General features: G+C 36.8%; 4 protein-coding genes across 7 annotated transcripts in view; 2 read left to right on the forward strand and 2 right to left on the reverse strand.

Moving 5' to 3' along the window:
• The first annotated feature begins 6183 nt into the window (after positions 1-6183).
• On the forward strand, positions 6184-8113 carry LOC6568035. Of its 2 annotated transcripts, XM_001994519.1 has the most exons (5): positions 6184-6592; positions 6650-6735; positions 6916-6999; positions 7668-7918; positions 7987-8113. In XM_001994519.1, the coding sequence occupies exons 1-5, from the start codon at positions 6184-6186 to the stop codon at positions 8111-8113; spliced, it is 957 nt and encodes a 318-aa protein (XP_001994555.1). The 2 variants fall into 2 exon arrangements, with proteins under 2 accessions (XP_001994555.1, XP_032596623.1); XM_032740732.1 differs by lacking the exon at positions 6916-6999.
• A 12668-nt stretch (positions 8114-20781) lies between these two features.
• Positions 20782-38833, reverse strand: LOC6568034 (serine-rich adhesin for platelets). The gene is made up of 6 exons (XM_032740563.1): positions 37462-38833; positions 24385-25457; positions 22776-23013; positions 22496-22710; positions 21991-22096; positions 20782-21705 (listed from the first exon to the last, which is right to left on the reverse strand). Exons 1-6 carry the CDS (start codon positions 37910-37912, stop codon positions 21533-21535), a joined length of 2256 nt encoding a protein of 751 aa, XP_032596454.1. The 5' UTR covers positions 37913-38833; the 3' UTR covers positions 20782-21532.
• A 24158-nt stretch (positions 38834-62991) lies between these two features.
• LOC6568033 (ubiquitin-conjugating enzyme E2 H) lies at positions 62992-63844 on the forward strand. Its single transcript, XM_001994517.2, has one exon. The coding sequence runs from the start codon at positions 63172-63174 to the stop codon at positions 63739-63741; it is 570 nt and encodes a 189-aa protein (XP_001994553.1). The 5' UTR covers positions 62992-63171; the 3' UTR covers positions 63742-63844.
• Positions 63845-70528: 6684 nt separating this feature from the next.
• The window catches only part of LOC6568032 (band 7 protein AGAP004871), a 1811-nt gene continuing 250 nt past the window's right edge, over positions 70529-72089 (reverse strand). Inside the window, exons 2-7 of one of the 3 annotated variants that reach the window (XM_032740582.2) lie at positions 71919-72069; positions 71498-71860; positions 71279-71444; positions 70902-71217; positions 70768-70830; positions 70529-70696 (exon numbers count right to left, since the gene is read on the reverse strand). In XM_032740582.2, coding sequence (XP_032596473.1) covers positions 70668-70696; positions 70768-70830; positions 70902-71217; positions 71279-71444; positions 71498-71860; positions 71919-72069 — 1088 coding nt within the window. In that variant the 3' untranslated portion in view covers positions 70529-70667. Of the gene's footprint in view, positions 70697-70767; positions 70874-70901; positions 71218-71278; positions 71445-71497; positions 71861-71918; positions 72070-72089 lie in introns of those variants that run through there. The other 2 variants (XM_032740583.2, XM_032740584.2) reach the window with 2 other exon arrangements.

Below are 72089 nucleotides of genomic sequence, written 5' to 3' on the forward strand. Positions count from 1 at the left end.
AACTATAATTAACATTCAAATTTGGAAATTAAGGCCTAGCAACTGCTAAACGACTGCCAACTATCAGGTAAGCATCGAAATAGGGTATTAATATTTGCTTAAGCCACATTTATTTGCTTAGAAGAAAGCAAACAAAAATCTAGAGTTAGAAATATACTCATTTGTTATGCGATCTTCATTATTAATACGTTTTTCTGCATCAACTTAGGATACTGCACTCCAAATAACAATGAATAATTGGTGATATAAAATTATTATTATAAAAATATTAAAAAGAATCGTAAAAGTATTGAATTTAAATAAAATTATATATTTTTCAATACTGTAATTAAAAGAAATAATTGCAATTAAATAATTAAATTATAGGATTTATTAACTTCAACTGTTTTTAATAATTAATTTAATTAAATATAAGATTCTGTAATTTCTGTGGAAATTGATAGCTTACAACTTGGGAAAATATGTAACTAAAGCTGATTCTAATCTTTACTGTTTGAAGAATATTGCATTTTCTTTTCGCTTTCATTGATAATCAATTTCAATTCAATATTCAATAAACAAACACGAAAGTTTAATTGCGTCTGGCTCCAATGCATTCCTTCTTGTTGCAACTGTTAGCCAAAATAGTTAATGCAACATATAGGCTGATTATAAGCACTGAGAAAATGTATCTTTTTTTTGGCGAACTAGCTAAGATATATGCAATTAAATGTGTATATACATATACGTGCAAGACATAACATCAACTACAAAAAAAAAAACACACACACACAATTTGGGTCAGGCCAAGAAATAACAGAACTTCTGAAAACGGCCACCAAGAAGATTCTGTTAAACGAGTTAGCCACTTTGCATGAAAAAAGCCAAGTCAAACAAAAAGGCATGCAGCACAAAGAGTGAAAGACGAATAGGCAGGCAGACAGAGAGCCATAGCAAACCTGGTTGTTGTCGTGGGGCACGCATTGAGTGACTGTCATATGGAGATATGTGTGCATTGAGCCAAGCCTCAAGCTGTCAAAGCTGCATTGTGGCCAGCGTTAAACTGGCTGCAACTTTTGGGCCACCCACTGACCCAAATTCATGGCAGTTGCGTACCCAAAACAATTTCGAACCGCACACACACGCACACACACACACACACACAGTCTCGCACACACCTCACAATCTCGTGTGGCTGTGGCCTTGATTCTGTATTTTATATACGTCGACTTGTGTATCCACGGAACGGTTCTTGAATCGCTCTTTGCATGCCAATTAACGCCTGGCTTGGGGCTGCGCTTTGACTTCAATTTCTATGCTGAATTCAATGTTTGCTTTATACATTATTAATTGCCCGCAAAAAGACTAAATGGTTTTTGCTCTTTGTTTACACTGCCCTCTTTCTCTATCTCTCTCTCTCTCTCATAGATTACTCTCTTTTCTCTAGCTTGGTCTTACTCTGTCGGTCCATCAGATTCCTTAACCCATTTTCTAACCACATTTCTTTGCTAAGTTTGTCATACAAAATTCCATGACTTTGACTTCGATATACATATACATTTATATATATTTATTTTATTGTTTTTCCTATTTCTCCCCCTTGTTGCACCTTGAAGCAAGTCTTTTTATAACTTTCATTCATGCAAGACATTTGTTTGTGGCTTTTTTTTTTGTTGTTGCGACTGCTGCTGCTGTTGTTGTTGTTGTTGTTTTCTTTGGTATTTTGCGGCTTCTACTTTGTCAACATGGTTTGTCATGGAACCGTTGTGGTTGCTGTTGTTATTATCATTGTTGTTGTTGTTGTTGGCCAGTTGGAGGTGAAAGTTTTTGTTCAAGCTGTTTAAGCGTGTTCAATCAATTTTGTTAACGTTTGTTAGTTTTATGCTGCAGCAAGTGTTGTTGTCCATAATGCTCGAAACCATTCATTTAAAGAAATGCCAAATTGCTTCTATTAACACATTTATAAGGCATAAAAACGTCTGCAGAAACTGAATTAGAATAGCTTTTGATTCGAAATACATTGGAGTATATAGAAAACTAAGAATAACTCTTGACTTGGACTTGAAAAGAGGTCACCAAGCAATACTTAATTGCGCAAATATATTTATTTTGAAAACCATAATTGCTAGAAAAAATAATCAGGTAAAAATAAATTAAAACATTCATATTTATTTATTAATATTTTGAGAGCATACTAAAATTCTGTTTACTTCTAAATTTGTTTAAATCATTTATTTTTCAATCGATTCCTATGTCAACTTTATGATATAGTGCTCTTATATATACAATATCTCTTATTTCATTCAATATATAGTTCAAAATACATACTTTTGAGTATTGAAAAAAATATCCAGGCCATTTTTGTCACACTGTGAATTTTGTCAGCTGTTAGCCGTGACAGTTGCAGTAATAATCATAATAATAGTAATAATAACAGGATTGAGATTGCAATTTGTTCTGCTTTCGTGGAGTTTACAAATTAGATGCCCATTTGGGTCAGGTAAAAGTAATACTAATGCTGACAGTTTAAAGCAGCTGCAGCTGTTGCATGACACATGCAACATTCCTTCGATCGCGGCAAGCGGCAAACCCAACCTCAATTTGCATATATGCGCCTGGATGGGTATGCAAATTGATTTCATTTTCGATTATTGCATCATTTTACCTGATTTTGCGTCACTTTTGATGCGTTTGTCATGTTGAGCGGCAACCCGTTGGCACCTGTTACCAAATACCCAATCAAATCAAATCAAATCAAAATCGCATTTAAATGCGCCACAGTGTACCGTTATGTAGCATGCATACACACGTTGAGGTTGCTGACCACTGAGCGAAACGAAAGACTGAAGACACGAACCTGCTGGAAAGTTCAGCGCCCAAGTCAATCGCTCTTCGCAGCGTCTTTAGCAGCTGGCTTACTTTTGATTTTTTTTGGTTTATACAACGGCAGCTTGTCAACGGTCAATAAACCTGAAAAGGTACTCGAATTCTTGGCAAAAAGAAAGTGAAACGCCACAAAAAAAAAATCACACACACACGCGAGCATACAAAAGCACACACACACACACACATATTTGAGTTTCTCCTTTGCTGCAAACCAGTCGATGACTTTTGTTGTTAATGTTGTTGTTGGCTCTTAACCGAAATAAGCAGCAGCAGCAGCAGCCGCAACAACAACAGTTGCTAAATGGTAATCTAGCTCTCACAGAATGATTCAGCAGCGCAATTCCGCTCTCAGCGCCAGTTCCAAGCCCCAAGCCCATAATATACAAGTACATATACCTATTCATATACATATATAGGTCTATGTATATATATATGTGCGCAGTGGAAAGGTAGAAGAGCCGCAGACAAACCGCAAATCACGAAGAGACTTTCTCAGCTTTTTGACCGCGTTGAAAATGAAACGCATATTGAAGAAAAAAATAGAGGGAAACCCCTCAATGGGAATGAGAAATGGGTGGCAAGGAAAAACAAATTAAATAATATTATGCTGTACATTTGACCAGAAAGAACCACTGGTAAAAGCACCACCACTTTGCCATTCGTTTTTTTTTTTGTGATTTTCTACACTTTCTAATTTCTGTATTTAATAAAAAAAAATATTATTGCTTATGTGCAAGTTAAGTTTATTATTATTGGTTACACTTGTGTTTGTTTATTTATAAATAAAAAGGTGCCTTTAATTGCCATCACACTTAATGCGATTTCATTGCCAGCCGCAAAAGTAAAAGTTGCGTGCTAAGTGGCTAAAAAGAGAGTAAAAACAATAAGCGATACGCTAAGCATACTTACCTACTATCCCAATCAAATATCAATTAATTTTATATAGCAAATAACATGCTAAAGCATTCGAGCATAAAAAACACAAGACACTGAATAACAATGCAAAACGATGGCATGCTTATGTTATGGCAATGTTATATCACATTATATGGCGTGTTCATAATAAATCTTAAAGAGAATCGAGTGCTGATCAGCGATATTTATATATTCTTTTTATTGATTCAATAATCTTCTTTTCGGCTCATATGTTTAAAAAAGAGAACTTGTTGCTAAAGAATTACTTTAAACTATATTAAATATAAAATATATATATATCGAGTATTTTTCTTATAGTTAAACGTTCACTACTTCTGTATCTTCTTATTGTATCTGATTATAAAAATAATTTAAGTGCACAGTTCAACTTTGTATTTACTGCTCACTAAATTCTTGCTTAATTTGCATATTGACACCGTGTCGCAATCAATTAAGACTGATGGCTCAAACACGTTCCATTCGTACAAAATCAGCTGCAAAAGAAAGAGTGAGAGAGTGCGAGAGAGTGAGAGAGAGAGAGAGAGAGAGAGAGAGGGGGAGACAAAAACAGCAGAGGTTCCCATGGAAAGATCAAAGTGCTGATACACGTTCCTAACAGCTTTCTAAATTTACATAGTCACAATAATTTGAAAAGCGATCCACATTCAGTGGAACTGTGTCGCAAGATCGATCGAACCATGATTAATTACCGAATGATAATGCGATGAGTGTGTGTGTGTGTGTGTGCAAAACAATTTACATTTCCATGACAAGCCCAAGGCGATAAAAGAAAAAAGATGCTGAAGATGTTGACCCATTCCATTGGCCTGCTTGTGGACCGCTAGCTGCTGGCAACAGGTTGTTGCTCAATTAAATGGAGATCAATGCAATCGCTCCCATGCTCCTCTATTGGCATTCTTTCATCTAACCAGCTATCTGTGGCTTTTTCATTATTATTTGTTAACGGTAATATGTTGCATGACATCTGGGAGAACCGCTACAGCTGAACAGGTTCGCCTTGATACAACATAAGCAAAAAAAAAAAACACAATCAGAAATGATTGCAGAACTGTTTCTCTATTTAAGACGGTGTGCTGAGAAAAAAAGCGCTAATTTCCCATTTGAATATCGATCCAGATTCAGGAAGTCTTTCTCTACGGATGGCTCTAATTGCACTTGCCACCACTCTGGCCGTACTTGAAGGCGGCTTTCTTTCACATATATGTCTATGTTCTCACTTAGCATCTGGCATCTATCTGCTTCTTTCATTAAATGAAGAGATCGTTTGGATTGGGTGCTGTCTGATGTTGTTTTGGCTTCCTCATTTCTTTAGCCGCTTTCGTGCTGATCTCTAATATGGCCCCTGCGAACAGGTTCGGTTTGACCGAGACTCTCTCAACAGTCTCTGGCACTTTAATTGTACGCAGTTAGACTTGTTTCTGTATTTTTTTATTGTTAATTTCGGAAGTGGCTTACAAAAAAAAAACGTTTTAATTACGCGCAACAACTTTCATATATATTCTTCCATTGAAATTTACATTTGTCGTGTGAAATGCTGTTATTTATCTGCCTGTTAAATGTAAATGGTTTCTCTTTATTGGAGAACAATAGAACTCTTTCAAACTATGCAGATGCTCAGAGTTTTTATTTTTGAATTTGATGAGTTAATTAATTTTAATAAGATCTTGAATTTATTCTATTTTATATTCAAAAATTCTTAGAATTTTAAATAAACTATGGTAATCTACAGTGGCTTTGGAAATATATTATTTGGTAATTAGTTGTAAAATTTAAGCTTACATATGTTATGAAGATTGCTCTATGTTAATAATGATAACCATTTCAACTTACCATGTCTGCATTTATTTAATTCTTATAAATCTAACCTTCTTGTCTTGCTGGGCACTCAAAATACAAAATTTGTGTGTTTAAAAGTGTTGAACTGGATGTCGTGTTTATCTAAGATTAATCCATTTATATATCTTAAATATAATATATATTTTTCTTTATTTGTATGTTCTTAAGTGTGAATATTTTTTTCGAAAGCTCTTTAGCTGCCTTTCACAATCATTTTTTATGTTATGTCATTTAAAAAAGGCCTTTATGGAATGGGCAAACGCATGAACTTAATGCATGAATTAGGCCAACTATTTTCATGTAACATTTGTCACAACAACTTTTGTTGTTTATTTTGGTTTAGCTTCAGTTTTCGGCTCATTTAAATGCTCGTTTCGTGCGCAGGTTCAAGCAACTTGGCTCGTCTGTGCGTTGTCCATGTGAAAGTGTTGTTTGGCGGGTTGTTTGGGTGCTCTGCACTTGGGGTCTTCCAATTTGAAATGCAAGAAATGAAAGACTTAAGACACAAACTATGTTTGCTTCTATTGTGGTTTTGCAGACAACGCCATGTTTGATCAACGCAAATTGCACGCCTACCTACTGCTCTCCATAGTGGCCAGCAATTGCCTGCTGCTCACCTACGCCTATCCCCAGCAGCAGGTCTACCAACGCCAGCAGCAGTTGACCCAATCCCAAGCTCAGTCGCCGGTTTATCGGGCCGAGAGCAGCGCTCGAAAGTTTGCTGTGAAACCGAATGCATCGAAGAAGGTGGCCTTAGATGACATCGAGGATGATATTGAGGGCAATCAGATACAGGAGAGCGTGGGCGGACCGGGTGGTTTTACCTGGTCCAATATGTTGTCCACAGTGATGACCATGTTCTTCAACAATGCAGCCAATGCACCAACCAAGTCGGATGATGTCGACAACTCGATTGGACTCGGCGGCAGTCCCTGGGCTAATGTCATCTCAATGGGTAAGTTTCCAATAATTGAAATGTGTGTAAAATATATTCATTTATTTTGTATTGCAGGCCTGCGCATAATTAACACACTGTTGGGCGGCGGTGCGCCCAGCGATGGCATCGATAAGGTCGACAATGGTGGCTCTCCCATGCAGGTAATTTCCAGTCAATTACTCTACAATTACTTATTTTTGATCGCTTTTGTGCCATTTAATTTGAGGAGTTGTATTTTCATTTTTTATTTATACTCATCTGGTTTTGGGTCTTATTATTTTTTTGTTTTGTATTATGTATTTATTTCCTGCTATTCCTCTACCTAAAAACAATTCGCACAGGGCATCTTGGCGGCTGTGCTGTCGTCCGTGTTGGGCACCAGAGATCCAGATCAAGTCAACTCGATGGCCAAGCAAGCTGGCGAGGTAAAACCATTATTGCTTACACACCTAAACCCACACCAAATGCACTATGCAACACAGACAACATTTCTCCCATAGTCTCAATGTTCAAATAAAAAGTATTGGTTTTTTAAATATTTAACTTTCTTTAATTTGCAATTCATGAACTATCCGTTATACAATTCATTTAAATCAAGAGAACATTCAACTCTTGCAGAGCTTTTGTTTAATGAGATTCTTAATAATCATTTCAAACGGTTTATTTTCTTCCAATAATTAAATCAACTTCAAATTAAATAAAAGAGCCAAAGGGAAATCTCATCAATCTGAGTGAAACTAAATTAATTTATAACCCGAGGAATTTCATTAGGAAAAGTATAGTCAAATACATGTTGCATAGTGTTGTCAATGTATATTTGTTTCAAGCACATACACACACACACAAACACACACACACTCACACACACAGATTGACTCATACATTCAGACAGGCATTTGCTATTCTTAGTTTAAGTTATAGATATTGGCACAAAACTAATTGACTAATGCTTCCTCCTCACACACACACTCACACACACACACACACACACACACACACACACACACACACACACACACACACACACACACACACACACACACACTTTGCCATCATTCTACCAACAACCAATCTCGTCGCTCCCAATCCACAGTTCATACAGATCGTGATGAATCTGCTGGACGCGTTGAAGACCTCTTTCTCACATCGCTCGCTCACCGCTCGCTCCCTGGGCAAACGTGACTCGGTGAGCGATGCAACAGTTGCTGGCATTGCGCTGCTCAAGGGGTATGTGCGCACCTATCGCAACGCGGAGGACAAGTGCATGATGCGCTATATGTGCGATGCCAACACGGATTGTGTGCGTGAAATTGGCGGCAGCAGCATCTTCTGCCAGCTGGGATCGTGAGTGTTCTTTGGCCATCTGTATACAATCAAGCCCTAATATATTATAAATTGCATTGTCTTCACAGGTATGCCACTAGTTATATGCTGGGACGCAGCAGCAATTCCAGCTTTGAGCAGTTGTACGATGCCGGTCGCAGGGGGCGTTCCGGATTTGATTGTCGCCAGCTGTATCTGGAGTGCAATGAGGTCTAATGGGCGTTGAGAGTGCTACGAATTGCTTGCGTTTTAGTGCTTATGACTGGACAACTTAAAGTAAATTAAATTAAATTAATTTATGTGCTTACTTGAAACTAGGATGTAGCTATTTATATTATTTATTTAAATTCTGTATTTATTTACAATGTTTTTTTTTGCGTTTGCATTTTCTGCAAATGACATCGATGAAGAATAATTAAAACTTTACATCAAATGATCGAACATTTATTTGACTTCTATATCCGACTGGGAAATTGTTGGCTTAAAATATTTAAATAATTCCAAAATATAACGAATTTATTGCATTCAGCAACTGCTTGAAAGTTACAAATTGAACTGCTTGCTATTTTAAATCATAGCAAGCAGCTTATGTCTGTCAAACGGAAGCAGTGCATATGCAAGAATGTTCAAGCAGTGCAAGGTTAAGTAGAAAGCAGTCGAATAACAAGCAGTGCACCGTTTGAATTTGAATTTGAGAGACAGTTGATTGAAAGCAAACTTTTTAACTGATGAAAAGTAAATAATTGAGTTGAACTTAATTAGCCAGTTTGAACAATGCGCAATTGAAGTCCTTCTGCAATTACACGTACCGCCGCCCATGCCAGTCTCATACAAAGTCAGCTGCTGCAAATGCTAAATCCATTCTAGTTCCGAGGCCAATCACTCTCTGGGGTCTACTCAAGGTTAGTCAAGTTAGTAAAAGTTTTTTAGCCGTATAATGGTTTTTGAAACTGCGCAGCTGCAGCTGCAGCTGCAACTCAAAAGTTTCTATAACCTGGCAAATTTGGATGCACTGCTGAAATTTATTACACAGACTGACGAGGCGTCGTCAACGACGAAAAGGACGACCTCATTCAAAGTATATGCAAATGGAGACGTGCTATATGTGTGTATGAAGATATCTTCATGTGCCACACACAAATCTAACACACATTTAATGGCCCTAAGCAGCAGCAGCAGCATTCAGTGCAAGGTGTGATGAGCAAAGGGGTTAAGTGGGGGAGGGGTTCATACTCGGATTTCAAATTCGCCAGCAAATGAATGCACCAAAGCAACTGTAACAGTGAGAGTAACTGCAACAGCAGTGGCAGCCTCCAAAGTTATGATTAATTTGTGCCAGCCAAGTTTTGCCGTTTACCGAAAAGTTGGCCATCATTTATGCCGATGTTATTGCTGCTGGTGCTGCTGGTGCTGATGCTGCTGCTGGTGCTGCTGTTTGTTATTTTTGCTTTAGTTGTCGCAATAAAGTTAGCAACAACTGCACTAATTTCGCCACTATCTTGGCCAACAGCAGCGTTGGCAGTAATTAAAAGAAGCTGCTGGCTAGCTGGCAGAGACTGACTGTAACGCTTAAAATTCCATTCAATTACGCTGAGTGTTGAATATATTTGAAGCGCTAATTAGAACTCGAACTGGCTACAAAACTTTTCGGACAGCCACTGCAATTGTCGTGCTTTCGTCGCTGCAATTTATTATTGCCCGCCATTGCCGCCATTTTTGTCCAGTCATATCCCGTTCTACTTTCTGCATTGCACGCGGAAACGGAAACAGGCGAATTTTTCAATTCGTCTGGCTAGTTTCCGTGCAAATTGTTTAATTTTTTGTGTGCCAGCTGTTTGTAATTTCATTTAAAGTTAGTTCACGTTTGCCAAATGATTTGACCATTTAAGTACTGCATAAGTTGCCAGTCAGGTGTGTTAGAGGACATACAACTTTTTGGCTTATCCTTAGCACTTTATTAACTTAATTGAAATTAAAGCAAATGATTATTTATGTTAGGCACTGAAGGATGTATCTGATCTATTAGCTTAGTTAACATCATCGTAAAATAATATTCAACTGTTGCATCTGTACAACATTCTAGGTAGGTTTAATACATTGAATAAAAACAAAAGATTTCCTTTTGCTGTGCAGGACAATGAAATGTCCGAGTTAGAAACATTTTCCTCGACTTCTACTTGACTCCTCTTTTAAGAGGCATGCATTTATAGGCGTAAAAATTGAGCAACTCAAAAGTAGACATTTTTTGGGAACACACGAAAAATGTTTATCAATTCGTATTTAAAGATTTACAAAATTCGAGCAAAACTGAGTCCAAATATTATATGTGGGATGGCTTTTGATCCACAGATAGCTCTTGACTTGACAATTTGGTGTTTTCGACTTGTTTTTGATTACATTTTTTTGTGTTTCTTGATAGCCCACAATCTTAGCATGATCCTCGATAGAGTTTACCCTAATGCATCTAACTTATGTTCTTTGAAAATCTTATATAATTTGGCCGATTTAAAACCCCTTTTCTCATCTCCCGTGTGCTCCTAAAAATGTGTGCTGTATTTTGTTTTTATAAGAGAACTTAAGCAAATTCAGCAGCCATTCAACTACCGGCTTAAGAAGCATTCTGCAAATAAACCATTGAGAGAGAGTTAAATTTAACAAGATGAAATATTTTGGACGCGTTGTCTTCTGGGCAGAATAGAGCCGACGGGCACTGAAAAAACATGATGCACTTTTTTGACGATTTGATTCCTCTATTATCTGCTTAGTTGTGAAACTCAAACTAAATTATCCAGTTAGAATTAGCATAAGACTCTGCAATATATCAACTAAATTTAAAACCTACTCCCATTCCAATATCCATATTTATGGGACTATTTTCGTTGGCAATATTTAAAGAGACTGCGTCTGCAATAATTATTTTTTTGAGTAAAAATTCAATTCAAATGTATGTCAAATTGTTTGTCAGAGCTGTCAAAACAAAGCTCCGCATAAAAATGAAGCATTTAAGGCAGTTGGAATTAAATGGCAAAAAGTGCTCAAAGCTGTTTGAATTGTTCGATGAGGCTTTTATTGACTGCACACAAACAGGAAAAAATAAAACAAAATAAAACAAAAATAATAAAAAAAAAAATGAGAAAACTAAATGCGACCAAAAAGTGAGCAATCTGACGATTGCAGAGTAAACAAAATCAAAATTTTGCTTCAGCCGTGACAGCTTGGCACAGTTTAGTTGTTGATGTTGTGCACATATTTTAGGCTTTGGCTTACAATTTTTTCTTTTAGGTTAAATTGCTTAAATTGTTGCCACAAACAAACAATAACAAGAAAAAAGTTCTATTAAAAATGTAATGTTTGCATTCAACAATTTCCTGCCAGCAGCAGCAGCAGCAGCAACAACCGGAACACTACCGCTGCCGCTGACAACTACAACGGATTGCAGGCTCAATACAGAAAAACAAAAACAACAAACACAGGGAAAATGCCTGAGAGCAAAAACAAGAACGGAACCCAAACAAACCGCAACTCAACTCCACGCCGTGGGGCACTCTGCGGGTCGCCGAGCTGCCATTTAAATCGATACACTAGAAACGACACAAAACCAATAACGTGTGACACTGTGCCAAATTTGCTTTTTGGTTTTGCCGTAAACCAGACGCAAGTTGCCCGACTTTACCGTACCGTACCGGACTCTTTCTCACTATACCACGAGCCCATTATCCAAAGGCCCCCAAGCGACATGAACATTTGCACGTGTATGCCACACTGTGTGTGTGTGTGTGTGTGTGTGTGTGTGTGTGTGTGTGTGTATGTGTGTGTGTGTGTGTGTGTGTGTGTGTGTGTGTGTGCGTGTGTACGTGGCCCATGTCAATGGTTGTCAGCATCACAGTGAGCAGCGAAAAACGCGACGTTATTGGCTTTTGGGCGTCACCATCAGAGAAGAAAAACAAAAACGATATAAAAAAAAAATGAATATAGAATGAATGAAAGAAAGCAAAATCAGGAGGCGCCACATCGAGAACATCCGCATCCAATTTTGAGCTCCAAAAAGAGTGGCAACAGTCGATACTCCTATATTGTATATGTTGTATAAGCGGACCTTAAACACGAAATTTTGGCGTTGTTTTTACTTTGTTGTCGACAATATTACAGATTATGTTGTACGCCTTGGAGCCAAAAAGCTGAAATCCAATACGATTCAATCTATGGTTGATTTGATTAAGACAACAGACAGTTGCAGAGCTTTAAGTTGAATGGTTGCTATTTTTTGAAGATACACATTAATATTTATGTTGAGTTCTGGACAGTATCTGAAATGATGATTTTTGACTGTTTTTATCCTGAATTCCTCATCAATTTTGTTTGCTTTTCAATCATTTCAATGCTTGAGTTCTAGATTGTATGCAGCAATGCTGATTTTAATCTGTTTTCGATCGTTTCTTATTAATTTCTTTATATTTTTATCTCCTATTTGTAATTTTAATATCTGCCTTAAAATTTCATTTTCTAAAAGTTAAGATTGACTCTAATAAATTGGATTTAAAATGAAGCTAATTTTTCATTTATTAAAATTTATATAATGAGTTGAAAGTTTAATAAAAATTACACATGCAAATTATTTCAAATTAAGTTAGAGTAAAATATCATTCTTTTTCTTATCCCATTAATATACTTTTGTACAACTAGTGACTTCTGTCAAGATAAATTTCGTTTAGTTTTCGCTATATCCCTAAGCAATGTTCACTCCATTTGCTCACCCATGAAATATTCAGTTTTTCTCGTTGAATTCGGGCCACTTTGTGCTGTTAAAATTTTCAAATTTTGGGATTAACAAAAAAATGCCAATATTGTGTGGATAGTGGAGAGGTGCTCCAAATTCGTGCGGAATTTGCTGGTGCTCGGGTCACGTAAAGTAAATTATTAAGAATTCTTTGTTATATGAAATGTGCGGATTTAAATATTGAATTATTCAAAAGGGGCTGGCAACCCTAAATATTTAATTGAAATGCGAATCCATGAGTACAAAGATCTACAACAGCGCGGAAGGAATTGGTCGCCATCTCGACACGTGTGCCGAATGCTGACTGCTCAATGATTTTCCTATGGTTAATCTGTGGTTTCATTTTACATTTAACGTAATGTGTTCTTTCTGCTCGGGACGGGCAGCACCTACTTTATGTAAGCGGCCAAATATCGTAATAGCCATTTGGTTGCTAACTACTTTCCGTTTTGGCCCCCAAAAAAAGGGAGCGGCTCCCTCAGATCCTCACAGATTGGGGGGAGGCTTATCGGGTGAGGAATTCGCCCGCATTGGCCCATTTTGCTTCGTTTGCTGTGCTATCGGAGTCCCTAACTGTAACTGCCCCACATTGCCGCATTTGCTGACTTCCCAAGATGTTGATGTAAACAAGCTGTCAGAGCGAACAACATCCATTTGATTTGCTAACGACGATTGCTCTACCCTACTAGCCGTGAGTGCGTACTGTGAGTTGGTCCATAATGACACAACAGATGGACAGGCAGGCAGACGGACCGATAGACACCAAATATTTGGCCAAAAGACATTAATTAGCAAGCAACAAACATTCTGTTAACTGACTTTGATTGATAAGCCCAATAGCATGGACCTTCTAGCACTTTTTCCCATCAATTATTGTTGTTAATATTTAATCAAATTTAAAGCAATTGTTTGTGATTTTCAGTTAAACGTTGACGTTGACTACGGGATTGTATATCGATCATATTGTAAAAATATTATTCATAATTTTAATCACTTTCTCTCCATTATAATTGCTTATATTGTTTAATCAAGTTTAAAGCAATTGATTGATTTTAATTGAACGTTGACTATCAGGAATGTGAATGAAATATCTTTCGATTTTATCTTTTAAATTTAGAATTTTTTATTGAATTTGGACGATTTCATTCTGACCAAAATTATCAAATATCTGCAAAAATTGTCATTGAATTTCACAAAATTCATTCCGACCAAAAACTCGAACATCAAATAAATTATTAATTGAGCTTCATGGATTTAATGTCCACTAAAACAAGTCATATTTCTTAACGTATTTATTTGAAATATTTGTCATTTTTTTTGTTTATTTTTTATTTATTTTTTTTTTTTGGAAGTGTGCTGTATTTTTTTTAGTGCCAAATCGATTTATGATGTCTTATTGCGTGCTTGAATCTTTGATAAGCATTTGGCTACTCGTAATTCGAATTTGATTGCCCCACTGTAAGTAAGCGCATACAAAGTTCCACTGTTGCGGCTGGAATCACGAATTGGCAGCTGGAATTTAACAGCCCTCCACCTCCACAACAGCTACTACATCTGCTAGGACTACTACTACTACTTCTTCTGGTATTTATAGCGCCTGTTTCAGTCAGTTTCATGTCGAACTTATCGACGCCATCTCCAATTGTCCATCGTTTGCTTTTGGGTCCGGCGGATGTAGTGCCATTTTTTTTTCTCGATAGTCCTTGTTGTTGTTCCTGGTGCCCGGCACAAATGGCTTAAATTCGAAAATTGCTGGCGCTGCGTTTGTGTGTGTGAGCTTCATCAAACCCCCTTTTTGCCAATCCCAATCCCAAAATACAATCCCTAACCGGAGCACAGTCGAACAACTTTGCGCACGATTCGACTTGGTTTTGCCTAACGGAAAAAATATTTACTATATTGCATTTATCTTTTATTGATCCCACTCTCTGGCTGTCTATGCTGTATCTGCTGCTTCCCTTTTGCTTATTGCCATCAAATCAATATTCGATTGATGCCAATACTATTATCATTTTATTATGGCCATTTATTTGTCAGGATGCGCAGCAGGAGGCGTACACACTTGAATTTGCCACTCAATTTTTATCTGCTCCTGCAGCGCCTTTAACTTGCTCCAGCGAAACAGAAAAAAGCAACAGTAAATTCAATTGTCTGATCAAATTAGCAGCCGAATTGATTAATTGACTTGATCTGATTGGGTCCACAGACCTCCATGCTCATCAATAAAAATGTCAACTAATAGATTTTGAGCAATCCGAATTCTTGAGTACTTTTGATGCCAATCTTGTGAGCATTCACCCAAACACTTAAGGCCATCGAGTTGTTTGCTATGATCGAAAAAACCCTTTCAAGCCTTTTTTTTTTTATCTCATCGATAAACAGTGTATAAAAATCAAACTTGCAGCTACAAGTCTTTTATGTCAAGTATTTTATGCGATTTTCCACTTGCATCAGCAGTTGCCACGCATGGCTGCAGTTACAAAGGCCGCCCTATCGTAAACCCAACGCCAAAGATTTGTTTAAGAATGCCATCATAAAATTGTAGCCTCGAGGTTAATAATAACAATAATGTGCCGCTGTTGAGTGCTGACTAGCTGATGCCCTGCAAAAGGTAGAGTCTGAAAGCTTATTAGTTCTTAGCCTATTGGAGGTGGAGAGTTGGAAGCAATTATAATCTACGGCAAGAAAAAATAAATATTTCAATTTTATTGCCTCTAGATGTTATAATTTTTCAGATTGAAAATGTATAATAGATTTACTCTACACAGTTTCAAATCACAAGCGTTTTCCACAATTTTTTATGACTACAGGGTATTAAATGTTGTTCAGTATCGGCCGCCGGCTGACAATTTGGCCAGCCCTTGAAGTCGACGGTTTATGTTTAGACATAAATATGGCAAAGCCATAAAAAAGTTAGCCAAGTTCAAGTTGGTTAAGTTGCTACGCACCTTATTGGCTTTTTAATTGTACTTTGTGAATGTTTTTTTATTAGCCTTTAAATGTTAAACTCCAGTCTCCCACCTTACTGCATGTAGCGAAATTAAAACAATTGTCGGCTGCCTGTCAATAAATTTGTATTTAGGCCATAAAAAGGCGCCCACAAATGTTGTTCGCTTTTATTATTATTTTCTTGTTGTTGCTGAAAACTTGCTAATTAAAATTTGTCTGCCAATTGGTTTAATTAGAGCTGCAAAAGCGTAATTTAGTCTAATAGCCAAATAAAAAAAAAGAAACGAGAAAAAAACATTAAAGCCACAGACGTGTTTTGCATTTATATTTAATGCACTCATTTTAACAGACTATATAAATTGTTCTAAATAAAATTTATACGGCATGATTTGTAAATATTTTTAATTTCTTGCTTAATTATTTTACTGTTTTAATTTGCTTTAATTGTGTATTTAATTGTCTATGTATTTTTTGAATCTTGCTTCCCGGTATTAAACAGCCTCAAAAAGTTAAGCAATTGTTATGAAACAAAACAATAAATATAAGAAATCATGTAGATATCTTATCAATAGGTTCAGATATTTTTCCACAAAGTATTTGCCTTGTTTATATATAAAGTTAGAGGACTTGATTTGTGGCTAGCAAAGTTGTTATCTGGATTCGAACATCATAAACGTCATCATCATACTTTTGTTTGAGCTTCTTGAAGGCTGGAAGTTAGGAAAATCTGAGAAAACACTTTCACGTTTGTTCCATAGTTTATCTGTCCGAGTTCGAAAGGCGAAACTTTCTTCAAACAATTTTTCTGGCTTTTCTTTTACTACATATATTATGTGGCATTTAATGGAGTTGCTGTAGTTGATGTCAACTTGTTTGTTGTTGGTGTTTTGGCCACAGTTTTGTCAGCTTACATAAGAGTTTTGTGTAAATATTAAGCATACGCCACGTGTACTCTAGATAATATGCGATTTTACACATTGGTGAATCATCCGCACTGAGTTATTCATTCGAAAGTAGATATTAGATGTTTGAATGATGGAAAGTGGCATTATTTGGATTCACACGCAGTTCGCATGTTTGCAATGCAACTGTGGCCACAAATTGGATTTCCTGCTGCGCATTCGTATTCGGAATGGCTTTAACGGGCAAATTTGCATTTGCAAATGCAAATTTCAAATATGTATTTATAACTGGGATGCGAATTCATCAGCACTAATGGCTAGCGCATAACAAGAATGCTAAACATAGCCTGACGTTAAATACACGGCACTAGCAACACAACAGCACCAACAACTAACACCGTCACCACCACCACCACCACCACCAACCGATGCATGTAATCCACATAAGCACCACAGATAGCGCCAATAGGCCGTCTGTGCCGGCTTGATACTCTGCGGCAACTGTGGGCGAAGGACGGTTGTAGCATTCATCGATTGTGGCTGTGCCATCCGAGTCGCATACTCACTGCAAATGCTCTTGATAATGATTTGCATTTAAGCCCAGCTCCAGTAATGCGAACCCACAATTTGCACTATGCACGCACGCTAATCGACCTTGGAACCATGTCTGGATGCTGGGTGCTTGTGGCGAAATGCTAGTTTAAACAAAAACTGGCAATAGCTGGTTGGTTGCCTGGTTGTCTTCCATCCTGTTGCTAGGCTGATGAAGTTAATGCCAAACGAATTAGATTGTTTGGCAGCCCGTGAATGTCATTTATCTTCTTCAAATTTAAGCTATTCAGATACATTGATATAAAAGGGATCATACCTTTTATATAGCAGCACATCATTAAGCCAGACAATCCCAGGCAGAATCAAAATCGGGTCGTTTTTTTTTTTACTTGATACGTAAATGTTACATTTAATATAATAATACAAATTAAATAGAATAATAAAATGTAACTAATTTTTTTTCATGTAGAATACTGATGTTTGTTTATTTTATTCTTAATAAGTAAGAAATATATTTATTTCGGGTCGTCTAAAGGCATCAACTATCATCAAATATACATCTACATCTAATTTAAAAGCATCTTAAATAGAATAAATAGCTATCACGAACTTGTCACTTGGAATTAGTAATATTGGGAAGGAACTATAGGTTGGACAGGTCAAGACAAAATAAATGCTAACTTATTTACTTCCCACAAATATTAGGTTTGATTGAAAGTTATTTGTTTTGTTTTGTTAAGTTTTTTTTTGTATTATTCAATCACATAAAGGTTTTTGCGAAATTTAAGCCACAGTACGCTAACAGTATTAGCCAAGGGCCCAACGCACAAGCGACGTTTGTTTATTTACTTTGGACATTTAGAACTTTTGGCTTGTATACACTTATTTACTGTTTGCAGAAATGCGAAACCGCAAACACAACTAAAGCCCATCCCTTTCCGTCCCCTCAAAGTCGGCACAGAACACTCAAAAGGCAACACCGCACACTACTGCCATCCTCATCTTCCCCCAACTCAAATGCCAGGAGCAGCCAACCCACAAAACATGCGAAACAGGCGAATGAATGAGGGCATGGATAGTGAAGAGAGGGAGTGAGAGAGAGTGGAGGGGTGAGTGGTGAGTGGTGCTTGCATGCGAAAAGTTAAACCAAAAATACTTTACTCAACTTAAATGCTTTTCAGAAAACTGGCCCCAAAAACCAAGAAGTGGTGAACGAAATACGCTGGACAGCAAACAGCGGAAGGCGTAAAACAGAGAAAAGGACAACAAAATATGTAAAGAGGCGCCTAGCCAAAGCAAAAAGCCAGAGTGAGTGCATGAGAAGCAGTGTGAGAAAAGGGGGGGGCACACGTCAAAAGTACAAAAAACCCTCACAGGCGCAGAACTTCCCGAGTTAGCCATGATGTTAACACAATTAAATGGGTGACTGCTTAAAGGGACAGGGACAGGGACAAGGACAGCAACAGGGATGGGGACAGAGACAGGCAGGGGGACTTGATAGCGACTGAGTGGAAGCAGTGGAATGGTGCACGATGACCGGCAAGTCAGTGCAGGATGTCATCTTAAGCACTTGCCTCGGCTTCCTATTTTGATGTCATTATTTTTCATCTCCTTCAGCAATGCATATATATTTTCTTTTTCTTCGCTTTGTTGCTAGAAAAGGACAGTCATTTAAGGCATTTTGCCAGCTTTTTCGCATACAAATATTACAAAAATTGTACCTCAAGTGGCACAAAATCAGCAATAAAGCAGAAGAAGAGCACTACAAAAAAAGTTAACGACACAAAACAAACAACAGCAAACAATATTGTATCAGATTTTATGAGATTCTTTGGCAGTCATTTTTCCTTGCAAAGTATCTGCTGTTGTCGTGTGCTGAATTTGTTGAGTAATTTTATTGCAACACAAAAGGCAGCATTGTGTAAGTAGGGTTTTATTTTTCACTGCAGAGTTGAATAATTATAATTATAGCATAAAAAAAAACCCAATAACACTTTAGCGAGAAAGTACCTGACACAAAATCGCCACTACCTAAGTAATTGTTGTTCGTAGCACTTGTACACTTGCACTTGTATCTTTTTTGCATTTTTTTTTAAAACTGTTGAAATGGTTTTGGCAGTTTTTTTTACGTGGCTTTTAAGGTCTTAATGGTCTTCTTGCCGTGGCTTTATTTACCCTTATACTTATGCCGTTTCTTGTACTCAGCAGCTGTGAATTATTTGGACATCAGTTCTGGGTACAAGGCGAAATATATAAACTGCCTCTGGATGTTTCTCTTATTATGCCATATACTTATCCAAAAATGGATAAGGGGAGTATAATAAAATTATAAAGTTCCTTGTAATAAGGCTGTTAATTTATATAGTATATTAATTGGCAAATTGAGTCAATCAATTTATTAAATTGATGCTTCAATATGTAGTCTCCCGATTAACATACGCAAAAAAAAGTTTATTTAATTATTTCGACAATTTATCTTTGGAGAATGAGATAAAAAAGTAAATATTTAATTATTTTGCGTACGTCATCAAATGACACATCTGCAATTTTTAGTTGTTTTATTATTTACTTGAATGGTTTACCTGAAGCCATTTTAAAGATAATATTATCGGGAATATTTTTTACATCGAGACACTTAATCTTTTTTTGAGTTACTTGCATTGTTTGCTTGGGTGATGTTCATGATTTCGGTTCTGGAAAGTTTGCGGACTATTGTATATGCCTCGCAGTATTTCGCATCTGAGCACGGGGTGCCTTCGAGTTGGGCTCTTCCACTTTTACACTCTTACTTTATTTTTGTTTCCGCTGTAACTTGGCTGTGGAAATTATCCTTAGACCGACTCCTTGCTCTACAAATTTTACGTGCTATTTCGCATTTTTTTTTTCTCTCCTTGTCCCCCTTTTTTTTTTGTTTTTTTGTTGTGGCTGAGTGAGATGTGATTTCCGCTGCAATAAAATAGAGCGTCTACCTTAAAGGCTTTATGACCCCGTTTTGTCGACGACTGGAATTCGTCATTTTATGGTTACGGTTGCTTTTCTCTATATTTTTTTATGAACTCTCTGCTCTTTTTGGCCATAAGTGTTTCCCATTCGGTTTATAACGCCGACGACCCATTTTTTGTATTTTATTTTTTTTGTCTCTTTTCAATGATGGGTTGAATATTTGGGACCCAAAAATATTACCATAAAATATTAAATTACTTATGCACATCCATACGAGAAAGGATCCTGAACTGATTCTATGCCTGCTGTGAATGGGACCAATTTCTTCCTGTCATTGTCATAAGTATCTATTTAAAATGTTTCCTTTGAATGGATTTGATTTGCACGGTATAATGTTATAATAGTCAGTTGTATGCACAAAAGCCGAAGAGCTTAACTTCAAACGGAGGAGGATTTACACTGACTCTATTTGAAATCTCGGTCGGTTGACTAAAGAAGTTTGAGACACATGGCAATTTTAATTAAAGTTAAAAGGCCATAGAAAATACTTAGAATCGTTAAAGATACTCAAAAATATATGGCAATATTACAAAAAGCAAATAATAGCATAATCGATCCACTATTTATTATTTATAGACCACAAATATTTTTGCAATACTCTGCTTTAAATAGCTAATCCAAATCAGCACATTAAAATCAAATTAATTCATGCATACAAACTATAATAATTAATACAAATTCCCATTTGACTTTCACGTGAATTTATTGAATTGTATTTGTAATATTCAGATTTAAGTTTATTTGGATTACAATAATCTAATTATTGATCTGGTTCACAACTGTAAATGGCAACATCTCTTAGATTTTGATTTATTCATCAGAAATTGGTTTGTCTTAGTATAAAGGTATATTACATTATTCATATATATGTTTTATTATATTATTTGCATACTCTGTTCCAAATCTAAGAACTAGTATCTTAGTTGTGTGCAATATTCTCTTGCTCCTGTAGAGCTTGAAGCTTCTTTACTTGTTTGTATTCTAGTTAGACAAAGTGCTATGATTTGGATGGCGGATATCATTCGGTTTTTATGCCAGACCCACTTCCAGTCTCGCAAATGGCAGTATTCGAAATCACCTCAAGGATGTTTCCAACTTTTTAAACTAAATTGTTCATCAGTTGCACATCGGGAACAGAGTATGTTGCACAGTCGAAAAATGCCGACAGCAATTGTATTTCACTTTTTTAATTGATTTTCTTCATTTATTTATCTTAACAACTATAACATACACAATCGCACCTATGTATGTGTGTACATACACAGTGGTATGCAGGTATTTGCTAACGATAAACTTAATTATAGAAAGTTGTACCTTCTCTGCTTCTTTTTAACCTTGCCTCCGCTATTTACAATGACGCATTTAATTAATCTCTAACCTAAGTTACATAACTGCACATTGCGCAAAAGCTTACAAATAATTGAAGTCCGGACTGGCCGCTCAATAAGCGAGTCACGTCACAGGCAACGTCTTGGAGACCACCAGCCAATCCGTACACCCCCGCCCCCCCAGCCACAGTCGGGGCTGACGCAGGACCAATACCAACACAAGCAGTAGTAACAGGAACGTGCTGCGCTTCGTACGCTCGGCCACTCCGGACATGATGGCCGATGCGGAATATTCACCTGTTGGGAATAGTAAGTAATGTATAAGTGTGTGTTTGTATGTGTGCGTGTGCGTATGTGTGTGTTTGTGTGTGTGTGTGAGTGTGTTGCGACAGTTGCAATTAATATGAATCATTAAGCTTGATATAAAAAGAAAAAACATAATCACTCGCCATTTATCACTTCAGAGTAGTTACAACATAAAATAATGCTTGTTTATTGTAAATATAAATGTATGTATCTATGTGTGAATCTATGTATGTATGTCAGTATGTATGTATGTGTGCATAGCTATGCTGGACTTACCGCTGAGGACATGCAGGTCGACGGAGACAGAAACGCTGTTTGATGGCTGGCACGTGTAGTTCCCCGAGTCCTCTTTGCGCACAAACGGTATAATTAATGAGCCGATCTGTAAGTAATGTGGCATTTATTAATTCAATAAGACATTCGACTGAAAAGTGAAAAAGTGCAATTTGACGCCATTAACACTTCACTGTGCAACATACTGATTATTTCATAGAATGTTTATCCATTAAAAATGGGAGTAATAAAGTTGACCCGATAAGGACCACGATTTTAAATGCAGAGCCACTGAGCAAATTCCATCAAAGTCTGATCATTTATAGTCTCATATTGATCGCAGCGGGCTCAAAGAGTGTGCAACGCCTTTTAAAAGGATATTTGGCAATAAAACTAGAATATATTCAATACCTGTGTTCAGAGTATCTCGTAGTCGAGCTCAGCCGTTTACAGCATTCTTGCATGTTAATAGTACTATTACTATTATTGTATAATATAATTTACTTACAGTATTTTGATTGTCACCAACAGTGCCAAATATGTTGCGGTCTAGCTGCGTATACCAGCCGCTCCGTTCGTCACTCTCGCTGATTTTCTTCTGGCCGCGAAACCAGATGATATATTTGGGTGGATCCAGCGTGCCACGCACGATGCAGTGAAGCGCCACCTTGCTGCCAGCTTTGACAAAGCGGGTCTGATCGCCAATAAGCTCAGTCTTGGGTCCTGGAAAGTGCAAGGCACGGACTGAGTGCGCTGAAGGTTAACGAGGACTAGCAAGTGATACTCACTAATTACTTCAAGATGCACTTTGGCACTCAGTTTGGGTTCTGTGGCCATTTGGCATTCGTACCAACCAGCATCGCTGGTCTCCACGTACTTAATCTGCAGCGACCAGGTGTAGTCGCCATGCTCCTGGTAAATCGACTGGAATCGCTCGTCCCCAATAAAGGTAGACTCATCCACGCTGATAATGTGACCATCACTCAAACGTACCCACGAGACAGGTTTGTCAGACAGGCGATGAATCTGCGGCACACATTTAATATAATTGGGTTTGGCATACAAATTAAATGAATCGCGAAATATAATAAATATTTGAAAAGGCAATTATAACAATCAGAGTTTAATCTCTCGGATCATTTAAAATTATTTTTAATCTCTATTATTTAGAATTTTATTTGGCATCAGCATTGAATCAAGCCGAAGGCAATTGTAAAATCAATCATTTTTCTTTCATGCCACATTCAGTCTCTTTTATTTCTAATTTAATATGGCATCAACTACAAATCATGCCGCATTTTTATATTTTTCATTTTCATTTCCATTCTATGAGTTAAAATATTCTGACAAAGCTCGGAAATAGCGTCAGTTGGCGATTAAGTATGCCCAGAGTGCCAAGTTAACGACCTAACCGAGTATTCCAAGTATTTCATTTTACCGAGACAGAGATAAACCTAGTTCGTATTTACATATTGAAAACAAACACAAACAAAGAAAATGGATAGTGGAAAACTTGTGTTGCCTACATACACACGAATTACACAATATATATATATATATATATATATATATTCAAAAAATGAAAAACCAACAACAAGAGAAACTATTTACATTTACTTGAATGCCTGTATGTGAGTCCCTTTAACAGGTCCAAAAAAAAAAAAGATCTCGATGTAAAAAGTGCTGTAACGTATATGGCAAATACTTGTAGAGGTTATTTGCCTTGTTTACGTCATAAAAATAAACGCAAACAAAATAAATTTGTTGATATGCAAATGAAATTATGCTGAACTCGGCTCAAAGTTTTTGGCCAGACAACAGACAACAGTGGCAAGGTAAATGAGCTGCGTTGTGCCTCCGGAAAGTAAATGCGAAACAGGAAACAAAAGCAAAATAACCAACAAACTATCTGCCTACTATATAGTAAGAGACTTGAAAGGGATATCATTATAAAGTTTGCTACTGAGCTGCATCTAATTAGGGCCACATTGATTAGATTATAAATTAAAAGTTGAATTTACGTAGGCAAATTGTGAGTGATGCAAAGTCAGGTATCTGGATAGAAAACATGTTACGGGAAACTAAAATCGATTAAATGAAACTCGAACTAACTAACAACTCTAACTACAAGAGATTTCAAGAGGAGTCAAAGTACATTTTCTGTATATTTATAAAATGTTAACTTATTTAAGTGTCTACTGCTAAAAGTGTAAAGAGTTAAAATTGCATACTCCAAACAAATATTAAGTAGAACGCACGGTTCAAACGCATATGGGTCATGTGATACATCTTGTGTAAGTTTAGCCTGATAATGAGTGCAGCTGTACTTGGGTTTGGGATTAAGTTTGGTTTGAGGGGATTTGTTGTGCTGCTTGGGGTGGCAGATGAGCAACTCACCTGACATGGCATGTACGCGTGATTTCCCATTTGCGCCGTGATGTTTAGCACGGGCATTGTCAGATTTCGGAGCGGCTGCTGGCCCGGCAACAGTGCCCCATTGTGGGAGGCCAAGTACGAATGCTGCTCATTAAACATTTGTTGGCGCTGCTGCTCCGGTGACAATGTGACAGTCTCCGGTGTCAGAGTTGATGCAGCTGCCGCTGCTTCTGCGGCTACAGCGGCAGCGGCCGCCTCAGCGGCATCTGCAGCAGCGCGGTAAGCTGGCAAATCTGCGGCTGCAAACACGGGAAATGGCGGCAGAAATGTTGGTATGGAGAAACCCTTAGTCAGTGAGTCAGCGTTCACCGGATGAGAATTCTGCAACATTCCACTCTCCACCTCCTCCCCGGCCTGCTGCTCGTCGTCCTGCTCCTGCTCACCATTCGCGTCGTGCTTCTGTTCCACCTGCTCCATTTGCAATAACATTGCCGTTTCAATGGAGTTGTGGGCATCCGCTTCCGTCGTCGTCGTCGTCGTCGCCGCTGTCGGCGTCACTATTTGGCCTGTGGCAGGCGTCGCGGGTTGTTTTGTTGATGCCGGATAAATTGTTGATATGAACATTGTTGGCATCGTCGACGTCGACGTCGATGTCGACTTCAACGCCATCATCCTCGTTGTCGTAGCCGCTGTTTGTGTTTTAGCCGCCGTTGTGGGCTGCGTAGTTAGACTAATTTGTGCTGACTTAGTTGGTGGTGCCGCTGCTGCTGCTTTTGCTTCTGCTTCTGTTGATGCTGGAGTTGTAGTCGTATTCGTAGTCGCTGTTATCGTTGCTGCTGTTGATGACATGCCCAGGGTCGCGTTCCCATTGCCTCCTGTTGTAGTTGTTGTTCTTGTTGTTGTTCCTGTTGTTGTTGCTGCTGTTGCGGTTGTTGGCTTTTTCGCTTTCAGTAATGTTGTTGAGTTTCGGGCTGTCGTAATTAGATCGTTTTGTGCTGTCATTGGGCTATCTGACAGAGTGGATCTCGGGTATGTCGTTAGCTGCGGCTCTGTGGCAATTGCCTGGACGTACGCTGAGTCGCAGGTGACAAGGTCTGTGGGTAAAACAGAAACACACACACACATTCACAAATTGACTCCACTTAAATGAGCAACTGGCAGCTGCGATAAAAACATGAGTAATGCCCACATAAAATATTTAGGAAGGAAGGTAAAATAAATGCAAAAAATCTAGTTTAAACCGAAATCAAACTAACAGACCTCTGTGACCTAAATAAATAATTATTTCATAAAATTCTATTCAAAAAGTAAATAAATTACATTACATTGAAAATATAATTACTAACAACAAATTAATGTGATTAATTTTTGTTTTGTATTCGACAGCTCAAACTAGCTGAAAACCAATTCAAGCATTTATTTGAATAATTGCCACATTAAATAGTTTAAAAGCAGCTTATTACATGAATAATTAAAGAAGTACAAAAAATAAAATAAATAAATCGCGATCATCTAAACAAATACAAAATATGACCACAAGCAATTTGTGGACATTTAAGCGCAGTTAAAAAACATTTTTTTCTAGGCCCATAATGACTTTAAGGCTCATGCATCATAGCCTTGCCGCATATACGTGTTTTGCCAACTTTATTAGTAACTGTATACACAGGTAAAGCTCCGTGTTACTTGTTATGCATGTATTTTGTTTCCGTTAATTTTCAATTACGCTTTTATGCTAATTAAAATCATACAATTTTTTTGCCGCTTTCCGTCGCTGCTGTCACGCTGCTTTCAGCTTGGCAGTAGGCATTTGTTGTTGTGTCATAGATGAGGGGGAGGGGTGCGTTTTGGATTTGGCCAACCATAGAAAACTTTTTGCTTTTTCCTTTTGCCGGATACAGTACTCATACGAATATACGAGTGCTCATGAGTATTCAGTAAAAAGTTGCGACACGTTTATAATTATTTAAACTTTTGCTGCTTGAAATTTTATTTGCCAACTCTTAACGTCATCATGCACACAAACACGCAATTTAATATGGTTTCAAATAATATCAAATATTTATGTATGGCAAAGCCCATTTGCATTTTGGATTTTCAGTTATTCCGATTAAATTATTTAAAAGTATTTTAACATACAAAATGGACAAATTTGTGCAAATTTAATTGAAAACTCAAATCCCAATGCTGCAAATAGTTCATATTGAGAATGTTAATAGGCAGCAGAGTTGCGCAAACTGTATTAAAAGATTAAAGGTTAATCACTTCAGGCAGCACATTTTCTCACAGTTTCTCTGTTTTTCTTCACCAAACTAAACAGTGTGAGTGTGAGTATGTGTGTGTGTGAAACAGTTTTGCCAGTGATTAGCTTCCCATACATCTCAACTTTCTGCCTGCAAAAGTTGCTGTCACGACCCTCAAAAAGACTTGTCGCCTCGGGGTCAATAGGCAGCAGGAGACGCTGCCAACCGCTGCCACTTGTCGAAGAGGCAAAGCAAAAAAATAAAGAGAAAATGATGAGGGCGTGAATTCAGAAGTCGAAGTCGTTCATGTGGAAAGTTTAGCAAGCCCCACAAATTGAGCTGGCGACGATTCCAAAACTGTTTGGAACAAGTTACATGCGAAATTTTTCTTTTCTTACTTTTGTCGGTTTTGTTTGAGTTTTGTATTACAAAACGATTAATTTTAAGTTGAACTTGGGATTCAATTTGCCATTTCTCTTATGAGAGCTTTAATTTAGTTTCAATTTTAAATGACATATTTATTTATTAAGACTGCTAAACTTCTTTTGTAATTCCTTTTATTCTTTGGAATAAAATATATATATTATTAATATATTATTATAATATAAGAACCAAAAAATTAACATAATCCCGATATGACTTGCCTCCTAAGCAGTTAATTGTAAGAAAATATTTTGATTAAATGAAATACGAAAATCTTTAACCATCTTCGCTAATATGGAGCATATTGAAGAAAAAGGTCAAAACACTTTTATCCTGTCCAAAATGTAGACCTGCCCAAAGGTTGGCCAAAATAAACTTTCCACTAAGTAGGAATCAGTCGTCTAGTCGCTGGTTTAAGTTGATTGCAGATTTTTGGCTAGATTTCAATGCGCTGATAGCAAAGAATTTGCATTTTTAAATTATTTCACTTTACGTTCTTGTCAGACCTTGATATAGGTACAATTTCAAAATGATACTAGCACGTTGGCTCACCGCTCACTGCGTATTTTTTGTTCATTTTTCAAGTTTTCGGTTTCACGAAAGCAAATGAAAAATCGCCCACAAAAAAACCGCATACATTTTTGGTACGAACGGACGAATTTGAATGTGAATGCGAATGCGTGAGATTTGGGCGTGGTGATAAGGTATCGGGTCGGCAGCCAGTTAAAAATGTAAAAAGGTAAGAGAGAACCAGTCCCACAAAAAAAAAAAAGAAAGAAAGAAAGAAAGAAAGAAAAGTAAAATACTTCCCGCCGCAAATGTGAAATGTTGTAAAAATGCAAATTGAAAACGAAACGAAATAGTAAATTTTAAATCTACATCGACTTCAACCAGAACCCTGTAAAACCCATCACTCAGCTTCTGGTAATTGGTTGCAGTTTTTGCTTGGTCTGCGGAAAGGTTTTAGCTCTTTGTTTGTTTGCGTGGTGTCAAGATACAAATCTATAGATACACGCAAACGTCGAAATAGTTACTTTTGCTCGAATTTTCAATTAAAGTGGATTAAAGCCAGTAAGCTGTCCCAAGTTCAAAGCTTTAGAACTGCTTCAAAAGCAGTTTTTGCTCACATATTTCTTAAGGGATTGTATCTATTTTTTTTTAAAAGCAACTTAAACTGCTCGTGTATACCAGTGATATGGTTGATTTTCGCTTCTAAGCCGATTAATTTACAGGCCACAACGCAAAAGCGAATTCCGGCGTGTGTTTATCTAATTCGAGGGACCCTCGAGGAACGAACAGGCCTTAAGGGGGGCGCACATAAAGTGTGATCTCAACACTTATTGCACTAGGCGACAAAATGGCGACAGATGAGAGGCCAAAGGCGACATGCGACAAGCGGCAGACACAACACCCCCATCTACAGTGCCAACAAAATAAATACAAGCAGCCAGTATACGGCTCCTGTGCTTTCCTGCCAGGACATGTAAGCGAAACGTGCAATAACACTTAAATTGTTTTTGTTGAGTTTTTGGCCATCTATTTGAATTGCCCGACGGCATGGTAAGTGGCTCGACATTTCCTCTCCTTCCTCCGTGTCACTGACATTCCAACGACCACTTCAAACTCTCTGGCAGTAGTTTGTTTTAGTCGTCTTCAGTGGCCACAATACTTGGCAAGGTTCATAATTTAAGACTGTTACCAAAATGAACAAGCGGCTATCCAAATTTCTCTCTCTCTCTCTCTCTCTGTTCTTGGTTAATCTGCACGCAAACTGAATAGTAATGCTCTCAAATGAGGCCGTGTATTAGTCAAATTAGAACTTGTGCTCTCGACCACTGCAACCGCCGCAAAAACCCAAAGCACACTCGCACACACACATACACACCCACACACACACACACACACTCACTCGCGCATACCTCAAATTGATTGCGTGTGTATGTAAATTTAAATTTCTGTTCAAACAACATAATGCGCACTTCAATGGGCTCGTCAACTTAATCAGCAACATTACCCGAACATGACGTTAAGCAGTGAAACATTTCCTAAGATATGATAATGATATACAAATTCTTATAGAGACTTGTATAATAATATACATAATATTAATCTAGGACAGTCCCTAAAAATGTCATAAGCAGCGGAACATTTCATAAAAATGATAATGATGTTTAATTTACTTTTAGTCATTTATTTTACTAAATTTTTTAATGTGGAATGAAATTTTACAGAATAAAAATTGTTAATTTAATTTCCAAAATTAAATTATACGCAACTGAAAGTGAATGAGGAAATCTAAATTTAAAATTAATTAAAGTAAAGGATATAAAGAATCTGTGCTGAAGGATTGGGGAAACGCAGATATAACCCACTCAGACCAATCCTTTTGGAGACTTTTATAAATATGTTGACTCTTATTATAATATATATTTCAACTTTGAAAATATATTATTATTTTTATTATAATTTGTAGATAAGATAAGATAATTAAAAGCCACATATGACATGAATATTTTCTATATTACCTTCTATCTTTGATAAAATAATACCCAATTTTATATGTCCTGTTGTCTTTAATAAAAATGTAACAAAAATTTTCTGTCCATCGTACAGAGAGTCCACAGGTGCAATATTTTATTTATGAGATGCTCATTTACAGCTGTAATTGAGACCATTTTCCAATGCAAATACTGGTACATGTAGTCAGTTACAGGAGCAAGCGGAATCGTATGGTGTGTTGGCCGCAGTTCCTTGACCTTTTATAAATTTTTATTTATTTTACTGCCCGAGAAGCGCTTGGTATGAGTTTCGGCATAATTTTAGATTATGATAATTTGATATTAAATAAAGTATTTATAGAACAGATGAGAAACACTTTATTAGAATATTACGTACCACATAAATCATTTTTCCATCGTATACTGTTTCCAAACATAATTTTGGTTTCCAATTAAAGTCTACTTAAATGTTATTATAATTACTATCGAAACTATTAAAAGCCATGAAGCCATGCAAATACTAAATCATATTTTAATAGTGCTTTCGCTGAGTTGCCTATCCTGCAGCAACTACTTAAATTCCATACAGATTTTGAATACTTAAATAATGCACGACTACACATAATCTCAAAAAGCTCATTACGAACTGTTAACATTAACATTCATGTGATTCTGCACATATGTCTCTGTCTGACCCGTTAAAGGTCAATGGATTAATTATGATTTCATGCTTAGCGGCGTTTTGTTGGCCATTTGATGCGTGCACACGTACATCATTAGCGGACCAACAAAATTGGCAAGAAGTTTAGCGCAAGCGGCAGGCATAACTTTTTATGCGCTGCTGCGGAGCGGCGCATGTAATTATAAAAAAAAAAATATGCTTCTGTAATTTGGAGACGCCGAGGGCTAAAAGTAATTACATATCAAATAAAAAGTCATGGTGGATGCAAGGACAAAATGGCGCGAAGGATGCGTGGCTGACAGCACTCATAATTAAAAATCCACAGCTAACTACTCGAGAGTCTGGAACGCTCCGCTGCCCGCCGCAATCAGATATCTAAGTGCGAACATGCAAAGCCGCACTCTAGTTGAGTCACAAGGAGCAGGACACACTTAGTGAGGATGCCATGAGTATAGGTGATGGAGCAGTGCAGGCAGTCCGCGGCAGTAAACACCAAAGAACACACATAAAAGCAAAACTTTTCACTGGGGACTACTTTTGGTTATGGGCGCCTGGAGTGCACATAAAACACGCGCCAGCAGATTGCTCAAGGCGTTCAGATTAGCTCCTCTCAAGCCAAACCAACCCCAAACCAATTTTGCTGGGGTAAACTAGTTGGCTAAGCGGTGTTACTGAAATTGCGTCTATATTTGGCTGTTGACAATTCTAAACTTGTTCTTTTTGTATCTGCGGTTGCGAATGAGATTGCGAATGCTGTGTGGAGTCATGGGTAATGCTGCTCCTTGGGGTCCTGTTAATATGCGATTTCAACTGTTTCTATCTGGTTGTAACTTAACAAAGCTCTAGAGCATATTTCTTTAAAGTTGGCAACGTATTCTGTGCAACGGTCCGTAGAAAGGTAATTGAAGGCACGTCCAATCTCTCAACTATCTCTAAATATACACATTTATTTATCTATTTGAAATCATGTTTATATTTATGTCATGACACTTTATAACTGCACTTCAGAATCATTACGAATGCATGTCAAATCAATTTGCACTTATCGTTAAGTTGTCGTCAAGTACCTATCGCTCTTGTGTGATTTATATACATTTATACAGTCCACTTGTATTTGATGAGTTGCGCATGAATTTCATATAAATATTCGAAATTTGTGTTTAGGAAACATTTACAAAATCGATCAATAAGCAATTACGAGCGTCTTTTTTACGTCTAAACACACAAATAAATAAATAAGCATATTTGCTAGCTGGGTGGAAGAGAGAATGCCATAACATATAATGTATATATATAAAATTGTATCTATATATAAAAGCTATGCAAATACAAAATGCTGTCTACGCATTAAAAATACATTTGCATGCGTGTGAGTAAGTGGATGTACGAGTGGGTGTCTGGCTCTCTGGATGGTTGTGTGGCATGCAACCAGGCCAACCAGTGGTGACGTCGGGAGCCGCTGTTGAATGTTCTGTTTAGTTCAAATTGCTTCAACCATTTGCATGTAGTCATTCAAAGTGAAACATATGTTGGGCGTCACACTTAAAATATGTTTATACGATATGCCAACACAGAAATAACGGTAACAGCAGCATAAGGGGTGCTTGTTGAGAGTTCGAAATTCAATAGCAGCCAAACAACTCGAACAGTCGAGTCGACGCCTACTGTGGACACCATTACCCCCCGCCCAGCCCCCTTAACACCATTTTCCGCCCAGCTGTCTGCTTGTCTGTCTCTTTCACGCCCTTCACACAGATTCTTTGTTTTTATTTTCTTTTCTCAATATTTTCGCTATATTTGGTGTTGTGGCGCGGCTGCCTCAATTTATTTTTATGGCACCATGGTTCGTGTCTTCGTGTGCAAAAAGGAACTTTCTTCTCGGGTGGGCGTCAGTTACAGTATTGCAAATTGAAACTGGAGCGTTGCCCAGCGCCCCATTACGTATACGCAACGTACTCGCACTCTTATTCGGTCTCGTACTTCACCACGTTCTTATAAATGTGTCTAAAAGCAGCGCATTACAAACACCAGTCGCATTGCGTTGTCTCTTCTTCTCACATCAAAGGGTATAATATTACTATATTGATAGCATAGCACAGAGTAGAAATATTTACGTCATTTCATTAAGGCATCGCATCACATAAATTATAAAGAAAATCGAATTTATCTTCACTTGTTAAATGCAAAGGCTTTAATTTATTCCGTTGTAAGAAAAACAAGTTTTAATGCTTGTTAAATATATCAAAACGAAACAATAAAATGAAGCAGCTTGCTCAACAAACAATTATGATTTAAATAACAAAATAATACAACAACTTTAACTGTTTAAAAATCATTAAGCCCCTTAGCAAAATTTAAATCAGATATTTTTACAGTTAAATATATCAAGTAGTGAATATTGTTTGTATTATTTATATATGCGCCATCTGTGCTATTTATAATTAATTTGGTATTGTTAATTAAAAGTGATGTAACTGATTGGGCTTCAGATTACGAATTGAATAAAAAGTTGTAGAATAGAGAAAATAGTTTGAAAAAGAATTCAATCGTAATTCACATGTCCCAAAATTAAGTAAAAGACTATTTGTTGAAATCTCTCATATTTAAGTTCTTAAATGTTTTACCTTGAAGGTCAGTTCATATTTCGTGTTGCGAATTTGAATTTAAGCCTCATTTACATACCTTTAGAAATTAATTTATGCGAGGGATGCTGATGACATTCAGATTGAAATTGGCTCAGGTACTCACTGAAACCATAACCTTTACATTATGAGTTGAAAAGAATGGAAAATAAAATCAGTTCTCAGTTGCTCATCACGTTGCGAGCGACTGATAGAAAATCAAAATGAACTGAATGAAAATATTCTGTTTAATATCCAACAAAATTATTAAATACCGTATTTGCATTTTGGCTTGATTATGCAAAAGGTTGAGCAGCAGACTCTGCATATTTGAATGTTGTTGATTTTGTTTTGTAGTGGAATTGTTGTAGCCCCAGGAAATTCAGTGACCCCTGGGGGTATTTCCCAAGTGGTTGCATATAAATCAAGCAAAATAATTATGCGAATCTGCAGGACATTACATTATCTGTTTCTGGTCTCTTCCGCAATGGTTTTTATCTCGCCGCTCATTTTTATTACTGCGAACCAAATATTGACCCACCCACAGGCACAGTTACCGCTGCTGCTGCTGGTGTTGCTGCCGCCGGAACAGCTCATAAATAAGTTCCAACGTCGCCAAAACAAAACATTTTTCATCTGGCTTTGGGCTCAGTTCGGTCGTCTGTCGGCATGTGCTCTGGGAATATTTCATAAATTTCAACGATGGCCCCAAACTGAACCGGTGCTCTCCGACAGGCCAAAATAGTATTGGGCTTTGCTCTGGCAATTCGTTAGTTATTTTTTGGGGCTTCATCACGCTTGGACAAAGGAGTGATAAAGGGGAGCGGAGCGGTTGAATGGTCGGTAGAATGGTCGTTAGACCTCGCTCATAAGACTCGTTGACTTTTGGTCGACTGCACTTTGTCATCGGGTGAGCATTTCTCCCATATTTTAACAATTACACACCCCACCCACTAATGCCCACACACTTGTTGTTGTTGTTGTTGGTATGATTGTAATTTCAGCATGGTTTTCCCTTGTTTTCTCACTGTTTTCCACTTATGTGCTTCGCCTTGCGACTTGTACCGCCTTGCGCCTTTGATTGCTGGCGTTAACAATGACCCTCTGAATAATTTAAGCCCGCTCGTTTTTTATGTCAAAAGAGCAGCCGGTTGCGTAAACAGTAAGCAAAATGTGTTGGCTTTTGGCGTGTGGGCAAATGTACAGTGGTTCTTATCCGCAGCTAAAATACTACTTAATCTAAAATTTTATCATTGAACTTCTTTTAAAACATTTCAAACATATTAAATTTACAAGAAAAATTGCCAATGCTTTCAATTTCAGTTCGAGTTCAATTTTATATAGCTTATATGTGGATAAATTAAAGTTTGGCAAACGTTTTATGACTGTAACAATAGTTTTACTACTCCTTTGGGTCAACTTTTGTGTAATTTATCGAATATTAAATATCAGTAAAAACCAGAAAATATATTACTTTAAAAAGCTGATAGTTTAACCAAATAATGTGCAAAAGTAGTTGAATGAAACTTTATCAGTCACAGTGAGCGTGGTCCTCTTTTAGTATAAGATCTATTTTGTTTGACGAATTGAAAAATATATTTTAATAATAGTTGCTTTCAGAATTCAAAGCACAAATTCATCGACATATGTTACTAATTTAATATTTTCCTCCATATGCGAAACTGGAGTGCGTCATAAAGCAAAATATTTGATATTTGGAGGCAGACAGGATGGAGCCCAAGCTGTGCACACCTCCGGTACGGTTGGGTTCAGAAGAGTTCAGCTCAGGTTTGTGTTTTATTATTGTGTGTGTGTTTTTTTCCTCGGTTGCTTGTTGGGCAACATGTCAGGCGCAGACAGGCGACACCATCAACAGCAGCAAGAGCATCCGAAACAGCTTCGGTGACAGAGGTCAACCGACATGTGCCCATGTGTATGGCCCAGAACATGTGGGTTGCCGTATCTCGGTGTGTGGACTCATAATTTATGAAGGTAAACAAACCATTTCGAACCCGGTCGGGATGGGACTGACCCAATTGGTTCGTGTTGCGACTCAGCACTTTGCTTTAGCTCGGCATTAAGGGATTGGACACTTGAGAGGCGTGGCGTTGCTAAACATTTTGGAATTGCCTGGCGCACCACAACCTGTGGCAGAATTTGGCTTGAAACTTTGGCACATTCTCAAAATTAGCAAAGTGTACCGAGCAGAGTACGTAATATAACAGAATTTATTCAGCAGCGGACAAACTTCAGTTATTTGGCATAACGAGTTGCACTCAAACTTATATAGAAAAAAACCCCTCGACATTGCCGCAGGAGCACCCGTTCGTTCTTTGTTGTCCGTCCAGTCTTTGCATTGGATGAGTTCATAGTCGACTGCTCCCTTCGGCCCTGTGGCATCCACAAAGTGATCCCACTGAAAATGTGCTTATTAAGCATTTTTGGAAAGTTTTCAATTTCGTTAATGTTTTCAGCGCATTTTTCAGAACCCTCCCGAACTACTTTGTGCTCCGTCTGGCCCCTGTATGAATTTAAATTTATTGTTTTATTTTCGCTATGTTGCATATTGGCCAGTTACCAGCCACCAGCTGCCGGTTGCAGTTGCAGATGTAAGTGGTTTTCCCATTTAACTGGGTAACTGTGCACCAGAGTGCAGTCGGGTTAAGAAACTCACAACTGCGGCTCATGAATTATCGCCAAGTGGATTGGAACAGCAGACGATATTGCGAGTCGAACGCTTAAAAGTTTTTATTGAAAAGTGCGCACATCTGTTAATAATTTAAATTGCCTCTGCCAACAACATTAAGATGCGATTTTATACTCGAAAAATAAAAAGCATCAATACACAATACAATATGTTTAACTCTTTAACGAGTCTTCGATTAAATAATGAAAAGGATGTGGGCCAAAAATGGTCTATTTATGCGCCAAGAGTTTCTAATCCGAGAACAACTGCAGCATAATTTGTATACCTCTTATGCCCATTAAGAATGGGTAAAAGGGGTATAATGAAGTTGTGCAAAAGAATGTGACTGCCAGAAAAATTATCGAATTAAAGTATATATATATATTTTGGTTCAGGATAAAAATCCAATCTCGTTAATATCGGCAGACGCAACCATTTTCTCTATGCATGAGCAAGTGAGAGGGGGACAGCTTGATAATAATGTGTGTGTATTCTGTGCACTGCACGTTATCTTCAATCGTGTGTATACATACACACATACATATGTATATGTGTATGTATTGTAAGCCAATGAACTTCCTTAGGTGTGCACATAAGAAATGAGAGCACCTTCGCACCTGCTTACATTTGAGTGTGCCAAGCTTTTTAGTGTGAAATTTGGCAATAAAACTAGTATCATATATTAAATTATATAAATGGGTTCAGGTTTCTCGCAATTGAGTTCACAGGGCAACAGCATTCTTACTTGTTTTTTTTTTTGTAAACAGCAGTTATATAATAAATGATTAAAAATGTTTACATGAGTACATTTGTATTATTATCATTTTATTGACAGTTTAAAACCGCACTTGCACCTGCAAGCGATCATATTATATTAAGTATGTTATAATGCTCAGTTGCTAATCGGATTTATAACGAGGCTTAAGTCCGCATACATAAAGTTAATTAAATTATTTTACGCTACGCCTCCAGCTCATATAAGTATGCTTAACGAATACGTCGACGTTTTTCCAAAGTTAATAGGCTAGACTTTTGCATGAGTGCCCTAAAGGTCGCAACCTCTGATATTTCAAACTTTCTTAGGGGTCACAGTGTGCTGAAAACCGTACAGTTGCCATTTGAGATTGAAGGCAATCGCGTCTTGTTTTCTCATGTAATTAATGTGTATTTCAAATGATAATATTATGATTTTTATTTTTAAAATTCTTTGAAGTTTAATTTTATTTATCCTGTAGTTATTTATACACTGTGCAGGCAGTAATAAAAACAAGCACAATAAGTAAATTCATGGAGTGGAAGCTATAATTGCCTTACAGCCATTAAGCAGTCTAAGGTCGAGCAGAGTCACAACAAGCACATGAAAAGAAGGTGCGACTATAAGATACCCTCTAGACAGTAATCAATTATTTAAGATTAGCCAAAAGTTAACAAAACTTTGATAGCAAAAAAATAGATGTTTTTTTTTTTTTTGGTTAACATATATGATTTATGCATTATAATAAGTAATTTTGATATGTGTTACGTGTATCATTAGTTTGTGTTATATATATGAAGTTATGTTTACAAGCCTAATAATATGCCCAATTTCCTACATGCTCTTTTTGGCTCACAGAACAAAGTGAAATTGACGGCTTTGTTTACAATAGACTTTTATAGATGATTTGCGCAATATTTTAGGTTAAAAGAGTAATCCAATTATCTGCTAGACGAATCCAAAAATTGCATTTGACAGATATGAGCAGTAATTTTATTACACATATGCGTATCCAATTTGATGAGCAATTTTGAGCTATGAACAGAAACTGTTACAGTAAAATCTTAGGTCAGGTCTGTGTGAGTCTGCTGAATGCCTGGCATGAGTAACTTAAATTAAATCAAAAATTTATGAATGTGAAACAGACCAATACACACACTGAAGCAGACTTTCCCCTTGGGCTGTACTTACGTGTTCCCAAGTTGACAGCAGCCAGGACTATAAGAAGCCGGGTTGCCAGCCAGATGTGTTGCCAAGTAATCGTCCTGCTCGTGCGTACAAATTGGCGCCGATGCTTTTGCTGCTGCCTCTGCCGCTGCTGCTGCTGATGTCCAGCGACTGTTGCGAATGTCATCTTTGCAGTTGTCAACTTGCTGGCACTGTCACTTCTGCTTGTCCTGGCTGGGCTGACTGGGCTGGCTCTGCTGCTCGTGCTGTCTGTCTCGGCAGTCCCCGTGGCACAGTTCCTTGCAGTAATGACACTTACAGCATCTTTTGTACGCTCATTGCCTGCCGACTGTCGCCATTGGGGACTCGTTTGCGGCAGCATCGCCGCAACATTGTATCCAAGTGTTCGGCACGTTGCTGGCCTCAGTTTCTGATTGCAGTGCGCAGCTCTCTTGGCTGGCAAAGTTTTTCGCATTCTATGCGAAATGTGTCTATTCCCAGTTCAAGTCCCAGCCTCAATCCCAATTGCAGAGTCAGATAAATAGGTTTATTGAATTAATGCACTGGGGACTGGATTTGGTCTCGTTGTTTTCTTACTTCCGCTGCTTTTCACCGTATTTCGACTAGCTTTTATATGTGTTCCTTAGCCGGTTTTTTTTTGGGTCGTTATTTGACTTTAGAGCCACGCGCTTCCATTGATTCTCTTATTGATTCACCTTGTTCCAGTTACTGCCTTCACTCAACATTTTGTCTATTTTATTTTGATTTCCTTATATTGAAGCATTTTGTCATTCAGCGGTAATTTAATAACGTTATTGAGAATATAACAATACACTTGGAGAAACGTAGCTATGATTCTCTTATTAGTTGCCGTATTCCTTAAATTTTATTTTGCTTGCCAAGTTTTAATTAGTCTATTTTTGTTTCAGTTTATTTTACTTTCTTAAGATATTTAACTATTAAATGTCATATTTGCATAAAGTTCTTAAATTCCAATTGTACGAAGTTATCCTTTTTTTTCCGTAAATTACACTTACCATATGCCAAACTAGCACGAGCCGTATTTTGTCATGAATAATGGTTAAAGTTTTACACAAAGAGATCTCGCTAGTTGCTTAACAACTTTTTCGCATTAAAAAACCAATGGGACTCTCTTAAAATTACATATTGGGGTGAATATAATAAATTATTTTCTACATTTTATTATATTTTTATAAGCTAGACGCTGTCGTATTAACGTGATTTAACACGTGCGAAATTATTTACACTTGAGTAACAGTTTATCGCATAATCCGCATTGAAATTATTTATCAAGTTTGTCTTACATTATTATTTTTTTTTCTTCTTGGGCAAATATTTTGCCACTACGACACACAATAATCCCTTTTTTATGGCGTTGTGGCCGCCGCTTCAGCTTTACTGAACTTCCTTTTCATTTTTGTTTTGCTTGTTTTGTCTTTATCTTTATTTTCTTTTCTTTATTTTTTATTTTTTTATATTTTTTTTTTTATTTTTTTGGGCACTTCAGCGTCCTTTGCACATTTTGGTCGCCATTCTAATATCCATTTTAAAACAACAACAAAAAAACCACTTTCTAAAGTGATTTCAGCCAGATACAGATACACTTGGAAAACCAACACGCTGACTCAACCGTGGCACTCAGGACAGAACATCGAATAACAAACACACACCAAAAATGTCTTCAATGCGTTTCTGTTCTGTTCTGCTCTGCTCTGTTTTGTTGTTTTCCGTGCTCGGCCCTAAAATAACTTTACAATTGGTATTTTTGCTTTCGCTTAGCACCTAGTTGAGGCGCATTTCACCCACCGTCTCTACGCGCACATAAACAAAGGATTTTGCCAGACGCCGCCGCATCCTTGAAGCCGCGCACGACTTGAATTTCGAACCGCAGTTGAACACGGACAAGTTGGCTTCCGTTTGCCGTTGCTGTCAGCCGTTCTCAGCGTGTCACGTCCGCTCGCAAGGGATGCAAATTTTCAACTAAATCGCTTGTGCAACTAGCGCCAGGAAACTCGTGATTCCCCGCCGCTTCTGTTATCTGTCGAATGTCTGTCGTCTGTTCCGAATCCCAGCATCCGCATGCTGTGCACCACTCACGATTGCCTTAACCTCCTCTCCGTGTTTCATTTCGTTTCGTTTTGCTGCCATTCTGCTGTTTGCTGTGGAACAGTTGCTCCCCTTCGCATTGCCGGTTGTTTGATCTGCGCATGTCCATTCCGACTTAGCCATGATGAAATGGGGCTTACAGTAGACTTGACATTTATTAGCTGACTTTGTTAGCTAACAGTCGATTATACCAATTTTATATTGAGTTAATTTATTGAAATTATGTTGAATAAGTATCTCAAGAAAAGCGATCAGTTCCAAAAGGGAAAATATATAATGGCAGATGCATCATAACGATAAGAAAGAATTTGTATAAAATAATAAATAACAAGTCAGAAGAATAAGAAAATTCATATCAGGATTTTATTGATAAAATTATGGGGTGTACATAAGTACTATTATATGCAGCAAGTCTTTTTAAAATTTGAAGTAGATGGAAGCTTTGATTTTTGTTTTAAACTATTTGAAATATTATATAAATATTAAAATTCAACTGAGCTGCATTTTGAGTAGCGAGTATTCTTCAAATTCAAATTCAAAGTTGATTTCAGAATATTTCTTTTAATTTACTTAGAAACATGATAAGACTACGAAAATTGACAGTTTTAAGGCAATAGTAGACTTTGTCTTAAATCAAATGAAAGCTCAACAGATTAGTGTTGGCAACAGGAAACAGTTATTCGTTATTTGCACCTTATCAATGGGCTTTTGTGGCTTTTGTTATATTTGAAATGACATCGCTACAAATTGTCAGCTGTAAATCAAAGAGCAAACCACTTTACATTGGCGCCTTAAATTAACTTAGCATTTCGACTTTTGCAATCTTTTGCGGCGTCTTTGTCTTTTCGCCTAATTTACTGTGTGTCCTGCCACAAGAAGGATGCTGTGTGTGTATATCCTGCCACATATTCTGTGTGACAATAAAACTACGCAACGCCATTAAATCTGACCCAATATGCTAGGCGTGATATACGGCTCTGTTGCCCTAATCTTGTGTGCTTTTGTCAAAGAGCAAGTAACAAATAAATAAATATTATTGAACTTTTAAGTCCCCAGAGGACGTGGGACCAACATGCCGCCAGCACACCAGAGGTGAAGGAGAGAAGGGGGGCGGGGGTGTGGCGAATGGAAGTTTGGGGGTGAAAATGTGCGTTCTTACAAAGTGCCAGCATAAATTCTTGCACAGTTCAATTTATCGCGTATTGACACAGCTTCCGCATAAAAAACAAGAGCAACAAGAAAAGACGCTAAAAATATTTACAAAGTGTTGGCATTGTTGCGGGGATCGGGCATTGCATCCTCGCGAAAAGCCTGCGGGAATGCCTCACACACACACACACACACACACACACACACACACACACACACACACACACGCACACACGCACATACACAGATAGCAGCCAGCAGCTATTGTTATTACCTCTTTGCTGTGTTAACACACCATTTGTGGCATTTTCAGTCGATTCAAAGTGCTACTCACCACAAGAAGTTCTTGTGGCAGCGCCGTTAAACTTGAATTTGAAATGCAAATGATAGCGTTGCCACGCTTCAACATTATGCCTTTAAATGCTCAACTTTTTGGCTCAGCAAATTATCAAAATATACTTTATGTCGCACTTCGACTAACTGTGAAACGGATGCTGATGCCAAGGCTCATGAATTCGGCCCCGAAGGCAACACATGTTGTCAGACAATCTCTACCTCACCAACACACACACACACACACACACACAATTCACAGCTGTTAATTTGAGTGTTTCGCATTATGGGAGGAGCTCGTAAATTGCAAAATCTTTATGGCGTTGCTGGCCCCGTTTGTGTTGTGTTGAAATAACAACTACATTTTTATAAATACACATTAGAAATTCATGCCTTATGCGAATTGCGTATAAATCTGGAAGTTTTGATTGCTTTCATTTGGAGCACTGTTGATGCAGCTTATCAAGTTATTTTGCACATCTTACGTCATCAATCGCAAGGACTTTAAGAGAAACACTCATTTAATTTTGCGCCCAGGCTGTGTTAAGTCAAACACGACTCGCATTTATCATATTATTCCATATATTTTCAGAAAAACTTTGAAACAGTTGTGTTAATCATATACTTATCCTTTTTTATAGTATCTATCAGGTAACTCAGGCTTAAGTGCAATTGTCTCAATTTGGAAATAGTTGTGCTCTTAAGCATGTGATCTTAAAGCATGAACTTAATTACTCGAAGGAAGATATGTGCTGCTGATGACAAGTTTCCCAATTTGCTTAAGCAAACCTCAAAAATGTTATGGACTGCAACATAATTTAATTTAATGAATGCACCTCGATATTACTACACATGTGTAACAATGCTATAATTGAGACACCTCAACATGAAAATACGTTTTGGTTACTATAATATGTGTTTCTTATACGAATCCTAATGCAATTTTTAAAGTTAATCATAAGCATGTCAATACATATTTTATATTAACTTAGAAGCTATATCTTTACAATTAGAAAATCTCTTATTATCGGAATTTTAATTTGATTAATATTCGGAAAACGGGTGCAATTAACTTGATCTGCGAATGGTATACGAGAACTTATTTGCCAAATTTGAAATCTCTAGCTCTTATAGTCATTACAAATCTGCTTGTTCATATAGACGAACGAGGCTAAACACTGTTGTTGAAGCTAATCAAGGGTATATGTACTTAATGGGTTTGGACATGTTTCATTCCGCTTGCACAACTTTATTATACCCTTTCTTCGCCTTATGTAATGGATGTAATGGATTCACGGTATAGAACGGCAACTGTCAAATAGAAACAGCATTAGGTACACGCGATGCCACAATACTGCCAAATTGCGATCAAGAAAAACACATTTATTTTTTTAACATATATTCGCACGAATAGCTGCAATTACGTAGATACTTAGCGAACGCTTTTTGCAGCAGATGCAAATGTAACCCAGATATGTTCCCATTGTAGTCACTGTTTACAATATGCGTATATATAAATATATATATATATATATGTGTGTGTGTGTGTGTGTCTATCTATATTGTATTGTACGGTTTCACTTACTTTCCTTTAAAATGCGAATTGCAGATGTACTTGAATGCAGCCAATCTTTCCGAAGGCAACTGATTCGATGGCTGAATGAACACATTGAGCTATGTATCGATATATATATATATATATATATATATATGTGTGTGTGTGTGTGTATAGAGCACTTGAACTTGTGTCGGGTTGCTCAAGCGAGGAAGAGATATAGGTAGATAAACGGCAAGAGATGGCTAGAGATAGGTTAAAGGATTCGCTTTGGGTTAAGCGAGCTGCTGGAGAACTGTTAAGCAAAATGGATGAGCGCTGCAATTAAAAGTAAACAAAAACGCGTAATCGAATGCCATTCAAATAACAATTGACAATCGAGAACTGCGTTGAAAATGATGTAACACTTTGGCCGTTTAGAGCGTTGCTTGTCGCATCCTTTGCATCCTTTGCATACTTTGTGTGAGTTTGTTGCGTTTACTTTTTGCTGTTTGCCTTTGCTATTGCTATTTGTTGGTCTCTGCCCTTTGTGCACAGCCTTCGCTGTAAATAGCTTTAAGAGTAGGGGAATTAACGGTAAATATAATTACATTGCCACTCGCCCCCATAGATAATGATACCCGATTAGGTCGGGTTCGCCAACGGACCCGCACCTTAATTCCCTCTTTAATGCTCGTCGTGTGTCTAATTAGTGTAAATTGCCGCTCATAATCATAACTGTAAAATTAATATAAATTCTCAGTTTTGTAATAGATGCAACACCCACCCTTCGAATAGCAAAATCCCCCATCCACCCACAACCCCGCCCAGGCAGCCACAAATTGAAGCAACGCGCCGCAACGCGCCGCAACGCGTGCGAAAATTAATTGGCTTTTATGCTGTTTTTGGTTAGCTGCAGATTCACGTGACAAATTGCAGCTAATTTATTTGAGATTTGAGCAGTCTTTGAGTGCGTAAGTTGGTGTCGCTTACGAGCCATTTGTTGACATTCACTTGATGCATTCCTATGCGAACTTTAGCCATCAACTAAAGTACAAAGCAACGCAGTGACCTCTGCTCATAATTAAATCTGCTACAAGTCAGTCTCAGAAGCAGAAGTAAATAGTCTACTTAATGTTGCCCACGATGATGTTCAGGCACTTTACTCTTCAGCCAGGCAGTCAGGCAGCCAGCGAGCCAGAAAAAGGCTGAACCCGAAAAAAATTTGATGTTATTTATTTTAATTTGCGAGCCAGAATGTCGAGATTTAAACTGAGCAATGAGTGCGGCAACAACATGGCCAACACAAGCAACACAAACATCAACAACGACAATCGAGGCAACCAATTTTCGAGCACAGAATACAAAACATGCCTTAAAGTAAAGATGGAAAAATAAAGCATTTGGGCAAATCGCTTAAAGCCACTCATTTTAGCTAATTTCAGCTCGAGAACTGGAGTGCACTGAATTGTATTATTTAAATGTTACTTTATTACAGATATGTATTATTCATTTTTAAAACATTCATTGGCTTTTGTTTTTTATTTTCTCTACCGAGTTACATTTCTGATTGTACTTTAATATTTTTAAATTACACGAATGCCACGCACAAGTTCCCATTAAAAGCTGAAAACTCGATTATCTTCTGTTTTTTTTTTTACCTAAATTTTTTAGTATTTCCAAATATATATATTTATTTACAAATATTTTAGTTTAGATAAGTAGAAGCGCCTCTACTTTTTTTTATACATTGCATTAAACAAAATTTTTGTGTATGAATCATTCAAATATGCAGATTAGTTAATTTATTTGTGGTTTGCCATATGTTAACTAAAATCCGCAAGAGATACAAATCAATTTGATGGCTGTCCAAGTGTGCCAATCATTGATAAATTCAAACACATGCAATACATGGAGAGTGTTCGTTATTTAACAAACACGCATTGATCCACATCCACAAATCCACATGTGCAAGTACGTAAATCTTTTGCCAAGAAAATAAGTAAAAAATACGATACGTATTGTTGAGAAAGCTCGACGACAAAATACCCTGAACCTAGTTGATTAATATTTTATTGTAGATTTATTGCCAAACTTCGCTTTAAAAAGCTTTACACACTCAATTCTTATATCTTATGGCCCGCACAGGTCTTGAAAGGAGCAACAAAATTAAGAATACATTTTGGGCCATAACTTGGCTGTTTCTTATCCGATCTTAATTAAATTGATCTAGTTTATCAATAATATGCCAAGTTAAAATATAAATCGGATAATAGACTCTGACTATAACATTTTTGGCTATTATTGCTATCGGAAATCGATATGGATTGATATACACGAAACGGGGGCAGTTATCGATAAAATCAGGTAAGCTTGAACATTTATTTCAAATTAGTCTCTAGCTCTAATAGTCGCTGAGATCCCCTAGATGGACGCGTCTGTTAATCTTAATCATAGATTAAATATTTATACTTTATGTCGAAGATGCTTCCTTCTGCCAGTTACATTAATTTGCATAAAACCACTACACCCGTGTTACCTGTTTTTTAATGGTTTCAGGGTATACGAAACATTTAAGAACATTTCCAATATTTTGTGTTTGAGGCACGAGAGAAGCAATCACCTGCTTAAATCAACGGCACTGAAAAGTAGCAAAGCAAAGACGTTTGGCAACTTCATCAAGTTGGAGTTGGTTCCTTTATTGGTCTTGGGCTACTCGTAAGCTGAGTAATGTGAGTGCTTCCGCTTCCGGTGGCGTAGCCAGCCACATCCGCTTTCAGTTGAGAATACGAAAAAACTTAATACTCAATTTGCAACGATGAGAAATGTTATTCCGACACTGTGTGTGTGTGTGTGAGGAATGTTGTGTTGTGTTAACTGTTCGCCACTTGGTCGCTTTTTGTTGTCAGGCATAGCTGAGTTCTTCTGAAACTGGAAGATAATAGCGCACTTTTCGATAGCAAAGAAAAATAAATCAAATGAAAGAACAAATTAAAAATAAACTCACTTGGCGAGCGAAATGATGATTGAATACAGTCACTTTGATTTTTTTCTTTCTTTTATTTTTTTATTTTAAATCGTTAGCATTTACTGACGCTGACTGTGATTGTGGTTTCGACCCATAAATTTGTACATTGAGAACTGTCGAGTATTTAACTGCATTACGACTGTTTAATTACACCATTTGATAGCATGTTTAACTGGTCCTCAACCATTTGTGAGGTGTAGCTTGCAGATGCGAAACTGTTCGGCTGGTTTTAAATAAATGAATGAATGACTGTAAGTAAAATATTCATGATGGTTTTTATCAAGTTGAGAGAGTAATTTCAACTGACACTTGAATTGCACACAAGTCTGCACACAGTACACACTGCCATCCAGCAGTTTTCGTGCATATGAAATTTTATAGTCAACTTAAATGTTGGTTATTCAATAAAATCGCTGCAATTGCTCGGCTGCTATATATGTGTGTGCCTGTGTTTGATTGTTCAGTTACGTTTAAGGTGACCACCTGACATTACATATTTGTCGACAGCGATGAACTGTGACCTCAGTCAGTGATACGTGAGCTGCTTGGGCGTTGTCAGACCATTTGCCAATATCTGAATGACACCAGTAACAAGTTCGACGTGATGTCAACAAAAGCCACCAGTTTCTCTGCGAGCAAAATGTCCACACTGACACACATATATTTAACACACACAAATATACACACACATGCGTATTTATCTTAGTTGTTATATATAGAAACTTACGCATGTGTTCAAAGTTGCCACGATGCAAGAGAAAAAAAAATTTCATTAGTCGAACTGTCGAAAGTTGTGATGGGGCACAAATACTGAAAGCACTCACGTGCTTTCAGGTTTCGGGCTCCTCAGTTTGTTGCTGGCGACAATTTGGAGTCAAGTCCTTAAAACTACGAATAGATTGGTTTCCCAAGTTGACAGCAAACGAGCATTTCAAACGAAATTTTTCAAATTTCCTTAAAACTGAGAACAAGCTGCAAAGTGTACACAAACTGCATTTGCATATGACATTTTATTTATATTTTATGAAAGTCTCGTATTTTTGTTAAGGTTCAAAGTTAAGGTTTATTGGCAATCCTTTTGATTTTTGTGTTTACTTTATTTTTATATTTATTATTTTAATTCCACAGCTTGCAGGCTTAAACAGACACACATGCAATACTAAATAAGGAACATAAAATTATACGTTTTGTACCAGCTTTATTACTTTGGTTTTCTTACTATTTCTTTATCTTCAATGTCATAGCTTTATTTGTAGTTGCGTCAATTAAAGCCGATTTAATAAGGATAATAATTAAAAAAGTTACGTAACCAGAATGTGTCACTGCAGATTCTCAACTTTCACACGACACAACATAAAAGCAAATGAGAAAAAAAAGACGCTGGAAAAAAGTGGAGGAGTGCAAAAAAAAAAAAAAAAAGAAGGAAGACATCGGATACCTCATGCTGACACCTGCTTTGGTGTGAAATTTGATTTAGTATTCAAGGACTTTGTACTGAAGAATTTTTTCCGACTTGATGAACCAAAGAAAAAGTTGAGATAGCAAAAAAAAATATATTAAAATAAATAAAGAGCAGCTTGTCGCACATTTTAGCTGAATGTGATAAATAAGGGTGATACGAAACAACCTTCAACTGAAAATAGAAATGCGCATATATTGTAAATGCACTTTATGCAAAAGCATTTGCATTGAAGTTGATAAGATGCACTTGATGCACTTAATTATGAATGGTTTGAACGGCACTCGAACTCATTGCAGGCTCATTAAAGTCTCAACCAACTGAATGTTAATTAATGACACGAAAGCTTAAAAATGCCACTCAAACTATTCAAATAGAAGGACTATCAAAAAAGGCACAACATTCATACCGGAGTAAAAAGCGCCAAAGTACAAAGCAGTTGGATGAATGGCCATTTGCAGGGCTTATCCCCAGCGAGTTTTCATTTACATTTGCTGACTGTTATTGAAGTGGAAAAAAATGGTCTGAAATATGTTTTAATTAAAAGCAAACTTTTTTGATTGCGCCAAATATAAAGAGGATGGCACCGAATCTGCTGCAAAATCACAGCTGCAATCAAACAAATATAAATTTACCAAAAAAAAAAAAACTATATAAATTTTGCCAAATGCAGCTAAGCACCCAACATCACCCCCACAAAACTGAATGTAGTTGAATGAAACGGTACCAAATCCCAATGGTTGCGCACAAATAGATATTTAATTTTTGAAATTTCATGCAGAGCTGTCCCGTCGAGGCGCCCCCGTGCTGCGTGCAACATGCAACGAAGGAATGTCCCTCAACAATTTGCAAGCCGAAAACAAATATGATTTAAATTTGTGTGCCCTAAAACTTTTACACTCGCACACACATATACACACACACACACAGTGCTCGTAAATGTGTCAGTGTCACACTTCGCAGTTCGAGATACTTCGCTGACAAACGATTCTAAGGTAAGCAAACATAACATTTTACAACTTTGTAAACAATTTTTTGTTTTCTGTTTATTTTCAGCGTTGGTATGTAGAATAAATTCAAAGCATATTTTAATTTTCCCTCTACTAAATGAAAAAAAAAAAATTAAATAAAAAACAATTGGTAAAATGAATTAAAAATTGTTCGTGGCAAAATTTTACTTCTGTACAAATGTAAAAAGAAGTCTGGGTATTCATTACAAGTTTTGAGTATTTAAAAAAATCTTAATAATTTAGAAAAACTAACAGCAAATTTGTAGATTAGTAGTTAAATTATTTACTTTTGGCAGTTCTCTTAGCTGAATAATATGAAAATTATCTTTAAATTATTGAATTGCATGATTTGTTGCTTGTAATATTTGGTTGACTTCAGCAAATTTAAGCTGATGTTAACTTGCTATGTACACATTTATACTTGATTATTGACAAATTCAATAGATTTGCAGAACAAATGACATTTTAAAATATATTTAGTCTGGAAATAGTTTAATCAAAATATTTTTTATTCGTAACGACTTAATGGTATTATTGTTCCGTTGTGTTTCAGTTTATTATACAGATTTCCATGTGGAATACTACATTGGCCGTGCTGTCGCTTGCTCCCTAGATCATCTCTGGTATCTAAACAAAAATGTAATAAATATAATATCAAAACACATAGTTATTGAACTAAGAGAGAAGCAACTCACATGCATTTAGTTTAAATAATAAATTACGAGTATTTACACAAATTTTATAACCAGCTCATAAAGTACCAATATTTAATAAATATTTGTGTGTATTCCGATTAAATTGTACGAATATGTTATGGGTTGTAAAGCTAATAATGCTGCGGATTATTGCGCCCAACAAAATGAAACAATGCAACATTAAATTTAAATGCGCGAAGATTAATACAAATTATGCCCAATGAAAAACAAATAGAAACCAATTTAGTTAAGTCTAAATTAAACGCATATATTAGGATCACTGCTTTATTTATAACTTTTGAAGGGAAATCAGCATCCGCTCTCTGTGGAGAACACAAATCCAAAATAAAGTAATATTGATACTTCGTTCAAATTCACTAATCAGCAAAGTAAACTCAACACAAGGAACTGTTCTCGTTATTATAATATTTTTAAAAGGATTCCATCAACTGATTGATTCCAGCTCAAATTCCTTTTGTGCACACCGTTTGATTTTTCCTCATAATGCTAAGAGCTAAGAGCTATAGATGCCGTATTATGCTCACATCGGTTCACTAAAATGTATTTCTATTTATTGTTTTTTATTGTTTTGAGTCTTTCCCAATGGAACTTATACGCCACATGGGCTTCAATTTCAATTCACAATGATGACTTTTATTGACCCATTTTGCCAACTGACGTAACACTCAAAATACTTGTCCAATGATTTCTCAACTGTCTTCGATTGCAGTAGTTTATATCGTTCATTCTTTTATCACCACAATATTGCAAAGCCTGATGTTAATCCGAATTCTGTTTTGGTATGCAAGTGGGAAATGATTTAACCTCGAATATTTTGATTTGGCTCGTCACTATGAAATATGGGAAATAAGGACCACTCTTCTGAACTTATGATATTGTAATAGTTACTAGAGTAGAATAAACTTGATATGTTAGTCTTTACTTTCGGTATAATTTACAATTTATACATTTGCATTCCCATTAACCCCATTTTATCAACAGCTTATTCCAGTGTTTGTTTAACTTCAACTTAACTAACTGCAATAAAACACCCAAAATAAATGCATTTATGCATCATACTTTAGTTAAGACTAATACTTTTATACACACACACATTTACATGATGTATATTTTAGAATTCATTTACATATATTTTATTTTAAGCATTTGCATTCCTTTTAACTCAAGTTTTTGGCTCTCAGCAACTTTTTCCAGTTTTGGGTATAGTTCAATTTAAATAGGTCTTTTGCAATATATCCTCAAATATAATTCATATATGCATCATCCTTACGTTTAGACTAAATTCATTTACGTATATTGTTTGGGACTTCAGTACACATTTGATGTCCCAATGAAAGTAAGTGGCAAGTGGTAAAAGTTGATAAAATGTGTTTCACAAACTCCATTTAAAATATGCTGGTAAACGTTTTAATAAAAGCATCAACTATGGTACTTACTTATTTTCCGCACAGTTATTTTATCGTTCACAAAGTTTTTTTTATTACAGCTGTGTGTGTTATTTGTTGATGCTTTTTTTGTGTTCCTTTAAACATCATTTGAAATTGTTTTGGTTGAAAGTGCAACGGCACGCTTTGGCTTTGGCTTTGGCATTGTCTGACTAGCGATTGGTTTGGGGGAGCACATTATAACGCTCAAACACACACAACACAGAGCTAACACACACTCGAGCACGCACCCATATAGCCACACACAAGAATACAAAGTTTACTATGTTTGCACATGTGTTCAAATTTGTCTGTGTCTGCGTGTGTGTGTGTGTGTGTGTTTGTGTTTGTATGGGTGAATAAAACACATTCGCCTCACACATGTCGGTCCATGTGGTTGCTGTCTCGTTTTTCATAAAAACAATAGACGATTTTTATATATGCGTGCGGGCGTATTTGTGCGTCTGTGTGTGCGTTTCCTCATATATAATTTTCGCACATATGCCAAGCTGCTTTTAACAAAAATCTTTTCATTTGTTTTTCTTTTTTTTTTCATACCCATTTTCAGTTTTATTTTTTCAACACGTTCGTAGATTAAAAATTGTGTAAAGATGTCGGCGATGTGAGAGTTTTCAGCTGCATTTCCATTTGAATGCGAGAGGGAAGACGCATAAGCAAACATCAGCAGCAACAACTGGCCAAAGCTAAAGTGGCCTTAAGTAATCAACAAACCGTTTGCCTTTGGCCATTTCAAGCGCCTCGCTTCCGCCAATTTGAAGAAGAGCTTATACTACACAATGTAACAACAGTTATACACTGAGCAAAAAAATTGTTGCAGAGTGAAAATATAAAATTAGATTTTGAGCTCGCCAACAAATTGCATTCCCGAGAGTATATTATAAAAATTATATATATATCTCTCTATTTTTCCTGCTGTGTACTTCTGAGTGGTAAAAACATGATTTTTAAATTTAAGTTTTTATTTTTCCTCTTTCTACAATTCAGAGCCAAAATAAGTGCAATAACTTTGGCGTAGTCAAACTTTATTGTGACAGAGGCAGCTGCTATTTTCATGATAATGCGACTCCCCCAAGACTTTGTTATTTTTTAATATAATAGCCTCTGCCGCGGCTGACGTCGCTGCCGGCTCTTGCTGTCGCGTCTCCACTTGCAGTTGCTGTTGTTATTGTTGTGATTTCTGGAAAAAAAAAATGCGTATGTTCTATTTTCGAGATATGCAAAATAAGTTGAGTTAGTGCGAGTCACTATGGCCAGCAGCCTGGCAGACGAAAACCATACAGCCTGATGCAATGTGCAATATATTGTTGAGTGAGAAAGTTTTGCAGTACGCAGGAAAATTATATTTCTTCCTTCCTAAACAAAAGCAAAAGGACTTTAAGCTATGGCCAGAGCAACGGGGTTCACTGTAGGTCACCAGCCCCTCTTTTGGCGAGGAAGTTCGTTTGTCCGTCCGGACTCAACAGCCCAAGCCATATAAGCAGCGATTGAAGGGCCACATTTTGTTATATTTTCCTTATGGAAATGAGTTCGACTTTCCCCAATCATATACAGCACAGAAACATTTTATATATAAAAAAATAAATGCATATATAAAAGCTGCAAGCTATTGACTTACTATCGGAACAGACCTAATATAATACGGCATTTATTTTTTATACTTTTCAATGTGTTTCAATTGTTTCCACTTTAAATGTATCCATTAAAGTGAATTTCGCTCAGTGAGCAATTACTAAGTCAGTTTACTGTAAAACAAAAATGGAAGGAAATTTATGTTACATTTTGAATACTTAGGTTGAAAGTTGAGTTTGCTGGTTAGTGCAACGTCGTTAGAATTATTTGTAGAATGGAGAATTAGATGAATAACGTTCAAATTCTCTTGTGAAAAAAAGCAACTAAATTGCATGAGTTGTTCGCCACAAAAGACGAAGATAATAAAGTGCAATGCGTTTAATTTCGAGTGTGGAATAAATATTTGAAAAATTCTTTTGCGCAACCAAAGACACTTGCTTTACAAAATATTTAATATCAAAAGCTATTTATATAAGCTCAAATTCAAAAGAAATTAAATAAATTGCTACGATATTTTCGTTAATATGTCAATTCATAAGCAGATAAATAATGTCTTTTATTTAATTAATATTACTAATCTATTTCTAGAGTTTGTGCATACACTTGAACAATTCACAAAGCAATCAGACCAAATTGATGATCATATCTGTTAAATGCGACCCTGTTTAAATAGAAGCGCATTGTTATTTGAGTTGATGTCCTTTGTCCACGGATTATCTCGTTGACAATGCCTAACAAAGGCGCTAATTAAATGTATTGTGCATTGTAAGTCATGTCATATTGATATGCAATCAGCTTGATTAATAACAATTAAAAAGCCCTCAATTAAAATGATGTCAATGTTTGACTATGGTAAAAATAAATAATAAAAAACACATGTTTAATCAAAACAAATTTATTAATTGCAGGCCAATTAAAACAATCATATGTTGACATAAGCAATGATAATAAAATCGCTTACAAGGAACACGTGCAGCAAACGATTATTTTTTATGTTTTAATTGCATATTTTGCATCAGGTAATTTCAGCGATTCCATTTTATACACATTTAAGCCTAAGGCACTTTTATGCACTTGATTTGCTCATTTTCTAACTTTTGCTTATTTTACTTAAAAGCTCTGCAAATATTTTCATGTCCAGGTAATACATACACAATGTGTGAAAAATGCTGAAGGGTAAAAATAATTGTGAATAATCTCGGTATTTTATGCACTATGTGAGGATTTTATGCAGATTCTTGCATCAAGGTAGGGCTGAGTTGGAGAACAGTTGGAGGACAGGTGAAAAGTGTATATATTTAAAGCAGCGTTCGCTTTGTACTGCTTGAGTTCACTTAACACATTGTTAACATATACATTTTAAGAGGGCATATTAATGTACAAAATATATTCTTCAGAATTAACACATAAGTGAAACGTTGACTTTTACTACATTTATATTTAAGATGTGCTGACATTTCATAAAAATCATATTTTGTCGTAATAAATTATGGTTAAAATAATATATTCTTAATTAAAATTGTTTGGTGACATATTTTTTTGAGTATAAATATGCCATTCGCTGGATCTGGGTCATATTTCGATGTAGCTTAAGTCTCGTTGATATTTGTTTTCAGGGATTCGTCCTCGACGGTATGCAAGATTAATTTTAACTTATAAATTTATCTTAACAAACTGCGTACTTATGCATATAAAATTAGTATATCCTATACCAGCATCCCAGCACCGTTTTCAGGTAATTATTTAAAATCTGCACTTCGTTTTGCAACAATGTGAACAGTTTATAGACAAAATCGTCGGAACGAGACACAATCCACAGCAACAAACCATGGAAAAGCAATTTCCAATTTATGGGCCCATTGTGCGCGAAGAGTGATGAGACTGTTGTTGTTGCTTTTTCTCTTCTTCTTCTTGAAGTTGCATAAATTATGTATGTGCGTGCGTGTGTGTGTTCGTGAGATGAGACATCAGTTTGGCCAATAGCTCAAATCGGATGATGACAAGTGATAAACGCTCTGACAGCTTGTTGGACGTGTCGAAAGCGCCAGCATGTTGTTGAGTGTTGAAAGTTGAGTGTTGGATGCTTCGTTGATTGCCGCAATTCAAGGACAGCAGACAGAAAACACGGGAACCACGTGACGTATGAGTGATAAGAATAGTTTGCAGTCTCACAAATCTTCAAATAGCAGGTGTGAATTAAATTCGCATGCACAATAGGACTCGAGCTGTCAAACTTGCCCCAACTTTGGTCGAATACAACAAAAACAAACATGACAAACTGTTGTCCTCCACAGGATGCGAAAAACGCGTCCCCATTCTGTTTGACTTCTGGTCCTGCGCCATTGTTATTGGAATCAGTTTCTGATTAGATTGCAGTTGTTGTGTTTGCGCTTAATTATTTGCCTACTGCTGAGCCTTGGGCATAATATCTCGTAGCTCTCTCTGTTGTTCTCTCTGTCGCTATCTCTCTGGCTCACTCCCCCTTTCTAAATTGACTCGCATTTCAATAGCTTTTGTTCGCAGCAGTGAAAGCGTCTCAAATTATGATTTCCAGCTTACAAGCAGCGCCTTTGAATATGCTAATTAAATTCAGAACAGGAGCCCAAATTTGGAAATGTTTAACTACAATATGTGTGTTGGCTTACAGATTCAACTGTCTGCTAGCCGGTTTAATTAACTTAACACATTTCTATGCACGTTTCGTGGTGGTACGTGTTGGCCTCGAGTGTGCCAGCCGCTCTTTTGCCAAATTAATTAATTTATCATTGTTTTTGGCTTAGATTTTGTCGTACGCACAAAAAACTTTATTTTCTGCGCCTTGTTTCATTCAGTTGGGCCCCATATCATTAACAATGCAGCGCATAGGCAACAATGCCAAATTTTCTATTACGTGTAAGTGGGTAAAATTTGATAAATACCCTCAACAGCTGCCACTTCTGAACTTACTCTCTCCGATATGGAGGCACACAAACCGATTGCAGACTAAGTCGCCTTGAAAATCAATATCCTTGCCGACCAGCCAGTGGAATTTTTTGTCTTCTGTGTGTGGGCAGTGAAAGTGAGATGTGCCACAGCCAAGTCGCTGACAGCGACAGCCTGGGCAAATCTATGTTCAGCCATTTATTTCAATTATTTTGTACATCAAGAGAGGAGACAAAGCAAATCGGAAATTGAAATTAAAAACATTTCAATATTTATTATTGAGAAAAATGTCTGCCAAATGTGGAAAAAATTCACAAAATAAATTAAATTCTCTTATGTCAATATTTTTTTCTTTCTTTCATTTGCAATTTTTAAATTTGTTGAAATTATTGTATTTATTGCTTTTCGGAAAGAAAGAAATCAATTAGCATCGCATTCATTTTAGTTGTCAATTTTTAATTTCACTAAATATGCAATTTGAGAATAAAATTTTATAAAATAGTTTTTCGTTAGCAGACACTTAATATTTTAATAAATGTTATAAGTTAACTATTCAACGAAATCTACAAAATGTGACAAGAAAGAATTATATTTAAGATGATTGTATGAATGATTCAACAATAATTTAATTCAAGGTCCACAAGGCAATTTAATCTTCGGTATGCATATACTCAAAACTTATTGCTTAAACTAAATTAAATGTATAAAAATACCAATTACATTTGCTCGCTCGACTTCTATTTTTTGGTTTTAGTTCTTCTTAGCTCAATAGCAAGTTTAAAAAATTCAGTGTTTTATTTTCTGAGGCAAAAATTACAGTTCCTTATTTTTTTCAGCTTTTGTTAAATAGTTTTATTTATTTAATACTTGAGCACAGTAAGAAAATTTTAAAAATGTTACAGTCAGCACCACGTTGTATATCTTGAAATAACATTTTGGTATCCTTGGCTTATTGAAATTGAGAAATGTACTACCAAAATTGTAAACACAAATTCCAATTCGTGATTAACGGAACCGTGTGGAGTTCAATCAAATAGCAAATTTTCTCGCATTATGTTGAAAACAATACTCGATAATCAGGTAAGCACACTCACACACAGAAAGACACATAACTCCCACGTTTGCAAAACATTGGCAACAAGCCAAAGAGGATAAATACGTTTGCTGTGTAGCACGAAGCTTACCGGCTTTACTGAAGCTGAATACCTTTCAGGGTTAATTTGCATAATTGCGGTTAATTGAAACGAACACGTTAATAAGTTGCAAAAAGAGTCGCTTTAACGACGCTTCACTGTACTCTCTATAAGCCCTTGTATACATACATTTATGCTGTATGTTGGCATGTGTGTGGCTATTTGCATATTGATATTACGCCACAGAATGACACAAATTTGTCGACGCCCTCAGTTGCTGTTGTTCCTGGTGGTGAACTCCACATGTTTCCGAATTGGGCGTTAGCCATGTTGTATGCAAATGGGCCATATGCCAGCGCAGCGTTATGGACAACAAAAACCGTCAGCAGAAATTAGGAAAAGTTCATGTCCGAAAGACGTGTCAAGTGCAAATGCAAGCAATTTTACCAGCCATAAACCAATTAGGTCATATGAATATTTATGCCATAAGCGTGATGCTGCAGCTGCTTGCAACAACCTTGAATGCTCACTTAAGCACATTCAACAAATGCCAGAAGGACACAACTATTAGACGACGCGACGCCCCCTTTACGATAATTTTATTATGAATAAAATGGGAATTGTGGAACAGAACATCCAAGCATACTATATTGATGAAGTCATATTGCGTCAGCAAACAGCAGTGAGATGAGATTATATAAAAGTAATCAGTTGTTAAAAAGAACTACTCAAGTATCTAAAGTACTACTTAATATTATAGCTTCTGTTGGAAATATTACATTCGAAAGGATTTTTCTTTTAAATGCATATGGAACTATCTTCATTTTGTTTCGGCATTTCGACATTTATATTTCCTGTTGTGAATTAGCTTGACAAGTTATTGAATTTTAGCAAATTAAATCGTTTACAGAAAACTAGAAACCATTCGAGTGTACACAATCGAAGATAGGTAAACCCGAAGGTGTGTCAATAAAGGTTTATTAATGTACGAAGCTCGATGTTTTTGATAAACAACAGATGGCACCGTAAATGAAAACCGCGTTTCAAATATGTACCACAAGGGTAAACATTTCACACCCTCTCTCTCTCTCTCTCTCTCTATTTCTCACTGTCTCTGCATCTTCTCTCTCATTCTTATAACTACATAAACCGTTTGTCATATGTTATTCCCGAAACTGTATCTGTTTGACAGTTCGTGCCAATTGCAACAATTTAGCAATTTATGCAGTTTTTTGTGTGCTTTGTGAATCAATAAACAATTTCTGCAACAAAATCTATATATAAATACATATATGTATATCGGAAATGTTCGCTTGAAAGGTCGTTATCATGTGCACATTGTTCAGTTTAGTTATTCAGTTCGCAAACAATAAATTGTTACATGTCCGGCTTGACGCTGTGGGAATTGATCCACCTACATGATGAATGAGTTCTGGGAGAACAATTCAAAAAACAATTTTGCTAACCTAACCAAACAAACGCCCTCCCACAATAATGTAATGGCTTGCATTGTATTACTTATAAGTAAATTTTTGCCCATAGCCATTCATCATGCGCATTAATGGCCAACTGACCTTGGTAAGTAGCAGCAGATACAAAGTGTTCAATTGCCTTGTCTTGGCATGGTTTTGGATTCGGATTTGCCTCGTTGTAACTGATTTATGCCTTCAATGGATTAAATCGATTTTAATCGTCCCATAAGTGTGCACAATGAAGTGCTCCATAAAACACACGCGAATGCGATTGCAACGGGGCAGTGTTGGGGTGAGAGTGTGCGTGTGGTGGTGGTTGTGGTGCTGCTGCTGCGAGCCTCAACAACCCCACAATCTTCTTGAGGGCTCTTAGGCACACGAGCTGTGGAAGTCGGAAGGGTGAAATACGACGAGTGTGTTGTGTGAGTGTGTGTGTGTGCAAGTGTGTGTATTGTTTCAGCTGATTTGTTCATCGATAAATCTCTGTATCGCCATAATCGTTAAAGTTCATTCGTCACGGACTTTGATTGCTCCACGAGCGAGCGTTGAAGTCAAACCTGGAAGCTAATGTGCACCATGGACTCTGTAATATATTTATCTACCCAAATCGACAGCACAGAACTTTAAATGAAAAAAATGAAAAAAATGAAAAAAATATTTATAATAATTCTAAAATTGACTTTAACAATTTTGTTTAATTATTTCCAAAGTTACAACGATAACGGGAAAACAATCTCCCAAATTTTAAATCGGCTTAGATTTCCTTAAGCGTTCAGTAAATATTTAAAAAAATAAATAATTTATTTGATTTTACATTTAAAATTGAAAATTTTGTTTTTAATAATGTCACACTGAAGATTTGTCTCCGAATATTTAATATATTCGTACATTATTATACATTAAATTTTATCCAAATTTTTTGAACGTGTTCTTATATATTTAAATTCTTTATTTAGAGTTCTTATAATATGAAATGCAATTTATACTGCTAATTTTTTTATTCTAATCCACAGTATTAAAGCGTTTTCAGTTATTTTTGTTGTTCTAGCTGAACGCACTGAATGTGTTCATTGAGCACCACTAACTATCGAGTTCCCGTGCCGCGTTCTCACTCAAAGTACCCCCGACAAGTGCTACGCCCCGCCCCTTACACTACGTCTCGTGCAATGTGTGTAGTGAATAAGTACAAAACAAATTTTCAACGAGAAAAAAATCTATTTAATACTGAACTAAAGAAAAACTTTGAGCAGAAATGAACAATTTTTAAATGTCAAATTAAATTCAAATTAGTGGAAACCCAATTTAACGTATCCAAAATAAAGTATAAAATAGGTATACGATCAAAAGTTAATTAAATTAAAATGTTCAAGTCTATATATTATGAATATCACATATTAAGTCAGTCAAAAGTATTAATATAATATATACTAAACTTATTCAACGCACAAGTTTACATTTTGGAAGCAGAACTTAAGGTACCCGAAAATCAAATTAAACTTTTTCTTAGCTAATGTTGTTGTTAATATTGTTACACACACTTAAGCCATAGAGATTGTATAGATTTCTGCTCTATTGTATATATCATTTGAAAATGGATGTTGGGAAGGATACTCCAATTTCAGAACTCAGTGGGGATCAGGATCCAAACTGCAGTAAGAGTTACTTTAGAGCAGCTGCCTCCATCAGCATTGTAAACAAATTTCGATTTACCGAGACAGAAAAGTTTTTGGCTGCTTGTTATGTGGAACAAATTCTCTGATTTATTGCAAAAGTTTTGCGCAATTGTGTTCAAATAACTGATTGCGATATGTGCCGACGACGCTTATTAGATGACTGTCAAAATGTTTCTATTGTAAAATCTGGGTAATTATTTCAAGCTCAGCGGCTTTCTACATTTTATTTAAAGTGCAACTGAAATGCGAAGAAATTTATATTTGGGGAATATCTGGGCTTCACATAGTCAAATTTAATGGAATGTATAATGTTTGAGTATCTTTGAAAAAATTAGAACATTTTATGTAATGCCATGTAGGCAGTAGCTAAGTATTTATGACATTTTAAATCAACGACAACAACTCAACCTACACCTGTGTGGACTTCGCTGTGTACATGCAGCCCCTACATTTGTACCTTTTCCGGATCAGTTACCTGGGGTGTCAGGGAAAAGCAAACCTTGAAACGAGACCATAAAATGGTAAACGCTTTCGCTGCTGCTACCAAAAAGCGAAAGCAATAAAGACTAAAACAACGGCTTTGGGTTGCGATCCTTGGTAGATGGGGGAATGGGGATAGGGAGGGGGGAGCTGAACGGAAAAGTGGGGCTGGAGGCGGAGGCGGTTAAAGGGCAGGTGGAGCGCATTACTTTGAAAGCACATTGAGCTTGCAAATGACTTTGTAAATGGCGCTCGACAAATATTTTATTACCAGCGAACAGCAACAATTTAGTTTGTATGGTACGCCCAGCGATTTTGAGGCACGTTAAGTTCCGTACTTAAATTATGCCCACGACTTTCTTAATGTAAAAGCTTAAAAAGTAACGGTTTCTCTTTGCACCTGCCGAACATTCAATAAAATTTCAAATTGTGTTTAATTTATCCAAATGAAACACAATGCATTTAAAGGGGATGTATTTTGTATACACCTGTTGAGTGAAAACAACTTAAAATAATGCTTGCTGCTGTTGATTATATTTTGATTTGTTTGTGTTCTGACACGGCAATTAAATTTTGACAAATTTAAATTTATATATGCATATGTGTCCAATGCCCTCTTAACAATGTTACAAGCTTTAACTAAAATGCATTCAAGTTACTTGTGCCAAAGGCTGTCGATTTTCTCTTATCCGCTGTGAATAATTCTTATGACTCTTGCTTTTTGTCGCTGGCCATTGTTTTGAGCCATTGTTTGGTGGCAACATTGGGCGTTGTTTGCTCTTTGCCATAAGCCATTGTTTCGGTGCCGTGGAAAATTTACCCTTTTTTTTTATTTTTTGTTTTAGTTTTGCTACTTTTGTAGCCGCCTCTGGCGTGGCCGGCGTTGGTTAAACACCGAAACAACTTCATTACCGAGAGTTAACAGAGTCATATTAAAAAAAAATCGTCTAAAATTAACGCCAATGTTCTGGCTTATTTCTTAATGTCATTGCGAAGGCAGTGGGGGAATGAGGGCATCTCTATACCATTATTTGGCTCAGTCTTCAGTTGAATTCGCAGTCTGAGTATCCGGTTTCGGTTTCGGTTTCGGCTCCTGGACGGCCGCGTAGTTTGCATTAATTTCACGTTCATTTCGCGCGATAATCGCATTTCTCTGTTGTCTCGTTCCGCGTTGGTATGGAAGCAATGGCTGTAGTCTGTGCTTCCATATTGTTTTAATGGCGGATAACATCCTTAATGGCATCTATTAAGCATTTAATTTATACACTTGAAAATCACATTTAGACGCTCGTCGTCTTCACTTACAGCTGGCAAACTGTTGCCAATTGACTGTGCACAAAATGCCATAAGAATTGTAATTTTATTTGATTATCAAATTTAATTTGATTATTGACAATTCTGCAGCTGAATCGAAATAGGGCACTTTTATAGTGCGCACTGAGTTATCAATATTAAAATTACATTACATTATACATAATTTATTTTATTATTTTCAATGCACAACAATTGCAGTTACTTTTGTGAATAAAGTCAAACTAAGTTGGCGGAGGATATTTACATGAAAATGAAAATTTGTATTTGTTACTCAAGCACTTAAATGATATGTAGCAATGAAATGATGTACGTCAACAGTTGATAAACAAGATGAGCATTTGCTGCAGCGAATGCTTAACTGTATTTTATCCTAGCATATTCATATAATTTTGCTAGATGGTGTATTATAAACTTCAAGTTTATATTCATATAAATAAATACATGATATATCCTTTTAATTTCTATTAAATGAGAATACCACTTTGTAATTTACATATCATAGTTAAAATGATGTAAAAATTAAAAGAAAAGTTTATATTTGTGATAAAAAATTGTTCATTATAAGCTTGAACTTTATAAACATATAAATGATCAACTATGTATTAAAATTGTTTAATACTATATTAATAATTTATGTTTTCTGATCTCTGCAAATACTAAAATTGTGCTTAAAAAATATACCCATTGACTAACCGTCGCATACGTGGTATGTAAGTAAAAACCATCAAAAAATTCTAATTATTCATTGTAAACGCGGAGCGCTGACAGCGAAAACAATGAATGCACTCAACTGTGAAAACTGCAACAATGCGCATTCCAGACGCAGACTCACAAAGACTCAGAGGCAGCCAGATCAGACATAGCTGCGTGGGGGTTGTGGCGATGGGTTGCAAGGAGAATTGGACACAGAAATGGCGCGACAGGGAGAAGGATTTGAGCAATGGAAGCATCGTTGACATTTTTAACAATTTTCTAGTCGTAATTCACCATTGTTTTAACAGCAATTCCAGAGAGAGAGAACGAGAGGGTTACAAAAACAGATACAGATACAGAAACAGATACAGATACGGCTACAAATGCAGTTGCAGTTGCTGTCGCTGTTGCTGTTGCTGTTGCAGAGACACTGGTCTTTTGTTTCTCTGCAACTGGAAATGTATACGTGTTTTTGTTTGCTATGACAGCAATTTGCAGCATTTAGTCGAAAGTCCATTTAACTTTAATGCACTCGTATTAATGTTATCTAGCAATCCCTTAGATACACCATTCACTGCAGTTGGCGGACAGCAAATGTTTATCTATTGCTGACAATCAGAAATGCATTCGACTCTGAGCTCGGGGCTCTCTAGAATAGATTCTAAAAATATATCAAGCATATAAAAACATTCATAACTATTTGCTGACCCCGAGAGTCAGTGACAAGCATTTGGCAGCGCAGCCAACAATTTCCATTTAACCCACTCCCAATTAATGCATTTTTGGTTCGGCGCTGTGCCAAAATGTTTTTATCTACCCTGTTATCAGAAAGTGAGCGTGATGACCTTTTAGAAATTAAGCGAAAGAAACACATTTGAAGCTTAAAACTTTATATATTTTATATGTATAACTCTAGATCAATTTAATGTTTAATTTATACATGTCCATGGGAATTATCGCAAATATTATTGAAACTTAATTCCGATTCTGAATTTGGTATGTGTGTTCAAATTAATTGTTGACATCTGTATTCCTGCAGTGATAAAAATGTTTAAGATAGTGCAAGCCAGCATGATGATCTTTTAGAAATTATTCGAAGACCGTAAATTCGATGATTACTTCAATATTTTACGATAATTTCATTATTTTTCATTAAGCTTAAGTTTTTATACATATTAACCCGAAGATATAACCAATACGAGTACAGCCTATTTTCTAGTCGAGCAATCTCAATTCGAACACTCAAAATGTTGTTTGTTTTATTTGTGCGCAATGCGACAATGTCCAAAACACAAAAACACCAATAAACCACAAGATAGAAAATAGTTTAAAACGATTCCAGAAAATGCTTTAAGAAACATAGACAGCGCTAGACTGAAAACTGAGTAGATAACTTTTGATATTTTTAATTGAAATGTTTGAGTGGTTGACAGATTTGATCCGTGAAGTAGGCATTGATATATAGGTAAATGTAATTGTAATGTTTTAGTTACAAAATTTTTGTTTCTTTTTTATGTAAGTATTCTTCTTATTAATATTGTGGAGAATAAAAACTAATTTCAACAACCAAAACATTACCAGATGAATTCTTTTGAAGGTATCGCTGGGAACGGACGAGTGCACTCAAACTCTCAGTAGCTTCGATACGGAGACACACGTGGGATAACAGGAGACCAAATGGCCAATGTAGTCGTGAACACAACCTCTCCCATGTCCGGACGCCGTCTGAGCCGGGACGTAAACAGACTGTTGGCTGCTGGGTTTCAAACCATCGTTAACGACGACTTGACTAATTTGGAGGTGCGCCTCGAGGGACCAATGGGCACTGCTTACGAGGGTGGCATTTGGACGGTTAGCGTGACAATGCCCCAAGAATATCCATTGAAGGCGCCACGCATTAGATTCGTTACAAGGATACTGCATCCGAATATCGATTTCAACACCGGTCTCGTTTGCATGAACGTCTTCAAGCAGGCCTGGTCGGCCACCTATGATCTGGTAAATGTATTCGAAACATTTTTGCCGCAGCTGCTGCGCCATCCGAATCCGCACGATCCGCTCAATCATCGTGCGGCGTCCATTATGCGGCAGTCCGAGCAGGAGTTCCGTGATAAAGTGTCAATGTACCTGAGAATGTACGCTTTACCTATTGTCCCGTCAGATCACGCTAAGGTCGACAAGAATCTTGAGAAACGCTCCTCAGATCTCAGCTTGTCCGAACTGCTGTCCGATGATGATGACGATTAACTGTTGGCTGGTCTTTTGTTTTTTAGTAGAGTGCATTTTTCTTGAGCTACCAAAAGTTATTTTTGTTTACTTTAGATCACAATTAATATTGAAAATATAGTTAATAAATTATATGAAAGTTTCATTATTTAATCAGCATATGTTTACTATTTAACTATATCTTAAATTTGTTATATACTCTAAATTTTAAGTGTCCATTATGATACATATTTACACTAGTAAAAACCTCTGTTTTAATATTCATTGTTCAATTATCGCTTAATTAATGATTGTTGCCCGACAGCTCGGTAAAGAAAGATGTGATAAGAAATTAATGATAGTGTAAATTGCGACTGAATATCTATAATTGTCGAGTAACAATTGTATATAATGGCAAAAGTTTTATCTGTGTCAATTGAACATATAAAACTTTAATTGCTCAGTTAGCATTCAATTATAAGCGGATCTTTTCAGTCTTCAGCCTGCTTCTTATAAATCACTTAACGGCGTAATAAAATTTTCTCAACGGATAATTAAAGTAAATGTAAATTTAAATACCCGGTTAAAATAAAGTTTATATTTATTTATCATTAAATTATAACAGTCTGAAAATTTATTTTCTTCCTCGTTCCTGACCGGCAGACTGGCCACAAACGATGTAAATCTCTTAAATTCATAGCTTCAGCCATTTTTCAACGTCAACAGCTCCAATTACCAGTTGCCAGTTAGCTGGCATAACTTTATTGCAAATATTTCTATTAAAATTCACCGTCAGCCACATTATTAGCTAGAGAATTTCGAGAACTCGACAGTTAAAACTTGAAGCATGAATGAACGAATGAAAGGATAAAGTTCCGTAAAGCAAATACCACTTTAAACTTTAATACTGGTTGTAAATTTAAACTTCTTTTGAACAGTTCGGTTGTCATTCCGGAAATGTTTTCCGTTCGTTTCTTTCAGCTGCGGTTTTTTACAGCAGTAGTCAAGGATGGACAACTATGGTCCACTAAAAAGACGACAAAATGAATTTGGCTATTGCCCGAAATTGGTTTAAATCATCGAAGGAAAATTCGAATTCGCCGTTCTCTACTTTCTCAGTTGTAATGTCAATGACGTCGCTTTGCAACGTTCCACACTGATGCGCCGGCAACAAAAATGGGGCAATGCTGGTGAAGCAGCCAGCCACATAGTGGGGTAATCAGCCACACAGGCAGCAAGCCAGTAAGTTAATGGGCTGCACGTACAGTGAAGAAAAAAGTCTGTCGAATTGCAAAGAATTTCGTTTTTGTGGCCCGAATTAATGCAATAGTCGTTTTCAGTCTGAATTGACTTTTTTCGAGCATCTATTGACAGCGACATCGAAGTGATGCCGTTAGTGGAACATTCCATAGAAAATTACATCGTCTGCATGCAAATGACACAAATCTAATGAATTGTACACACGCATCAAGTTAGGTGTAACATGTTGGCAATCGATGATCTGATAACTTAACGCCTGAGTGAATAGGCCATTCAACTCGCAATCTTGAGCAAACTTTCCATTCATATGCTGTGTCTGTGAACTTAAGAACGTGTTCTGTTTTGCTGAGCAGTTCGTAAATCTATTAAAATCTCAATGAATGCGTAAGTTGTAGCTTGTCCGTTGATCTATCTTACTTAAGGATATTAATCCTGTTTGTCGCTCTTTCCAAACGATGTTTACCGCATTTGTGATTACTTTAAATATCTACTTAAAATGACCTATCAATTTTAAGCTGCGACAATTGCTTCTATTATTTTAATGTTATTAAACTGTAATTGGTCTCTTTCATCTACTGATATAAGTATTTATCCTTATATTTATTTACGTAACACCCTTGGCTCCTTCTTTGATTATATTTATGCTCACATTAGCGACTCACTAGTGAACTTGAGTTTGATTTTATTAATTTACTCCTACTAAACTATTCTATTTATATACACAAGAAAGTATATCAGCGTCCCCATGCTCACAATACTTGTCTACAACTTGATGAACACCTTCTATATAAATAGAAACCATTTCATTTGAGATCCAGACCATGCACAATAGAAATTAACTTAGGTGTACAAGTAATAAATATTCTAATTGAGTACATGGCGCAAAAACTTTGCCTTGCTACAGCAAAATACTTGAAGTCCATTTGACTGTCTAGAGATTCTCTCGGCCTGAATGGTGAAGCTTGCAGAATCATTTGAGATCCAAGGCGAATTAAGTGCGAGAGTGTGGGGGTAAGATGGCTAGATGTCTGTTAAGGCGACAGTCAACAAATGGGAGCTTTAAATGCTTGAGAGGATTCGCTTGCAGTGCTCGCTAATTTATTCAAGTAAATTAACTCGGCTCTCGATGTTGGTCGCTCTTAGCAACATTGATGCTTGAGGGGGGCGGGTGGTTGTGGGCACAGGTTGGGTACAGATGCCTTTCTACTGTTAGTACGCACGGTGATATTGCGAAAAGCAGCTCATTAGCATATTCTAATTAATTTATATTATTCCAAAATGCACAAACTTAATTGCTAAGGCCACTTAGTTAATGAAATTGTACTTCAACTCCGGACAGCGAGATTTCAAAACCTTATGCGGCTGCCAATGACGATTGCAGACTGTCTTTCAAACAGAGCGTTGACAGTCTGCAGTAAAGATGACAGACCCTCTAACGAAAATATGACAGAATAAGAAGAAATACCAAACAAAAGGAATAAGGTAAGTTAATTGAACAATGGTAGTTGTTTTAATTAATTAGTGAATTTAAACATTTGACTAATAATTATTAAGAAGAAGGCTATAACCATAAGTCTGAGCATTTTTCTATTAGTTTCTATGTCTCTTTTATAAGACTAAATTTAATTATAATACAATATGCAATTCATTTGTTAAAATTATTAATAATTCTTTATTATTAAAATTTTATTATTACAATTTTTTAAATCTGATATTGAGCTTATTTAAGTTTTGTAACGAATCTCATCACGCGCTCAACTCTAGATAGCTGGCATAAAAAGATAGAGGCTTAATATAAACTTTTAACAAAAGTCACAGGAAACAAACATCATTTTAAGATGACACAACATTGGCGACGCCCGCGAATGTTTTTCAGGGTGGAAGGAGGGAAGGACGTCTTTCATTAAGAAACGACATACGTAACAGGCTTCGAAAGATTTTGTTGGCAAACAAATTGTAGTAACTCTTATGGGAAAGAAGAAGATGTCGAGTTAGTTGTGGCTACGAAATTTCCAACCACACAGAGACACCCACACAGACACAGAGACAACTTCGTTCGCATTACGCATGGTAAACAGAATACGTTGCGTATACGCCCAGTTGTCTGGTCTCCCCTCAACCACTCCATTCGTCCGATTTGTTCGACTGGCACTTTGTCACGAATAAAGTTTGAGTGTTTGCAAGTTATTTCAATGGCTGCTCTGTGTACGATTGTCTGTCAGTTTGTCTCTCTGTCCGACTGTCTGTCTGCCTGTATGTCTGACAAGCGACGACACATGTTTTCAGTGTCGTTAGGATCTGCTTTTGACACAATGCGGCTCCGGCTGGCAGCTAATTTATGCCGCATAGTACCCAGCCAGAGATTGGCACAAAGTCGAGCACCTTTGTGTGCCTGCATAAATGTCATGTTAATAACATGCGCTGCCAGAATTCGGCAGCACACAATTTGTTTTGGCCTCAGCCCCAGAATCTGACTGTCTTCAGCCACCTCCCCTTTTCCCACTGTACCATTTGAAGGGTCTTCTCAAAGCCTTGCTCACCTCGGAGGTTTGTTGTATAACTCTACTAATGCGTCAGCAACTATCACCAACATGTCCAATATTTGCTGAGACAAGTGCAGCAATGCTTACTCTGAGTCAGTTGGTGCTTGATGATACTGGTTTGACATGGAAAGAACAACTTAAATCTCACGTGGAGCCCACAGGTATTGTGCCAGCTGCAATTGCCCTAATTACCCCGCTGTCTATAAAACCTGAGTCTCTCGTCTTGCAAAATATTTGGACACTTGGCTCTCTCTCTCTCTCTCTCTCTCTCTCTATTTCTCTCTTTCTCTCTTTCCTAATAACTAATAATTTGAATTGTACACGTTTAAAACATTTGAGGGCATAAATCACCATTATAAACAGATATATTTATTTTTTATTCTTATAAGCTTAATCACGATTTAAATTTTACATTTTTGGATATTTTACTTGTTAAAACGGGTATTTCAGTTCACATTTAGAGAGTAAACATGACTTTAAATGTATTGAGTCAACTGCAAAGTTTTATGCACACCAGCAGCTATTGAAGTTCGAATTTAGAGATTATGTTTCTATCACTTTGCAACTGTGTATAAGTTGTGTAAACTCAAGTAACTTATTTTCAACATTGTATTAATATTAATAGCCCAAGGATATGTAAAATACATAAATAATATTTACGATTTGTTCACTTAAAAAGCGATAAGCAAACGTCAAAAGAAATAAATATAGACAAGAGGCTCTTTTTGTTCACATTTGTCAGAGCACATATTGAACAAAAATGACTTTTAAAGTAATTGCCTAAATTGGGGAAAGCAAAATAAAAATAACAAAAGGGAAAATGGAAAAATTCGTTTTGTGAAACTAGTTTTCAGTGCCAAGAGACGATGCTACGAGGCGACCTTGGATGAATCAACAACCAAACGAGGCAATAATCGAGGCAGGGCGGAAGGGGGAGTTGGCAGTTTCCATTCAAATTGTTGGACCAATAAAACGAATGTCGATAAATGAGATTGACAATGACAAACATGAAATCGAATGCAGTAAGGTTAACACAAAGATGAACAATGTCAGTTTGACTCGCCAATAAAGAACCCAAAAATAAAATCGTGCTGAGGTCAAATGCCAAACGGAACAAAGTGCACAAAATCAAAAAACTAAAGACCTTAAAAACAAAATGAACCCAATGGACTGACAGCTGTGCGTCTAGGTTAACAGATGGCAGAACATTTTCGGCCACTATGGATATGTGTCAGCCGGTGACTCTTTTCAGGCAAAATGAAAAGAAAACCAAATGACAACTGAAATGACCAAACGTCAAGTGGCAGAATATCCCTCTGGCCCCCCAAGGGTATACGTGTGTATGTATAGGAAACAACTTGTTCTCTGGGTGTTAATGTGAATTAAAGAATTCCCAATTGGTACACAGCCCGAATAACGTATAAGGTATGGCTTATTTGCTATTAGCTGGTCAGGCAAGGGGCGGGGTCGGCGGAATCATATGTGCAAATATTGGCTTAGAGAAGAGAGCAGCGCTGTTGCTGCTGGTGCTGCTGCTCTTGCTGCTCGTCCCTCGCCAGTTGCCACTTGCTGCGTCTGCCATTTGCATAAATCAAATTTGAATATGCATCGCTGACTGGAACTGGCTCCAACAGTCGCGAATGCAAATTGTGGCTGCACATGGAGCGTTGTGAATGGTTGGGGGGACATGCAAATGTGAGTGTGAATGCGAATGTGTTTCATTAGAAGTTCAAAGCAGCTGCAGCAACATGTACGTTTGCCAAAATGAATTCATATGTGTGTGTGTGTGTGTGTGTGTGTGTGTGTGTGTGTGCGTGCGTTATGTATATGTGTGAGTGTGTGCCGTGTGGTGAGCTCCACCTGCCCTCGAACACGCTCGAAGGAAAAAGCACGCACAAGACTAACGCACACTCGTAAACAGACACTCACACACACTCCACACACACACACACACACACACACACACACACACACACACACACACACACACACACACACACACACACACACACATGCATTCAAACTCAAATGAGTGTGAATTCAAAATAACCAGTTGTGAAACTCAGCAAGTCCCACTAAAACAACCAAACTGTTATTATGTGAATAAAATATTGTGTAACAATTTGTATCAATTTATGTCTTCAGATCAGGCATACTTAAAAAATGTATAAGCGCAAAATATTTTCATTTTATTGCATGTTTAAAATGTATCAGATTTCATTTATTTTCCGCCCCTGGCTGTATATTCTTATGGCCTTTCAGAGAGTATAACAATTTTGGTTTACAAGTATATTACTCAACTTCTTGTAGAGCTTTCAATAATTATTTTCACACATATTTTCACTCATATTTAGAATTTAAATATAATATTAAATTAACAAGTCAATTCCTCTTCAGTGCTCGGAGGCCAGTCAAGTACAGAAAAGAAATCCCTTCTTACGCATTTTTTTTTCGTAAGATTTAAAATTTAGATGTGAAAATATTTCATAAAAATCAAAGTCCTTCAAAAGTAATTTGAAATATTTGTCGGGTGGAACGATGTCCCGGTGATTTTCTTGCGCTTTGAAACGTTAAGGAATGTTTTAACATTCTTTGTCAATTTGCCATGCACAAACACACACACACACACATTTAAAGCACATTGACACAGGCAACACGTTCATTTGTGGCAGCAATTTGTTGCGACTGCCACTTGCGGATTATGAAAATTAAATACTACATTTGCAGAGTTCTACAGTTAATTATGTTGACGCACATGTTCCAGCGACAAGCTACGTGATACTTTAACCTAAATTTTGCTCCGCCCACAAAGCTCTGAGCTCTGTCGTACAGCTTAATACCGGGTCCTTTGTTAAGCTTGATGCGATTAAGGACAAAGCAATTGAGGTATGACGCTTATGGAGAAATCTAATTAACTTAATATTGAGGAAATGACCATTGCCTTTTGCAACGAGTTATACGGATAGTGCAAATCAGTTAGTTATTATAATTTTTCTTACTAGCATTTATTTCGTTAAAACAACTACTTAAAATAATCCACCCTCGTTTATTTAAAATAACTTTGGCAAGATACAAACAATTAATATAATCACAGGATAAGGATTGATCATCTCGGTGAAATCACTAACTTAAATTTTATTTAGGTTTTCCCAATTTATGTGGGACTTAGCTCTGGGTTCCCCTATCTGCTCTCTCTGAAAATAAGATAAAGTTAATAATAGTTATCGACTGTAAGAACTGCAATTGGTGAAAATTAAGATCATACTGTCAACATATATTATCGAATCAGAAATATGGTCCGTTTTTTTAGTTGAATTTGGTCGCTCTTCTGAAAATATGATAAAGTTAATACTTATTATCGGCTGTAGGAACTGTAATAAATGCAAACTAAGATCATACTGTCAATAAATAATATCGAATCAGAAACTTGCTCAATTTTCTTTGTTGGATTTGCTTGCTCTTCAGCTAAATTTTGTGGCTCTGCAGTTGGCTTTGTCTCAATTTCTTTAGACATTTGATCGTGCTTATTCCAAACAACTGGCTGAACAACCGATGAAATAAGTGATTCAAAAGCATTTACCGGTGGGTCATTTTCTTGCTTAGCTTTTTTTGAACCACCGCCTTGAAACGGCGCCATCATATCCATTGGGAATGGATACAATATCGTAAGATTCCGCTCATGAGCTATCGATGTTAAGATCTGCAAGTGCCGCAACTGCAAATTTAAATGCTGGTCATGTTGTATGGGATGATAGTAGTTTTAAGATTCGTCTCACTTGAAGGGTTATTTTGTTTTCAGACATCACATCAGATGCTTCCTTCAGTGATTGCGAGGCCAAGACCTCGCCCTCTGCAGATATGATCTTAGCACGTGCCTCTCTCAGTGACTCTGCCTCGCTGGCCATCGATCGTTGGAGGCTTTCCGGCAGGTTAATATCCTTTCTGGCAAAGCAAAGCATGAAATAACAGACAAAGTCTAAAACCATTTAGCTTACAGCGCAACTCGCTCGATTCGCACACCCCATTTCTCAGTAGCATGATCCACGGCGTTTCCAATCGTCTCAGATAGAGATTCCCTAGAGGTTAACAGTTCATGAAGGGTCCTAGAGCCCACAATATTTCGGAGCGTTGTCTGTGCTATGAAAATTGAGGATTCGTGCACATTGGAGATCTGCAGAGTTGCGTGCAGTGAACCCTCGATATAATAGAAGAGTACTGCATCGACGCTTATCGTCACAGAGTCTCTAGTGAGCATCTCCTGAGTCGGAATCACCTCGACTCTGGTGCGAAGATCCACAAGTATGTAGTTATCGATGCAAGGCAAAAACCATACCAGACCCGGCCCACGTGCGCCCTTCCTGATTGGAAGAGGATCTTGCAGATAAAAATATAACCAATCTGTTCATCGAATATTACCTCACTCGGCCTAGGCGAAAAAATACAGCTCGCTTATATTCCTTTATAACTGTAAAACAAAAAAATAAACAGATCGGGAAGGTGATCACTATGATAAGGTAGGACAAAATCGTTGCTATTTTCTCAAATGATGAATTCTGTTGCTCTTCAGCTACAATAAGGGTAAGTGAA

Source organism: Drosophila grimshawi, unplaced genomic scaffold, assembly GCF_018153295.1.
Source record: "Drosophila grimshawi isolate 15287-2541.00 unplaced genomic scaffold, ASM1815329v1 contig_311, whole genome shotgun sequence".
NCBI lineage: Eukaryota > Metazoa > Arthropoda > Insecta > Diptera > Drosophilidae > Drosophila > Drosophila grimshawi.

Bases quoted from the DNA above. Each gene is read 5' to 3' on its own strand.
- LOC6568033 (XM_001994517.2), top strand. From the start codon at position 63,172: ATGGCCAATGTAGTCGTGAACACAACCTCTCCCATGTCCGGACGCCGT.
- LOC6568034 (XM_032740563.1), bottom strand. From the start codon at position 37,912: ATGCGAAAAACTTTGCCAGCCAAGAGAGCTGCGCACTGCAATCAGAAA. The intron at 25,458-37,461 runs GTAAGTACAGCC...TTTTACCCACAG, and splicing joins TGCTGTCAACTTGGGAACAC to ACCTTGTCACCTGCGACTCA. The intron at 22,711-22,775 runs GTGAGTATCACT...TGCACTTTCCAG, and splicing joins AGTGCATCTTGAAGTAATTA to GACCCAAGACTGAGCTTATT.
- LOC6568035 (XM_001994519.1), top strand. From the start codon at position 6,184: ATGTTTGATCAACGCAAATTGCACGCCTACCTACTGCTCTCCATAGTG. The intron at 6,593-6,649 runs GTAAGTTTCCAA...TTTGTATTGCAG, and splicing joins GGCTAATGTCATCTCAATGG to GCCTGCGCATAATTAACACA. The intron at 7,919-7,986 runs GTGAGTGTTCTT...TTGTCTTCACAG, and splicing joins ATCTTCTGCCAGCTGGGATC to GTATGCCACTAGTTATATGC.